This window comes from Nannobrachium achirus (assembly GCF_963921795.1).
Source record: "Nannobrachium achirus genome assembly, chromosome: 10".
Classification (NCBI taxonomy): Eukaryota; Metazoa; Chordata; class Actinopteri; order Myctophiformes; family Myctophidae; genus Nannobrachium; species Nannobrachium achirus.
In genome coordinates, this window is record NC_137819.1 from 53104030 (window position 1) to 53176118 (window position 72089).

Consider the following 72089-nt stretch of genomic DNA (forward strand, 5'->3'; position numbering starts at 1 on the left):
ATGTCAAATACAGTCTAAATGTATAATCTAATCTGATCTAATACTTTTGTACTTTCACTCACTGGACTGGACAGTGGACAGTGTTAAGGTAGGACCCGAGACAAAACTAGCGAAAATAGCTGATCTACAAGCTCTCAACACGTTGTGCTGCGAGAGCTTGTAGATCAGCTATTTTCAGAGTTGCGCAACCCAGCACTCTTTAGCTAGTGGAGATGTGGTGTAATGTCATGATTCCTAATTACATTTGTTCAACACAAAATGCTGTGTTCAAGTTCAGGAGACTTCGGAAAAACGCAATTTACCTGAATGCTGAGTTCTGTTTCCACTAATTGGTGTTAATAAAATGTTGCCTTCAATGCCTTGGCTCCAAGTGTGGCTATGCGCCTTATTGTCCCTTTAGGATCCTTCTGCCGTGGGCCGGCAGAAGACTTAGGTGTGCGTAGCATTCCTGTGCACATCCTCATCATCCATCTACTACTACAATTCTTTCTTATCCCATGTTAAAGCCCTACAATAATATCCTGTTCAGAAATATTAAGGCCATGTTATCCTGGGTAATTGTTTAATCAATCAGTAAAGTTCAGTACTCACTAATAGGTAGGTTAAAACACAGTTTGCTTTGACACATGAAGATATGATCATACGGTGTGACACTAAATCATTTGGTGTGACATTCCAAATAGTGAGAAATCATACCTTTATTAATGATTAAACCAAATTTTTTTTTATGGATTACATAGAGAATATTATCAGGAAGAGTCACAAATATTTGTGTAATTTTAGAGAAAGGTTTGACAGAATACATTTAAAATATGTTGTAAGATCATGAACATGGGCCTCACACAGAGTGTCGATTATGAAAAAAATATACAGATATAATTAATTTTCAAAAAACTATAGTGGATCACTGGTTAGTTATGATAAAGGACTTTGATAAAGTGAGTAACTTAAGAAAGATGTACTCCATTTTCATTTTATGAACAATTATTTTCATGTCACACCATATGACGATTTTAGGCACAAGTACAACAAACTGCTGAATAAAGTCTGATTCCAATAAAATATCTAAAAACAAAATGTATTTCCATAAGGTTGAGAGTGAGTAGAACAAAAGTAAATAACTTTTATGCCTGCAATTTAAAGTTTTTTTAAAAACACATTTTTTGGGGCGTCACGTCACTGACCCATATGTGTCATATCTGCCATGTGCATCTTCAAAGCCTAAAAGCCAAACAGAAATGTAATTATCAACGACAAAAACACAATTAAATTGTTAAATCGCAATTATTTGAGTGACAATTAATCGTCATGTAAAATGCCATATCGTGACAGCCCTAACAGACTGATGGAATTCAGGGCAAATTTGAAGCATAGAGGTTAAAGCTTGATTCCTTGACTTACAGTTTACTGGAGGATTCACCTCATCAAAATTACATTTGGTGCAATAAAAAACAAACTGTAGGTTGGACAAAGCCATCAATGACTAGTTTACCAGTATGCGTAAAACAAGCATCTTTGGTTAAGTTACCAATTGCCGAATTTATATTGTTTTTGGTCCTGCTCCACAGGTTCTATGTGTGTTGGAGATAACGATCCAGTGGCTATCAAAAGCTCGGCACTTTTAAAGATCTACTAAACTATTACAGTGGCAAAGCACCTCCTCAAAAGGCACTTCATCACTGACAAAAGCACACAGCTTAGCATGAAGGCAATTACACTCTGGAAACTTCCCTGAGCTGGCTGCTTGTCATTAGATGTTCTAAGTAAGATTACATACCAGTGCACAGAGAGGATTTAAGTAATATAGTCATCATCATGAGCCTGGCTAAGTCAAGGGGCCGCTGACAGTGACAAAGTGTGTTCTTATTGTTATAGCCTATTCAAAACATCTAGTTTAGATCAGTCATTGCACTGAGGCTACATGCGTCTTAAAGTCTATACTGGCTTCCTAGCACAACACAGTTTCTTGTTTTAAGTTATGAAAGCCCCCAGTCCTGATGCTTCTGCATGACCAATGTCAGTGCAATAGTCTCGCGCATTTACTGTTTGCAGCTTCCTGAACACAAACACACACACACACACACACACACACACACACACACACACACACACACACACACACAAAGTTATGTATGTCATTCTGCCCATCACAACACAATGATTAATACCAGTAAGACTCCCTAATCGGGAGATGAGCGACCGTCAGGTTGCATACGCAAACTTTAGAAGGCCATCGTAGCCAATCAGGAGGGAATATGGGAAATGGGACGGTGCACCCGATCCATGTTAAAGCGTATTTATTTTTTATATTATTTTACTGTAGAGTAAAGTCTATGAGAGCCCAACTTTAATTGGCTAACACAAGTTTCCCCAAGACAAATCTGCGATGGCCCTATAGCCAAAAATGTTCCATATGGCATGTACCAACTGTGTGCCAAATATCATGCTTCTAGACGTAAAGTGCATGATTCCATCAAAATACTGGCCGAAATGCCTGGACTATGTGCAAAGATTGGCATGGATAGGGGCAAAGGTGGCGGAGATAAGAGTAGGGTCAAAAGTGTGACGTTACGTGACAGACAGACGGACGGACAGCCGGTGGAGCTTTTCATAGTAACTTGCGACCTGACGGTCGCAAACAGAGCTTCAAAAAGAGATCATTTAAGTGTAACATACTGTACTTTGGCTTTCTATAAAACACTCAACACAATTTGAATTTTAAAAAGGGACAAAGAGCACCAATACTTCGGAGCGACCCAATGATTCAACCAGTTTGTGCACAGATATTCACCATTGTGATGATGTGGTACCTTGATGAAAAATTTAATGAATAATAATAATTATTGTGTATAGTTGTCTGTCTTATTTGAATGTACTCTTGTCATGCCCTGCCTTTCCACTGTACTCCCCAAGTAAGCAGAATGCCTTCAAATGTGTATAAACAATCACCGCTCTGATTATCTGGTGTTCTGTAGGATAACACTGCCCTCTAGTGGTACATTACAGAACGTCACTGCAAAACACTTCTAGTCTTTTCATCATGTACAGATGCCACTCAATGTAATTGGAGCCAGCACACACACTGCGTAAAACCTGTGACCCTCGACCCGCAACGTTTCTCACAATTTCCTTCTCAGTCAAGGAACGTTACGTGACCTAGCTGACACCAATACAGCGGATGTATAACAGCTTGTAGTGTGTGACAAACTCTGTAAAGAAAACAGTCATACTGCTGATGAAAATACAAAGGACAACTTTATATATACTTAAATTATTCAACATGTTCATTGTTCTAACTCACAATTCAAACATAGTCGCAAAACGTCACACAACAGGGACATGTCCGTGCAAAGCAGTAATGTCGTTTCTAGGCCTAGAGGGAAAGAGCGATTCCAAACACCTTGCAAGTCCTAATTGTCGTCCAGTTTAGAAAACATCTCAACAACAAGGAAGTCAGGATTTTATCCCAGAGAAATAAAGATTAATATACATGTTCAAATACTGAAAGAGGGCAATTAAATAGCTATGCCCAAACAGGTAGTAGGACTGTTCGAAAATCTGCCAACACTGTAATACGAACTATAAACGTTAAATATAAAACGTTAGATTTGCCAAACCTCTTGTCTGTAGCCTTGATCGGGGGTTCTCAAACATTTCAGGCTGCGATGCGACCCCCCCCCCCCCCAAAATAATAATATTTGAACTGGGGACCCCCCACCCTGACAAGCACTGGGAGGAGTTGAGCCCCCCTCCCGCCCCACGACCCACGGCTTGAGAACCACTGGCCTAGATCAGTACAAACCATTACCAGATTACCGTAGTCAAATGGGATAATTGGGAAAAAGGGAGAAAAAAATAACGACCAGCTGTGCAACTAAATTAGCATTGGTTGAGCTTTGTTTGAGTGACGTCTCTTGCAAGAGAAAAGGCATGCTTTGTTACTAAGATAAAATAATAAAATACAAATTACAAACGTGTCTTTTGCAAGTGAAAAGGCATGCCTTGTTACTAACATAATAGTATTACAAATAATAAATATAATGCGTGATCAACTGAGAGCCGGCCAATCCTCCACAACATGAGAAAAGGCACTTTAAAGTTTAAAGGCGTGCAGAGTGCGTGTATCTAGCAAGAGGCAAGACACACATTCAGAATTCACATTTTGAACCCATTTAGGCCTAGAATTATTGAATGCTTTAACTATTGAAAAATAGCAGATATACAAGCTCGCAGCACGGCACCGAGTGTCGCGCTGCGAGCTTGTAGATCTGCTATTTTTGAAAAAAGTTGTGAAAGTGTGTGCAAATCTTTGAATATATGTATTTTTAAAGCGAACATTTGTATCTCAAATTTTGCTTCTGGGGGTGGTCCCTGGAACTAAATATTTTGAGATGGGGGTCCGTGGCCAAATACATATCAGTTTGGGGGTCCTTCACATGAAAAGGTTTGAGAACCACTGACATAGTTGTCTCTCAAGAACAGACTAACTGAGCTCCAGTTAAGTGAAAAGGACCTTTTCTTTGACAATGGCTGGCCAGATTGCTGACATAGAAACATAGGTTTTTCAAAAAACCTTAGAAGGATTCAAAATTCTAATTTTCACAATTTTTCAAAAATAGCAGATCTACAAGCTCGCAGCGCGGCACTCGGTGCCGCACTGTGAGCTTGTATATCTGCTATTTTTCAATAGTTAAATCATAATAATGATACACAATAATGTGTACCCGTTCTGAATGGGTTAACTAAAATCTTTGCTTCTGGGGGTCCCCGGAACAAAATATTTTGAGATGGGGGTCCGCAGCCAAAGACAAATCATTTTGGGGGTCCTGGACCTGACAAAGTTTTCTGAAAAACTGTATGTTGCTATATCAGTGCCAGTGGTTCTCAAACTTTCAAAATGATATGTATTTGGCTGCGGACCCCCCATCTCAAAACATTCGTTTCCAGGGACCCCCAGAAGCAAAGATTTGAGTTAAAAAAAATCACTCTGAATTTGGCTCTTGCCTCATGCTAGATGCAGATTGCAGAATAGATACACACGATCAGTACAGATTAGTCCACTCGCACAGCATTGAAGTCTGAAGCTCCCCATCTCCCCTCATGATGACTTGAAGTTGACAGTGATGAATAGTCTCGTTCCAACCACTAGAGGGCATGAGCCTGGTGTGGTGTCATGGCAGCATGACTCAGGAAGAGCACACTTACCCCTTCGAGAACCACTTTCAGACATGCAACAGCTTGCGGCAGGCAGGCAGCCGAGTAGGGGAAGGGTTCGGGGGTTGACGGACAGGCCTGTCAGTGCAAGTCCAAGAGACATGAGAACGACCACAAGAAGGCGATAGGCGAGTCTCTCCATGTGTTTTAGGAAAGCGAAAAACTGGATTTTCCAGTAACTTCAACTGAGGTTCGTTGGGTACCAATACCAGCTCGCCACCGAGATCCTGCGTGGGCAAAAAGCGGCGCAAGTTCAATGGCTGCCTGCCTTTTGGTGTCCTCGTGAGAGTGTACCCTTATACGGGTCCATTTGGTTCCATTTGTACACTCTCACGAGTAATGGGGGTCCTTGAAATTAAAACGTTTGGAGAACCACGGCCCTACAGAGGGAGCGTGGGGTCAGACTGAAGTGTTAGCTCCATGGCACTGGTGGCAGACAGTCGAGGTCCACGGGGGAGAAAAGGTCAGTGATGCCTTCGTCCTTGCCCATGCTAAGCAGGTAGTCTGAGCCCGCCAGGGAGAGGTTCAGAGGGGGCGCGAGGGTGACGAATGTCTGTTGGTCACTGGAGTGCGGGCGGAGGAAGGGGGTGAGGCAGGCGGGGGCCAAGGGGGAGGAGGAGGAGGAGGAAGAGGGAACGCTAAGCGACAGTGGCGAGGAGTCCGTCCGTCCAGAGAACGGGCTGGAGAAACCGTCGCTACCGTTACTGTGATGAGAGCGGTTAGCGCCGTCTGGAAAGACAAAGGGGGGGGCATCGAGAGAAAGGAGGAGAGGTTGATAAAGGACATAAAAAAGAGCTAAGATGGGGCTTGTATGTCGGCTAGAGATGTGCCGATTGATCGGTGAGTGATCGCAATGAGCCGATAATGCCTCTATCGGCTTTGATCGGTATCGTCTTTGCCTCTATCGGCATCGGCTTTGCCGATCTACAAGCTAGATCAGCTATTTTCACAATATTTATCTGTGGGACTGAATGTAACCTCAGCTTCAACTCCTACTAGTTGAATTGGATACTAAAGGACCTCAGCCTGCAATCTCCTAATGTTTATACTTAAATTAATATACAATGTCAATGTTTTGTAAGAAGAATCATTAAATATATAAATGCTGCTACGGTAACACAATAAATAGAAGAATTTATGGATTTGACGCTGTGATCGGGTTATGGATTTGACGCTGTGATCGGGAATATCGGTAACGGCAGATACTGATTCCAGTTGATCGGTATCTGCCCCAAAAGTCACAATCGGAGCATCTCTAATGTCGGCAACACCGTTGCGCAATGAAGTATGTACAGTATGTACTATATATACGGCCTAAGCCTCGCTAGGGAGCACCACACAAGTCAACACACAAGAGGAAGTTGAACGAACAGAAACCAGCGCTCTCCAAAACAAAAGGATTGGGGAATTCATTACATGAAACCAGCACCTACTGTACGTATGCAGTCTCAATGTTTGTAAACAAATAATTGGTCTGTACTGTCCTCACCTTAAGTCTACCGAAACATCATGACCAACAGTCAATGAGTAGCAAGCAGCGTTACACGTCACCGGTTTGGTCCTGGTTTGGCCTGCCTCAGACTACTCGGGGAGTGGAGAAAAATCCGCACCCTGTGCCCACTTTGGACCGGGTTGTTGTAATTACGGAAGCGGCAACACAAGCGGGCGGTGCGGGTGCGGGGACTGGTATGTGGAACCTAGTGAGGGAAAGGGGGGCAGGGGGATACCCAGACACTGCTAACCTGGAGAGGACACCCTGAAGGACGAGGCTGGGGCTTTTGGATTGGGGGTGGATGGAGAGAGGCCGTGGTGGCAGCCGTCAGTGTTGTCTGGGGGCATGCAGTCGTCAGAGCAGAGGTACACCTGGATGGGGCCCTGGGTGCTCCTCAGGTGGATCTGGAAGCACTGGAGAGGACAGATGGACACACGGCTGATACCTTCTACACCTGGACAGGGTGTCCGCAGGCACCGGGAAGTTAAACGTTTCAGACTATTTAAGACACAAGACATCTGTCCATGTCACCTAGATTTAAGACCACCCGTGGCAATGAAAATACGAAAAGTGAAAGATAAGACTCTTTTCGACCGAGTACTGAGGGACACTTAACAACAATTCAATGCAAATTTAAATTTAAGACAATTCAATCGTGCCCATAGACACCGTGCTGGAAGTTGAGTGTGTGCGACAAAGAGTGTGTGCTAAGACGTGAGTGCATCTACATGTCTTTAAAACTGCAATCCATAACTTTTAAGTCCTACCCGGATCCAAACCCCAGGCCTACCGCATGACGTGAGACCACATTTCTACCTCTCAAGTCAAGAGGCAATCCCTGCCTGAGGGAGATGGTGCCAATGAGCTTAAGGCAGTATTCTTGTCAACCAGGGTCTTAGGCGCCGGCTACACGGAGCTGGATATTTCTGAAGCTAGAATTTTTTTTATGCGTTTGGGGCTTGCAGCCACACAAAGATTTCGGCTGCGAAGCTGGATATTTTTGGCTACACGGAGCTGGATATTTCATATATCCCGGTTTTTCAGATATCCACATAGAAAAATATCTAGGTCCACACGACAAAGTCAAGATATCTAGGTCTAACAAGCACACACACTGTAAAGTCTTCAAAGATATCCGGGTTCCTACATGGATCCAGTGAATCGGATATTTTTCAATCTCTCCACTTATTTATCCGGTTTAAAAAATATCCAGCTTCGCGGCCGAAATATCCAGCTTCATGTGGCCTAAGTGGAGAGATTGAAAAATATCCAATTCACTGGATCCGTGTAGACAAGGAACCCGGATATCTCTGAAGACTTTACTGTGTGTGTGCTTGTTAGACCTAGATATCTTTGTCGTGTGGACCTAGATATTTTTCTATGTGGATATCTGAAAAACCGGGATATATGAAATATCCAGCTCCGTGTGGACCTAGATATTTTTCTATGTGGATATCTGAAAAACCAGGATATATGAAATATCCAGCTCTGTGTAGCCTATTTCTCAAGTCTGGTTCAAATAAGTTCCAGATTGCAGATTTAAGTTTTTGAGCTCTCTAAAAGAAAGCAGCCGAGACTGACAATAATAAAACAAAATAAATCATCATCATCATCATAAAGTAGCATTTTACCTCATCTGGATGAGCCACCTCCAGTTTGGTCTCATCGGGGGCTTTGATGACAATCATCGTCTGCCCTTTTAAACAGGGGATCCTTTTGATGTCTTCGTATGTTATATAGGCCAACGTGAGGGGTGGGTCAAGGAAGGGTCACCACACAATGTCTTCAACACTAAGGGCTTTTAACCACTTAAACCCTATATACCAGGGGTCTTCAACGTCTTCAGGCCAAGGACCCCTTAGCTGAGAGAGAGATGAAGCAGGGACCCCCTCTACATATTGTATAATGTGTGATGGAGATTCTCATCAATTTCATTGATAGATTCATAGACTTGTTTGACACTTAACCATTTAAAATCTTAAGTCGTAGATACTTAGTAAACTTGACCTTTCACTCTGTAGGCCTGCTCTTTTTTTTTTTACCTCACCAAAAATAGCAGATCTACAAGCTCTCAACGCCTCACGCTGCGAGGCGTTAGAGAGCTTGTAGATCTGCTATTTTTGTCTAAAGTTCTCCTCAGAGTATATAGGGATGCAAGCGTTCCAAGTTTAAAATAATTATCCTATCACACAAGGATTTGGCGGCCCCCCAGTAGTAACTCTGAGGACCCCCTAGGGGTCCCGAACCCCTGTTGAAGACCCCTGTTATACTAATTATACAGTTCACCTGGGTTCCCCTCTATTGGGCCAACTCCCTTTTCCCCTCTACACGGAATCTCTTTGCCAAAAGATCTACAAGCTTGTAGATCTGCCATTTCTATTTCCGGAATAAGGACACTAGAATTAGGTCACAATTACTACATAATCGTCTAATCACAATTATTTCACATAGTCGCAATTATTTTGTCATAATCGTTTCCATGTTGAAAAGTTAATATATTTTCAAACATTTTCAAAAACAGTGGAAATAGCAGATCTACAAGCTCGAAACACGTCGCAGCGACCTTGTAGCTCGGCTATTTCCACTATCAATGTTTTTTTTTAAGTATCAAGTTCTCAAATTTCAGTTGCCATTTCTTTGTATATTTAGGTTATGTGTCATATCTGCCATGTGCAACTTCAAGCCATACAAGCCAAAATGTAATTGTAAACGTCAAAAACACAATCGCTAAATGCAATTATTTGAGTGATAATTAATGTCATAAAAAATGTCATAATCGTGACAGCCCTAACTAGAATTCACGTGGTTAAAAAGACAATGAAGAGGAAAGGATATCTCCGGCTGTCGGTGTCCTCGTGCTGCTCCTTGACCTCTCGTGTGCAGCTTTGAATCAGTTCGTCAAGTCTCCTCTCCTCCTCCTGGAGACGCTCGATGTCGCCGCGGAGCCGAGGGTCCACAGTGGAGTACGACACTTCCTGGTCACTGTCCACTTGCAATTGACAACCCCTGCACAGTAACACACACACACAAACACACAAAACATTGTGAAAATGTAATAAATGAATTCTGAATGTATGAATGATTTTATCTGGAGGGCCAAATTGTCAGCTTGACCAATCCTCAATCCTGAACGCACGGGACACACAAAGCCACTCCTTGGAAGCGGCTTTCACCGCTTAAAAAAATAAAACTGTGTCTAATTACGGTGTGGCATCTACGTGGATCTCTTCCATCATGGTGGTTGATCTCATATAGATGTCACTCTTGCCCAAATATGGAGGGGTGGCAGCCTGCGCACATCGGTGTTGTCAGACATGCACGGCAACCGTTTGTGTTGTAAGTGAGGTCAGACCAGAGCTCTGCTCAACATCATATAAGATTTGAAAATATTTTTGAATTCCACTTCTTTCCCCAGAGACCAGAAGATGAGTATGAGTATGCAGTGTTCTCACTTGGTTCCATGAGAAGGAGAGGATAAATAGATATTGTTACCAAACAGAACCTAAAATCCTGTCCCTATCACAGGCTAGTCTATGTATAGATGCAGATTTGATGATGAACCGCCACTCCAGGAAGGAGTGTGCTCTCAATCTTCCCAGACTAAGGTCTGCTGTTCTGATTGTACATACTGTACAATCAGAACAGCAGACCTTAGTCTGGGAAGATCTCAATCTAGCCATGAAGACCTCTACTGCCAAATGCCCATAAATGGACAGATCCCCTCAGAATCCTTCCAGCAAATCACCAGAATTGTACCCAGCCAGGAGCAGGGAGACACAGACGAACCAATATATTACAGTCATCAAAGGTTTACCAAGACTTTAACTCAACCAGGAGAAGTAAAGACACATCGGCTGATTCACATCTGCAAAGAGTGTGACAAGAGTTTCAGTCTTCAGGTCACCTGAAGAGTCACCAGAGTACACACACTGGAGAAAAACATTTTCACTGTAAAGGGTGTGACAAGAGTTTCAGTCACTCAGGTTACCTTAAGACACACCAGCGTATACACACTGGAGAAAAACCTTTTCACTGTAAAGGGTGTGACAAGAGTTTCAGTCAGTTAGGTAACCTGAAGAGTCACCAGCGTATCCACACTGGAGTAAAACCTTTCATCTGTAAAGAGTGTGACAAGAGTTTTAGTCGGTTAGATGACCTGCAGATTCACCACCGTATACACACTGGAGAAAAACCTTATCACTGTAAACAGTGTGACAAGAGTTTCTCCACATTGGAGAAAAACCTTTTTCACTGTAAACAGTGAAAACCACCATCTGCACAATGGAAGAAAGAAACGTGGTCACACCGAAATATGGCTGTAGGATGATAAATACCAGTAAGACTCCCTAATCGGGAGATACGCGACCGTCAGGTCGCAGCGTGATTTTTCCATATTGATGACATGAGTGTAGACATACTGTGTACCGATTTGCGTGATTTTAGGGCAAATCTATAGGAGCAGTGTCCAAAAATGTGTTTTAAGAAATCGCCTGAAGGTGGCGCTAAATGGGACAGATCCATGTTGATGACATGAGTGTAGACATACTGTGTACCGGTTTGCGTTTCAAAAACTAGCGTATCTAATAAAAGTAGGTTCGGGGGTTCCATGTTGACACAGGGCAAGGCGGATTGTCTGTGCACTGAAACCTGAAATGGACCTAGAAGTGTTTTGAGGTGACAGTTTGAATACCAGACCTCCTCCAGTTTGGGCATTATGCATATAGTACAAGTAATACAAACCAGTTAGAAATGTATTTCCACAGTATACTGTATAGTAAGTCACTGGTTCCCAAACACTGGGTCGGGACCCATTTGTGGGTCGCGGACCCATTTTTGTGGGTCCCTTAACTCATTTAATGCCAGCCTATCACCACTAGAGGGCGCCCAGTGGCCAGAGAATAATAGAGATATGCTGGTAATGCATGCCCAAGCCCTGGAGCCATGACTTGCCAGAACACTTTCCTTTGTGCATGTACAGGAAGAGGATGAAGTTAGCTTGAAGTTAGCTATTGGCTACCAAGCATTTTAGATTTAGATTTTCGTCAACTTAGCCATGATTAAACCTTGCACACCTCATGCATGGGAGAAAAAAACAGAGAAAATGAGCTCTAAAGATCCTGGATTGCATTGGAGTGGATGGTAAATATCAGCAAATATCGGCAAATATCGTCCTCTGTAAACAGAGGACAAAAGAAATTATTTTTGAAAAAAAAAAAAAAAAAAAAAAAAAATTTTTTTTTTTTTAATTAAAAAGCCGAACTAGTTCGGGATTGGTACTCTGGGATGCGATAATAAAGCCGAACTAGTTCGGGATAGGCACTCAATGAAAAAGCGACGAATTGTAGCTTGAAGATCGACCCCGGTTTCAATCCCAAAAGGACATGACACTTATGTATGGTAGCTATCACAGGACAATCCCTCCAGGCTTTTTTTGGATTAAGAATCCACAACTAGCTAATTACAACATTTCTGTCCCTCCGGCTTATGGGATGAGCGGAACCAGCCAATTGCAGGTTCGCTGGTGCATGGCAGCGCTTGATTACCCCCCCCCCCCCCCCCCCCCGACTCCACCGGGCGCGTCGAGCGTCGCGTCAGCGTCAATGCTGGGAACGGTCCCATTTTAATTAATGAAGGGTGCTCCACTGCCGACGTCAGCGTCGGACGCTCAAATTCGCCCCGGTTCATTTTTAGACGCCGTCCGACGCCGGCACAACGCCGTCATTTTGGTGGAGCCCTAGCTTTAACACACCCCCCAAAATCCCCAAATTACGAGAGCGCTGTCCGCAGACTCCGCATACAAACTACGAGCTGTCAGAGAGAACGATGGAGTGGTTGGCAATTTATGTATATATGAGAGAGAGAGAGAGAGAGAGAGAGAGAGAGAGAGAGAGAGAGAGAGAGAGAGTGTAAGGCACTAAGGCAGACAGTAAAGACCAGCATTGAGCAGTAAGTTCTGACATATTTTGATTGTCAGGACATCGTTATAACGATCATTAGACTCAATAACCCACCTATCTCCCTGACTCCCTCCCCAGTCAGAGTTCAGAGTTTTAATAAATGTAGTATTGTGTGCAGGATGACATTTGCTGCAAATTAGGTGACTTAATTTAATTGACTGTGTTTAAAACATTTGATTTTAAAATAGAAATCCTCTCTCTCACACCAGTGTGCCAGTGATCACCACCATCCCCTGTGCCAATTTCAGCACCCGTGCCTAAGGTTGCCTAGCACTGCTCTAGAACATACAGTATCTGACAAAATAATGAAACATATAAGCTCTAGAGTCTAGACTCTAGAGCTTATGTGTTTCATCATTTTGACAGATACTGTACGTACAAATACAGTATATGTGCATATATTTGTAATTAGGCTTGTCACAATACTGGATTTCTAACTTTGATACGATAATTTGAAAAATGTCTATACCACGCAACCACTGCGATTTTAGTGCAACAATGTTGCACTAAAATATTTTTATTCAAAGAAAAATACAGAACTGCTTGAGGTAGATGGTAGTGCACAAATACAAATAGGCCTTTAAAATAACTGGGAATAAGCCAAAGTAGGAAGGATACACATAAAAGTAACGTTGGTGTAAACCAATTTGAGAGGTAAAAAGTATATCGATATTATCGATACTATGGCTAAGTCATATTGAAAATCAATACAATATTCAAATCGATATTTTTGACAACACTATTTGTAATATCGATATTATTGCCCAGCCGTAGGGCAGCATTCAAATGAAGACGCAACACAAAACTACTCACATCCATTGTATGTTATTCTTGGCCTGCTTCTTGAGCAGTTGGACCCCTTCCAGGACATTGGTAATGTCGTAGAGGCGCCGCTTGTGGACACAGAGCTCCCGTGTGGCCACGTTGAGGTCCACAATGCCGTTGTGGGACCGGGCCAACAGCTGCAGGAACCTGTGGGTCAACAGGCCCAAGGAGGTGTCGTAGCGCGTCGTCCTGTCAGGCGCGGTGGAGGAAACCGGGCGAGTGAAGCCCTGAAACGGGGTGGTGTCGTTGCCTGTGTACCGGACAAAAAGGGTTCAGTGAAAACAGTGGAATTCTAGCCTAGTGTTGTTGGGCTCAGTTTTTATCTATGAGCAGTGCTAACCGCTCCTACAGTATATGTGGCTTTGCGTTTTCTTCATGATGTTTTTTCCAAGGGTTTTCCCTTTGGATGACATAAGTCTGACATAAACTTTCCAAAGATTTTCCAATGGGGTTATAACTACACATGACATCACAGGATAACGGTATTTAGGCCATGTCATGTGGGTCTATCATTATCATCAGCACCACTCACTTCACACTGGTGTGATTTTTATACATTTAGAGTAGCCAAGTATTTTTTAGTGGTGTTAACCGCTCTTACATCTGGCTTTGTGCCTATGTCCGAATTGTACATACATCTGTCCGTATGTCCCGCAAAGCTTGGCATTGGCCAAGGTACCACTCACTTCATAATGGGTGTGATTTTTGACAGGAAGGGAATAAAGCTTGTTTAGAAACATGAAACATTGGGGCTAACAGCCTGTGTGCGCTTAAGTGGTTAAAACCAGGAAAGACAAATGCCATATCATGATGTTACGATATCCAAAATCCCAGACGACATCTAGTCTCACTCATATCATATCACAATATTGATATAATATATCGATATACAAAATACTTACTCTTGGCTTGTTTTTGGCCGCGGGCTGTTGTTGTGTGAGACGTTGCGGGCATCTTGGAGATCCCGCCAACATCCGGTGGCAAATACTCTGGGTCAACGGCTTCCAACTCCAGCCTCCTCTTTGCCTGAGAAAGCAACAAAACGACGCAAGTCAAATGGATTTCCCCAGCAGGGAATATACGGTAACATGTAATTGAACAAATATGAAGCATGAAAACGAAGGGTTTTGAACCCCCCCACTCAATAATATAATTACGCTTTTATGGGAGTATTTCCTGGTCCCTGGGGAGGGTAAATTAAGGTAGCTCACCCAGCTGATAGCTGATGGCAGAAGGGGGGGGGTCTTGCTCATGGACACTTTGACATGTCAAAGGGCGAGCCAAGGGTCAAACCTGTGACAGCCTCTCTAGCCTCTACCCCCTCAGCTACGGCCGCTGGTATGTATCCAAACACTTGGCCATGTCATGAATATTAAAAAAACTAGTTTGAGAACATTAAGTGTAAAGTGTGTATAGGTTCGGTCTCCTCCTTAATAGCCTGTTTAGGCCATTTCCATTACTTGAATGTGCAGGTCTGGAATTGGAGGATGATAAAGGCTTAATAACTCCTCACATAAAGAATGTGCATAACACGTTATATAATCTCAAATAATTTGTTGATATCAACCTTTTTTTAATGCATGTTCAATGCAGGTTTTGTTACACAAATTGCAAGTCCTCCATGCACTGTACCTACTTTTTCAAGTCAAGTTAGTGTCAGTTTAAGTGCTTATGGCACCATCTGCCCAAGACATTTCCTAGCATGGGCATCTTTAATACCATGGAATCATTCAGTTAAAATGGCATTCAGTTTTACATGATCTACTTTTGTGTTATGATTGATTCACTAGTAGGTAGCCATTTTGCTATACTGACTGTACACATCATCACTGTTAGTGTTGAATGATGTATCCATTTGTAACTCTTAAGTGTGGACAAAATAAATGCAACCTTCCAGTAGACTGGAGTAGGGTGACATTTGTACACAGACATACGCACTAGAGTTAAATTAACTATGCACTGATGAGGATTAAGGCTGTAACCTAGGATAGCAAAATAAGCTTGCAGAGCTCCCAGTGCGCTTAATGGGAACAGCAAACCCAGTCCCATCCCCCTCTTTGAGACGGCTAGCTTGACGCTAGCTTCCTCTGGCAGCAAAATGTGCATATTATTGCGATCTAGTCATATCATGTTTGTCCCGTGCGAGACCTTCTTACCACCGAGTTCTTCAGATGGTTCATCGCCAACGCTGTGTTGGTAAAAAAGTGAACGAAAGTTTAGGCTCCGAGTCCCCCGACCCCGAGTTGAACAAGATGATCTGAACTCAAAGTGTGGGACTGCAGAACAGGACAGCCTGATCTGCAGACTAGCTTTAGCTACTACTTGCCCAGGCCAGGTAGCCAACTTGGCTACCCCGAGAAATAACCACTCGACACGGCTCGACTGTGACACTGTCCTGTCAGAGGAGTGACAACAAGCTAAAAAATCGATCAGAGAACAAGTCGGGGCGGGTTGCTCAAGAAACTGAGTATACTGCTCTGTGTGCACTCACGCTCACTGTATTGAAGATTAAAGTGATTTTTTAATAAATTCATAAACTCCGGTAGTTACTTATAGAGATGCTTAAATCAGTCATAAGCTATAGCTGGTTCCTCAATCCTAATCCAGTGATCCATTATTAGTGACTGACTATAAGCAACTACTTTAGACTTTAGTCATGATTCCTGCGCCATCCATCGGTTAACCGAGAATTAATATTTCGCTGCTGTCTTTTTTTGCCACACTGCTGTGCTGCTGAAGTTAATCGGTTACCTGATGGGTTAGTCCGAGCTCAGCTGTCCGCCCTGTCCGCTTTGTTGACGCTCCGATGGGGGTTGCGCTCCGGAGCTCGTCCATTGGCTCGGGTAGCAAGACCGACGGGGTATCACTGGAGCCGGGCGAAGCCGGGGCTGAGGTTACGGGGTGGTGCTTGGAAAAAGCCGAAAAAAATGATTTATAGGATGTAGAGACCGTAGAAAAGCCCCCGGCGTGGGGGGCTATGGGGACTGGGACCGAGGCAGCAGCCCCCCTTCTCATCTTATCCGAAAAACGTCCCCTTTAGTTTAGCTATTTTAGCTTTTCCAGCAAATCCACCGTGGTTCAGAGCAAAAATAGTTACCGTTATCACGAGTTTAACATCCTACGAGTCGTTTCAGATGTTATTATCAACTGTAAGTTATCTAAATAAGGAAGATGCGGTGGATTTCATTGGGCGGCGAGCTCCTTTCTGCCGAAAAAAATGGTTCCAGGAAGCAGCAAATGAATGACGGGACGCGCGGGCGCCCTCCCGCGAAACTCGGCGTTCGCGGAATATTTTTTGAATAAGATTTGCATACCGGCTGCTATTGGTCAGCGACGCAGCCGGATAGAGGTTTACGTCCCGACGTAACTGCTACCAGCCAATGACTGGACTCCCTCAGTTAACACTCCTCTTTCCCGCAACAATCAACAATTCATGATAGATCGGTTTTACGTTTTTACAATAAATATTTTTGTTGTAGATAACTATAACTTACCTCGTTATCAGCAGGCTTTCAACACTAGACAAATAGTATTAGTTCTTGTAAAAGTAATTTATTATGGAGATCACAAACATCTTTCATCTATTAATTAACAAACGTCCATAATAAGGATATAGCAAACTAACTAACCCATTTGTTGTAAATGAGGCAAACCGCAAAAACCTTTTTTTTCTCCTTTTTTTAAATTATCTGATGATCTTCCATTTGTTGTGGTTCTCCCCTTTAAGTATATTGATATCAGTTTGTGTAGAGATGGAATGAATCCTTGAAAACTAGTGGATGAATGTGTTAAATTTTCTATCATCAACGGTCATATGCACATCAACGTGTCACATGTATGAGGAGTTAGTTTGGACTCCAAGGAACAATGACGTTTGAGGTAGTGAAACTCCACTATACAAAATACTGTATAATTCTACCATTTTAGTAATCACAGCGGGTGTTTGTGATGTCACTGATCATTCCTTCATGAGCAATGCATACCTTTTATTATTTTCCAATTTCTTCCAGTGGTCAGTCTGGTCACACTCAACAGTCAAGCCAAACCGACAAATAAATAACGTTGTTGTTGTCGGGCAGAAATCTTGTATCAGCATTTTGAGCGGTGCGACGTTTCACGTTGTGTGTATGGCTCTTAATGGAGATCCTTACTCATACACTGTCCATGTCATGGACAGAACGGCCCATACATGGAGATATGTGTGTGTTTCGTGTTTACACCGCTCAAATCGTACTGGTGTGATTTTTCATCTTTTAAAGCTTTTTAATAAAGTACTAATGCCCTATCATCGAATAACTGTCAAGAAAAAGTAGCCAAAATAGCTGATCTACAAGTTGCTATGATGCAATGCACTATGAGCTTGCAGATCTGCTATTTTTGAAACATAAAACATATATTTTTATTGTCACCTATCTATAAGGCAAGGCCATGCCAAAAAATAGGGAGGGCACATGTTGTTAAAAGGTTAAAACTTAAAATGCTATTTTCTGATTGTAATCCTTGGTATAGAGTGTATGTTCAGTAACAGGAGTCTCATATGTTATGTTTATTGAAGAGCTGAAGAGATGGGAAGAAATTTCAGCCAATCTGATTAATTGCCAGACCCATGAAATGGGTAGGCCTACATAAGCAAATGTCGGTCCGGGTTTTCTATATAAAGGGTATATATGATGATGACATGATGATGACATGCCTACAAAAGGCATGATGTCATAAATGATGATGACAGACAGGGGGTCTGGCACAACCAGGTTGACCTGGTCTAGTTTTTTATAGTGTTCCAGTTCCAATTTTGTCTCATTTCCTTGTGTCATTATTACCATACTTTTTTTCACATTTTCACACTTGTTTGATCTGTATCCTGTCTGAGTTCTCCATCCTGATTGGATAAAATTGCTAACCTGACCTGAAAATGCATTATCTGTTTAAACTAGACCAGGTCAACCTGGTTGTGCCAGACCCCCTGTCTGTCATCATCATTTATGACATCATGCCTTTTGTAGGCATGTCATCATCATGTCATCATCATATATACCCTTTATATAGAAAACCCGGACCGACATTTGCTTATGTAGGCCTACCCATTTCATGGGTCTGGCAAAAAGTGCTGGAGACATGGAGACTGTTACTGAACAAACACTCTAGCAATCTGTATCAGATATACAAGGTTTCCACCCGACAGTGACAATATGTGGCATTTTCTAAGTTTACTCAAAGGTCAATAGAGAGCAAATTCACATTAATCATCATCATCAAACTTAATCTTTTTCCCCTGAAAGGCCATGATCTGCCCCTGCTGTTCCTTCCTCTTCTTACTGGCTTCCCAGGACGGGTGCAGTGCCTGCTGTGGTGCCTGATGGGAAAATCCACCTGGTCTTCTGTGGTCCTGTTGCCTGGCAACGCCTCCTCTTCCCCGTTCCGTCCCTCGCCCACTGGAGGGTCTGTCCTTGTCCTCTGACTGGAGCTGCCTGGCTTCAGAGCCACGTTCGCTGTTCTTGAACCCTGGCTTCCCTCTGGCCCCTCCATCCTGCTTTTGGAACTTGGAGGGGCTCTTGGAAAACCTGTCCGGACCCCCACCCCTGTGTCCCCCTCTTCCTCTGTCCAGACCCCCACCCCTGTGTCCCCCTCTTCCTCTGTCCGGACCCCCACCCCTGTGTGCCCCTCTTCCTCTGCCCCTGGATCTATCCCCACCTCGGCCTCTGCCCCTATCCCGGCTCAGTCCGCCCCTGCCGGGCTGGGAACTCGACAGGGTGCTACAGAAGACGGAGGCCAACTTAGGCGCTTTGCAGTTCAGCTCAGGTTGAGGTTTATCAGTCTGGCCCTCGTCTGAGGTTTGGCTTTTCAGATTCGGGGCGGCGTGGGCTTTCTTCTTCTTCTTTTTGAACTTGCTCACTTTCCCCACAAAGAAGTCATCTTCGCTCTCGCTCTCCTCCGACTGCTTACGGAAGCGCTCCTCTGTGCTGTCGTCAAAGTACTCTTTCTCTTCCTCATCACTGGACTCCAGATCACTCTCTTTCTCCTCTTCTTCATCCTCTTTGTCATCATCATTACTATGTTTCTCTTTTACGCTGTCCTCCTCCTCCTTCTCCTCCTCCTCATCATCATCATCATCATCTTCTTCTTCCTCCTCCTCATCATCATCCTCGTCGTCCTCCTCCTCATCTTCATTGCTCTGCTGCAGTTTAGGAGCAGGCTTGAGATTTGGTTTCTTCTCAGGGGCTTGCGTCGCTGTAGGTTTACCTTGCGCTTTAACACTCTTTGAAATCGCAACCGTTTTAGACCTGGCCAGAATTTCAGATTTGATCTGATCTGACGATTCTGTCGTTTCTTCTTCAGGAGCTGCTGTCTCTGTGGTTGCATTCTCATCGTCATCTTCCGCCTCCTCCTCGTCCTCCATCTCTTTCTCCTCATCCTCTGTCTCTTCTTCCTCCTTTCGTTTCAGTGCATCTCGCTCCTCTTCCTCCTGGAAAGGGGTCATCTTTTGTTTTTGCTTTTCCTTCTTCCTCTCCTCCTCGAAGGCTTTGACGGCAGCTTTGACAACGTCAATCTTCTTGCTGAACTGAGGGTGAGTGGCGATGCGTGCCAAGGCCCGTTGAGACATGGTGGCAGTTGGGTCTTTACACACCTTCTCAAAGTTGAAGTCACTCGTCAAGGCTGTTTTAGTCACCTGATGATGAGATAAATAAAACCCTCAATTATTACACCTAATGACATACAAAGTAAATACAAATCAATCAATTAAATATTAATTACAATTACATTAGTGTACGCCCAGCCCCAGGGTCACATTTGTAGGGTCATCAGCATAATGATTCTGCGTCTCCTTTTCAAATGTGCTCATAGATATCCTTTGTCCCTACTAATGGATGTCGAGGGAGAAAGTATGTAATCTTGTACTGTTCGGTCATGTGAAATATGGTTAATTGATTATATTTAATACGAAGAGATTTGATGTAGATGGAAAATGTGGTCCAAGTACAGTTGCAAACCAAGTGCAGTTCTCTAAGACCACAGAGGTTTAACCCATTAAGACCAGGAAAGCATCATTAAGCATTATTACTTTAACCATTATATTTAAACTATTGAAAAACTATAAAAAATAGCAGATCTACCACACCGTGGCACTGCAAGCTTGTAGATCTGCAATTTTTGAAAAAACGTGAACATTTGTGCAAGTCTTTGAATATTTTTTATTCTGTAAACTTCTGAATCCTTCAAAGGGTTTTCATTTCATGTCAAGGAAGGACCCCTAGAATTATGTGTGTGTTTGGCCACCGACCGCCGTCTAGAAATATTATGTATCAGGGACTAGGGATGGGACGATAAGCGATATTATCATTTATCGTGATGAAAAACACTCACGATAATCGTATCATGGAGATTTAATTTATCGTGATATCGTTCTCCGTCATGCACTGGGATCAATTCACCTTTTATCTGCCGAGCCGCATATCCGGTACCACTTAAACCCTCTGTAATTGGTAATAGGTACTTATAATTATACTTGTTTGTCTTTCTTTTTCACTCTCTATAGTGTCTTTGCCAAAAAATAGCTGATCTTGTAGATCTGCAATTTTTTGGCAAATGTTCCACCCAGGACAATGGTTATTATAATGTGATTATCGCAATAATATCGTAAATCGTGATTTATTTTGTCACAATAATCGCAATATGACATTTTTCATATCGTCCCACCCTCCCCAGAAGCAAACCTACCTGATCTGGTCGGAGCCGTTTCATTTGACTGATCTCCTCCACCAACCGCTCGGCTCTCCTGCGGTTCCTCTCCAGGTCGGCCTCGCTGCCCTTCTTCTTCTTCAGGTCGGCCAGATGACGCAGCAGCTTCCTGATCAGCAGCGCTCTCACCCTCTTCACCTCCGTCCTCATCTTCACCACTTCATTGTTGACGTTCATGGCCGCCTCCCCTTTCTTCGACTTCTCCTTCTTCGATGGCGCCGTTTTTGTCTCGCCGCTTCCAGATACTACTGTGTGAGCTTCTGCCTTCTTCTCCGACAGCCTCTGTTCTCCCTTCTTGTTCGCCTCCTGCTCCACCTCCTCTACGTCTTCACCTCCCTCCTCTTGCTTCTCCAACGACTCCTCTCTGTGTGTCTCTGTAGCGCTTTCCTCTTCTTCTCCTCCTTCCTGCATGTCCTTCTCAAACAACCCCTCCTCTTCCTCCCCATCTTTTTCTATTGAGTTGTCCTCTTTCTCTACCAGCTCCTCTTCATCCTTGGTGGATGGTGCCGTTGTCTCTGTCATCTCTTCCTCAGCGGACGTCATCTGTAGAAAAACAAACCAGTTTAGTGAAAATGTATGGAATATTTCAACGCCGCATAAACAACTTGAACAACAATGTTCAGTCTTGTAGGCTACATGCTTCCAACAAAACATCATTCAGGAGGATTGGCCATTTAATTAGAAGGTTTGGCCCGACATCCCATCACTAAAATGATTCACTGTCGATATCAATGTCAACTTTAATCTATTATGTGGAGCACTATAAGACAAATATAAATCTTGTACATGCCAGGTTTACGTTCTGTGATGATTGGTACAAATAAACAGAACGAAAAAATTACGACGCAATCTGAAATGACAATGATATGACTCCACACATTCAGACAGACCATTCTCGCCAGTGGGTGAGCGTACAATAACAATAAATACTTTATTAACAGTTTGAATTTGTACAGAGAACAGAGGTACGGTTTACTTATTGATAAAAGGATAACACCAGTAAGACTCCCTAATTGGGAGATAAGCGACCGTCAGGTGGTGTCCAAAAGTTTTGCAAGAATCGGCCACATGGTGGCGGCCTAGAAAAGCGCCATGTGAGAAATGAGGGGTGGAGGTTGTGGTTTGGCGACCAAGGAGTGTGTAGCCTTCAAAAGCACTAAAAAAAGTATGCTATGATCTTGTAGCTGTTCTTCTGTCTTTTGTTAAGAGCTGCTACAACGTTGAGGAACCGAAAGAAAATACTGTTACTCTTGTGTAGGCTACAGGTATATATGAAATGTATCGAATAAAACCTTGGATCTTGATATGCCACCATGAAAACAAACGTGGCTGTAGTAGCATGCATGCAGCAGTAAACTAACATAATGTTATATCAATAGAAGTAGTACATAAAACACTTTGATCTGAGCCTGATCAAAGCGCGTTGACGGCAAAGACACAACACCACAACCCAGTGGCCTCACAGTTCACACATACCTTTGATATATCCATATAGAAGATCCAAAATAGAGAGATATAAAAACGCGTTAAACTAACACGGGCGCTGCCATTTTTTCCCCCTCTCTCCACTGACTGACTGACGCTGCGCGACGCGGTGACGCCACGCAACGCCCCCCGATGATCCACGCACGGACGCGGTGTCGTGAAAGGGGGAGGGGCTCTCCTCTGAGGCTAGTGTTTTTATTTATGTCTTTGTTTCATGTATTCATAAAAACAACAACAATGGAGGACCACTGACGGGGGGGAGGGCGCGCTCATCAACCGGGGGGTTCGACTGCATGACATTTGATTTTCCGTGATTATTTACCGGCGTGGAATTCATTGTGTGGATCAACAGGGGGAGGATGAAGCGGCGCAATGCGGACTGCAGCAAACTCCGACGGCCGTTAAAACGGAGCCGAATCACCGAGGGTATATATAGCAGGTAGGAAGGAAGGGAACACAACGGTCCTAACGGACGCTTTATGTGCTACAACAATGGCGTCTCTGTGTTTATGGATATGTATGATCTATGATGGGTTATGTGCGTGTGCAGTCAGTGTGTGCACGCATCATCCGATTCCGTCCACTGGATGAAACGTATCTAGCGTCCCCCATGTTCTTCTTCTCGGGCATGTCATAAATAATAGGCGGACATTCAGCAGAAAATATAGCCGATCTGTGGGCTTTTCGATATTATCGGCTATTTTCGTTAAATGATATTCTAAAAGCCACAATGTGTCCACTGTCTGTATCCACACAGACGCGATGTGAACGAGACACCTCGGAATGAACAGTGTTTTCTAGGCCTGTTATGTTTTGCGAGAGACCTCGTATGAGACATTATGTCCAGATGTGTCCTTTCTTGAGGTGCAAGCAGTTAATTTCTGCTAAAACATTAACGTTTTTTCCGCCGTTAAATTATACGAGATGACACGTGTGGGAATATTTAAATGACTGAGCCTCTGTTGCCTGCGAACAATAATAATATAATGACAATGGCGACATGGATGATGGGCGCACGTTTTAAAAGCCGATGGCGGGGATGTTGAGAACAGCGTGGCTCGTCCTATGGGTTCAGATTATGAATTAAAACAAAAAGACACCAACAGAGTCGTTTAAACTGCAGTGGTTCTCGAAGTGTGGGGTCCGGGCCCAGGGGTCATTGAGGGAGTTCCAGGGGGTCCACAGCAAAATGATAGTGAGGGACCATGGACCCTTAAGGGCCTCACAGATGAGAGGCCGATGTTGGGTCAGATCAGATCTCGTGCCCGGGGTTTATCGGTGTTCATTTCAAACGACAGCGATCCTCTGTCTTGCGACCGGGCCCGGTATATCCCGCTGTGCCAAGTGAAATATCTCAGACCATTACAAATGAGACCGACGTCTCGCGATTCTAGCCACCCACGATCTCGGGGGGGTGGTGCCATGAGAGACGTGACTAGATGAAGATTCCGCCCCCTCAAGAGGGATAAAATCAAGAGTGTTTTTCTCTCTCTCTCTTCACGTCAGTTTAATTGCCATTTGTTTAATGTTTTGACAATGAGGGTGTTCCAGGTGATCCCCAGCTTAATGATGGAGACCAAATGGTAACCAAAAGGACTATTATTTATACTAAAGGGAATCTTTCTCCAAAATAATCAATTAGGCCTACCGCATGCCAGCAAAGTCAACGAGCCAACGACCCAATTAGCGCAGAAGTCCTGCAGCTGCTGGTGTTCTGACTCGCTATGCTCCAAAATCCATTTTATTACCTAATTAAATATTAAAACAGCAAAATTAAACAAATATATTCGCTATAGTCTATAACAAAGAGTCTCTCTCTCTCTCTCTCTCTCTGTCTGTGCCATATTTGTAGCTAATAATGCAGTATTGATACTTTTACTTAAGTAAAGAATGGGAGTATACTTTTTCCATCACTGCGCAAATTAGACTACAGAGGCGCACATGGGTATGGTATAACGTACCTTGATTACAGGAGAAAATAATAAAATGTAGGCCTACTTCTTAAAATGAATTCATCATGCTTGTGCTTGTTGCTAAAAAGTAGGTATTGGCAACATGACTAGTGTAGGCTATTGCATGCATGCCTTCACACAACAGCCAAGACAACAGACAACAGCCATGTTACCATACCTTAGCATTTGCAGAACTGACGCTGCTGGCAGCCGGAGGAGGAGGACATTATGAGCGAGTGTGCAGGCCTATTCGTGGACTCTTTTTATTCTGACTTTGGTTGGTGTTATTACTGTTATGTTGATATGATTGATCTGAACCAAGCTGGACCCAGTGGATTATGTAGTCTACAAGGAAGCACGTTGGCTGTCTCACCCTGTCTGTCTGTCACAGCAATGGATTAATTGGTAGAAGTTGGTGTTACATTCTTCTTTCGTGTATCATCGTCCTTTGCACACAAGTGATAACTGCGCCATCATGACAAAACATTATAAAAACAAAGGTAGGTTGGTAGTCTTCTAGGTAGGCTACTGTGCGCACACTGGCCGCTGCTCACTTTATAGATATTATAATTATATATTCAGTTATGTTTTTGGCAAGCGAGACGCGAGATGTGATGCGCATCCAGCAAGACACGGCTGAGAGTGTCGCATCTCCAATATCATTGATTGACCAGTGTCCACTCCTAAAAAGCATCAACCAGCATTTTAACGGCAACCAGCCAGACATTAAACAGACATGAGCTTAATCAGCTAATAGCAATTATGAATGTCCAAACCTCGCCGTTGTGGGCGTGCAGTCGCAGGAAAAAAAAAAGTTTAACCTCTCGCTTTTTTTTTTTTTTTACTGTCCCACCAACATCCAAGCATATAGAATAGGGACAGGCCTAGGTTCCTCAATATCATTTAGCTGGGGACCCCCTGGAACTCCCCAAGGACTGGCGGTCCTCTTTGAGGACCAATGAACAAACTGACAGAACGAGAGGCGCAATGATGAATGATGTGCCTGCAGCCCGCGCGTAAAAGTAAAAAAAAAAAGGAATGCAATGGAATGTCTCTGACTTTGAGTATTACATTATATGAATAGGATATTATATATAGGGTGTCTGTCTGTCAAGTTGCACAAGGTCAATTTAGAGCCCTTATAATACACGGATAGAACAGCACTGCCCTAGCCAAATCTGCGCAGCAAAAAAAAAGACACTGCCTTGTTGCCAAATGACTGCGCAGAAGAAGAAAAAAGATATAAGATATAACGTTTTTGAACAAGTGATTACAACAAGGGAGAGAGTAGGCTAAAGTAAAAAGTAAGTAGGCTAATAATAATAATAAAAGTGTAGGCTGTGACAGAATAGCCTACACTCTGCGCAGCCTAAAAAAAGGAGGAGCTGGCTTCATATAATCTGATGCAATCCCGTGAGCTCATTCAGACGACAATAATTGTAAAGGATTCCTACCCGATGACCCGAAAATATCAAGCTTTTTTGATATTATCGTGAGTGCTCCCGACGAGTCCCGAGGTCATAAAAAAGCTAATTAACATAATCCGATCGTGTCGGGGTACTGTTCAAGCCCAAGACCGATTCCGGGGCCGACCAAACGATTTTCCCGGGGGGTCCTCCCGAAATCTGGTCGGGGATCCTCGGCCCCGGGATCGGCTCAATGTGAACGGGCCCTTATGATGGGTATGCAACTCAGAGAGTTATATAGGCTACAAAACACCTGGTCCTTGAGTTAAATTAACATTGATTTTCCAATATAAATTGGGGTCTCAGATATAGAAATACCATTAAATGGGGGTGTGCAGCCTAAATGCATGTCAAACTGGGGGTCCTTGAAATTAAAATGGTTGGGAATCACTGTTAGAGCTGTACAAATCTTCTCTTATGGGGCCCCTGGCATATATTTTCAAATGGAGGTCCTCAGGCTAATAAGTGTCAAATTGGGGGGTCCTTGACATGAAAACGTTTGAGAACCCACCAGGGTTCCGAATCAAAACAAAAATCCTCCAGAACCAGAACAGGGGCCGGCTGGTAGCATATACCATACCAGTTATACATCATAACAAATCCATTCATTAAAAATAACTCGGAATCGAACGGTGCATTTGCCTGCTGTAATCGATGGAAATAAATCAAGCTGTGTCAAATTGAACATGTCCAGACATGTAGGTGCTCACAGCTTCTGCCTGTGTGTTTCATTCATATGCAAATAACATCTTCACTCTGGGTGGCTTCAAGGGTGAATGTTCTCTCAACCCATAATACCCATTTAATTTCGCACAAAATGTACAAATGCTGATTAATACAATTGGCCCAGAATGGCTGGCTTCATATTGTTATTTCTAGTTACTGTATTTCTTCCCCTTTAAAACCCTCAAATACAGTATGATGAGTAATTTTTTCAATAAATAAATGCCCCATTCACTAGCCTACATGAAGCCTTCAAAGCTGCCCTCTTCATAAAAGGCGTAATAACCCTATTTAAAAAAAAAAGATCTACAAGCGCACAACACATCACATTGCAATTGTGAGCTTGTACAGTAGATCTGCTATTTATTTCTTTGTTTGTTTTTTCCCCCAGACTATAATGACTTCCCCAAAACAATGTGACATAACTCATAAAAAAGGTTTATGTGGTCATTGTAGAATAATAATAATAATTGTGGTTGTGTTTGCAGTACATTCCTCTACCTGAAGTTTCTGGTGGTGTGGGTGTTGGTGCTGTTGGCTGACTTTGTGCTGGAGTTCAGGTTCGAGTACCTGTGGCCCTTCTGGCTCTTCATCAGAAGTGTCTACGACTCCTTCAGATATCAGGGACTGGTATGTGTGTGTGTGTGTGTGTGTGTGTGTGTGTTTGGTGGGCGTGCGTACAGTGGTTGAAAACACAATTTTACTTACTTAGTTAAAAGTATCAATACTGCAATGTAGAAACACTAAAAGTAAAAGTCCGGAACTAAAAATTTCCTGGAGTAACAGTACAAAAGTATTGGTACTGTAATGTACGGTACTTTACCAAAAGAAGAAAGTACTCATTATGCAGAATGTCTCATTTCACAAGTTTCCAAAAAATGGATAAAAGATCTTTTGAAAATGGCAGATCAACAAGCTCACAATGTGTTGCATCGCTACACATTGTGTGAGCTTGTAGATCTATTTTCAAATGGCCGAAATATATATAGGGCTGAAGTGGTTACTTTATGTTTTGTGATAATAATAATAAAAATCTCCAAAGTAACTAGTAGCTAAAGTTTTCAAATAATTGTAGTGGACAGGAGTAAAAAGTATAATATTTGCCTCTGAGATGTAATGGAGTAGAAGTAAAATTATTGAAAATAATAGGTCACCGTCACACAGAATAATATTCTACCTATGAGTGGACTCCGCCAATGCATTTCAATGGGAATAGAGGAGATTTTTTAAGAAATCCGCAAATGGCGGCAAACCGCTCCATTCCCAGTACATGTACTTGGTTTCTTTCTGAATATACAGTAATTTATATTTCCACCACTGTCAATACAAATACTTTGCTCTTGCAATTCCAGCCATACTGGCTCTCTCTCAATTGCTAAATTCATATTTGTGAGAAGAAGAAAAACAGATTCAGCATAGTCGCCACTTGCCAGTATAAAACACATAATGCAGAATCCAACAATTATTGTTGTTGGGGTATTTGTCACTGTACTTGCACATACGTGAAATTCGTCCTCTGCATTTACCCAGTGGGCGCTAGTAGTATTAATACTTTTTTATTTTTACTGCATTTTGACATCTCTGTCTGATTTCCTCTCTTCCACCCAGGCGTTCTCTGTGTTCTTTGTGTGTGTGGCGTTTACATCAGACATCATCTGCCTCCTCTTCATCCCCGTCCAATGGCTGTTCTTCGCTGCCAGTACTTACGTATGGGTCCAGTACGTCTGGCACACAGGTCAGTCCAACGTTCCTCTTATTGGATCCTCTTCTATATAGCTGCCAGTGGAACAGCCAAATTTCATCTCAAAGACTTGGTATACTTTTTAATTAGAACTGCCAGAGCCGTTTCCTTGTATGAACCGCGCGCTTGGCAGTCAAACGTCTCTGATTCAGGATCTAAAATGCATTGCTGCCAGGTTCCATCGGTGCCAAACCCAGACTGCTGACTTCTTCTTGTTTTGTGCTTCTCCACAGAAAGAGGAGTTTGTCTACCCACCGTATCGCTATGGATATTGTTCGTATACATCGAAGCCGCCATCCGCTTCAAAGACCTGAAGAACTTTCATGTCGACCTGTGTCGGCCATTCGCCGCTCACTGGTACAGTAGCCATATTTTCCCTTGTGGTGTTATGCAGTATGCAGTATTATTATTTCCCACATTTTATTTTTTTTTTATTTTTCAGTGACTGAGGTTAAAAAACATGCCTAAAGATTTTATTTTGACCTGTGTTGGACCTGCTCTGCTCACCGGAAAACAGTACTTACAGTTAAGGTCTTTGCACACTGCTGCGTTTTTCGGACCGAATATCGGAGTGAATTTCGGAGCGAATTTCGGAGCGTGTGAATAAAAAAATCAACCTCACGTTATGTCAATCACGTTTGCACACTGCCGTCGGTTTCCTATTTATTTTCGGACCAGGGTTGATTTTTTTCGAGTCCCTTGCTCTCTCTCTCTTTCCTCTCTCTCTCCCTGGCTTTTGGATTTTGGATTTCCAAAACGCAACGAAAACACGCAGTGCAGTGTGCAACCACCTTTAGACCGTCACAATTATTACATAATTACCTAATCGCAATAATTTTTTGCATATTCGTCAAAATCGTTTCCCTTCATCTATCCGTTGAATACAATAATTTGATTACAATAAATCTACCCCTATTGATTCCGGGTGGGGGTAAATTTACTATATTCCATTTTTTGTCTTGTGGAATGTGACAAATACAAAAAAATATTATTGTACTCAAGTCTCCATGGGGTGAGTAATCAATAGAAAAAAAGTCATTTGGGGGGTGAACTACTCGTTTAAGAGTGAGTTAAGAGCTACAATCTATTTTTTGTTTGTTTCACTGGGGGATGTAAACAGCATGACGTAACTTCCCTTAAAGCTATACTGTGTAAGTTGCTCAACTTGTGGTCAGTAGCTCTATAGCAAACCTCGGTCGCGTCCGCGTCTTTCGGCCGTTTTTCGGTTCTCACACCCCCGCGTCTGCCTCCACCTCGCCGAGATCTATCTTTTGAGGGGTCCCTGGTTCCTGTGCGTTCAGCCATTCCGGAGATACACTCCTTCACCCATGCCTCCCTGTGCAACCGAGTATACAGACACACGGGAGACTACAAATATGGCCGCCCTAGCGACCCCACTCCAAGATGCGCTGTGATTGGCCGGCAGTGTATAACCCTCGCTGTGATTGGCCGGTAGTATGATGACGTCATTTTGCCGCGAAATTCTCCCCCCCTCACGGCTCATAGAAAACATATAAAGAGAAGGCTTTTGAAGCTGAAAATAACGGAGTGGGGGTTCTAAAACTTTAGCGATTTAACAGTTAGGACCATTTTAAGATTTGTTTTATAAAAAAAGTTACATGGTATAACTTTAAACGCAGCACTTCCGCCACAGCGCACAGTGCAGGTCTTGCCCAGGGTGTAGAAGTACCTGACTCATATCCACACAGTGATATAGTTTGGCTACGCAAGGTTACACAAATGCAACTCCTTGCAACATGCAACTACTTGAAACCATTATTTCCAATGGCAGTTGCAAGGAGTTGCATTGGTGCGGTCTGGCCTTAAAACTGTTGCAACTAGTTGCATTGGTGAGGTCTGGTCGTTAGATTAACTACATTAGCTATCATCAACCATTTTGGTGTAATGTTAATGAACAATGGGGAGAGAGAAACCCACAAGATAATTTCTCCCAGTATCGTAAATGTTTTCCCAATCATATGGCAGTCAAGGGCTGGGTGATATGGACCAAGTATCATATCTCAATCAGGCTGAATGACAATACACAATATAATTTCTGTATTTTCTGCAAATTGTGCTAAATGTTCAGTTGTAAATCAAAGCCATGTGTGAGGTGAGATGTCACAAGCACATATATCAAAACTGATATATAATGAGAAGACAGGACACTTTCCTGTTTGAAAATACACAGCCACACAATTTATATCAACCTTAACCAAAAGCATTGTGCCTAACCCTAATGTGAGGACTGCACATTGAGTCGACATGACGTTGCCTGTGTTCCTTCAACGTAAACATACCGGTAGGATGCAAAAGGTTATCCTTGGCATCAGCATGCGTGTCAAAGGTAACTTAACGTAATATGACAGGATGAGAATGTGTTGCATAAACAGCGGCACAGCTAGCAACAGCTAATGTGGCGCACAGGTGTTCCCAGCTTGAAGGTTACAACAATGTATAGGTGTTCCAGGTCTATGAAGTTCAGGCTGGTCGATATAGCTATGTAGCTAAACTAACAGCTGACAAACAAGGCTTTTCTTTTTCTTTCTTTCTTATTATTTGGTATCCAAGAAACAGAGGTTCATATGGGTTGGAACGTTCACTGTTGTTGTGCAGTTTGAAGCCAGCTCTAATACAGATGGTACACGATTCTAACCATGAATCATGCCTGTCATGGTGCCAGGATGAAACATTAGCATCTCTCTCTCTCTCCCTGTACCTCGCAGCATCGGCTACCCGGTGGTGACTCTGGGCTTCGGCTTCAAGAGCTACGTCAGCTACAAGATGCGTCTGAGGAAGCAGAAGGAGGTGCAGAAGGAGAACGAGTTCTACATGCAGCTCCTGCAGCAGGCTCTGCCTCCAGAGCAACAGATGCTTCAGAGACTGGAGAGAGAGGCAGAGGAGGGTGAGACAGGCATGCACGCACACACACACACACACACACACACACACACACACACACACACACACACACACACACACACACACAGCTGTGCTCAAACAGACACAATCATCATTTAAAGGAAAATTTTGTCCAAAAAGGCAATCTTACCTCTAAAAGTACTTATTTAGTCCCCCAAAAGAGGGTCCAGGTGTTCTTTTTTCAAAAGATGCAATATATTCCATTTTGCGTCCATTTGTCCTACCCGACCAGGGCTTCAGACAGGAGCGAACGGATAAATTGTTAATCCGCATATTATCTTGCTCGAAAGTCCAGGACAAATGAACGCAAAATGTAATATATTGCATCTTTTGAAAAAAGAACACCTGACAAAATAAGTACTTTTAGAGGTAAGATGCATTGCCTTTTTAGCCTAAATTCTCTTTATAGCGGTTACCTAGCAGCATGTAACCTTTTATGAATACATTTTTATTTTGTCCAAGCTGCATGGTAGAATATGTTGATACAATATAACTTATACACAGTGTTGTACCCGAACGCGTTCAAAGAACGATCGTTCATGAACACGTTCATATTTTGGGCGAACGTGAACTGAACGTAATTGTTTTCGCTTGATGAACGATATTGTCGAACACGGTCATTCTGACGCCCGTGAACGGAGTTCGTCGGCGTTAGTCGGCCGTTCATGCGGCGGTCCGCGCCTCCGCGGTCGTCTGTCCTCTCGTCTCTCTTTTCATTCACATGCTCCAATAGCACACACTGCACGCAGCTCCTCGTGAACGTTGATCTGCGGTGCTGTCTGCACTCTGCAGCTGCACTGTTAATCTCCTCCTGGTTACGTGTCTGCAAGCCTGACTATACTTTGTCCTATGTGTGTTGCACGGCGAAAATAGCTGATCTGCAAGCTCACAACGCGTCGCATCCATGAGACAACGTGAGCTTGAAGATCAGCTATTTTAACCAACGCGGAAACATGCTGTGCGCGAGGTTTAGAAAAGTATGCCTTCTAGTGGGGTTCCTTGTACATGTCATTTTTTGTTTTCATTTCAAATGTGTGTTAAAGTTTATTTTTCACTTCCAATTTGTAGATTATGGTCTATAGAACAATTTTGGTTCGAGTGTCAAGACAGTGGATTGAAGAAAAATATATTTTTTGCCCTATTTCCAAAATGACCAAAATCGGAATTGTGTTTTTTGAACAATGTCTTAGTTTTCCCACAACTGCTGTGTAATATATTTTTTGTATTGCTATATCAAGTCAATACTGTGTGGGGAATCAATTGGAGTCAAATATTTGTTTTGAATATTATGATATTTCACACAATGAGACAATAACATGGTTATTACATTCAGCCCTTCACAATAAGGGTGCAGGAAGACTGGGAACTAGGCAGTGGGCACATAAATATTGTGGGCACCTCAATGTTAAGTTGGATGAAATTATTGCTGTGTGTGGTTCTATATGAGCTGTGTCAATAATTTTGACAAATAATAGCATGCAGCAACGTCTAAACATTTATATAATATATATATAGACCTATATATATTTTTTTCTTTCTTTTTTTGAATAGCCAAAGTATAAAAAGAACTAAGTTAGTTCATTTTGGGGAACCATGAACTTAGTTCAAAATATAGAATTATGAACTATGAAATGAACTAGTTCATTTTAGAAGTTCTGAACTTGAACTAGTTCGTTTTTAAAGTGAACTTTCCCAACACTGCTTATACAGTTGGGGTGGTTGTATTTAGTCTCCCTGCTCTTATATCGAGACATTTTGATTGTTTGTCTAGGTGAGGCATGAGCTTTAACACCATGTTGTTCCTGGTTGGACATGATCTTTTTTTTTTACCTGATAGTGAAGATTCAATTTATCCCTTGAGCAAATTGGCAGGCTCTATTAGCTCAATGGTTATAATGTCAGCACTTCTGCACAAAAAGGGGGAAGAAGTGGGAAGTTACATAGTGCAGCTTAAATGAACTCATTCATTCAAGAATGTATTTATATTTGTTTACGATTGTTTTGGAGGAAACACAGCACAGAGAAAGGGAGACATCATAGAGTATGAGACATGACAGGAGTTGTATTCGATCTGGTGTCCTTGCGACTTACATGGAGTACTTACAAGGAGCATATGGTCTGCAATAACTACCCGGGCAGGCACCGTTATAAATCACTTTAAAAACAATACTGACCAAAGTGCTCTACAAGTAAAATCAGTAAAACCTCAACAATGAAAAATGAAATGACAAGAAGACCTAATGGTTAGACTTGAACCGGGACGGAGAAGTGAAGAAAATGTGCTCACTCAGATGATCTAAAGCCCGTGGTTTTTGTTGTTTTTGTCCTACACGTTGGCAGAAGTCGGCCATTAGCAGTGACCATTGAAACGACCAAACATGTTAACTTCAAATCTAGCTTCCCTATTGTGGGGCAAATATTTCATGAAAATAGGAGATCTACAAGCTCACAATGCATCAGATGTACAAGGAGTCTACAAGGGGCTTTTCTTCTGCAATAATATAATAATAGTTCACAAGATCATTCTTCCCAAGGATGCAAGTCTGTTCTTTGCGTTCTGATATTGAAAAATGATCCTTGTCATCTCTGCTGTGGAGCTTGGCTCTGTTAGATATATCATGATACAGACTATTACTGGTGGAGTTATTTCCTCTCATGCAGGTGTAGAAGTCACCAAGTTGGTTATCAGCTGTACTCTTTGCTCGGTGTTCGGTTCCAGCTCAACTTTCTTTTTAACCAGCGTTCTGAGGTTGCACAAAGCGATTGAACCCTAGCTTCCCTATTCTGGGCATGTCATAATAAGCGATGGTCAAAATGAGCAGATCTGCAAGATTACAGCACATCGCACAGGATATGTTGTGAGCTTGTGGAGCTGCATTTTCTTAGCTGAATGTTTATTTTTTTCCTTTACTGAACCCATTACGACAGAATAGGCTCTGTGCAGTCCATAGTCCTACTCTTCGAAGGCGGTATACCCATTTCCTGTTCCGGTTCATTTTTCTATGGCTTAATTTGATTTGCTCGGCACCAGACTTGACCTGGAAACACATGTTCAAATCTACTGGCGAATCTATCAAAACAAAGCTATGGAAAACTGAACAGGAAACGGGTATGCAACTTTCTGGAAACAGAGGATGACTGTTTTGCACAGAGTATATTGGGATGCTTGGGTTCATGTGGTTAAAACAGATATTACATCCTGGGAACGTTAAAGAGGAATGAAACCCTATTAGGCAGACCTTTGTAATGTATGACTTTAAGAAAACAATTCATGCTAAAAACAACAGCAGGGTACAATGTGTGCTATAAGACTAATCTTATAGTACACCGCAATTCAAGCACAAGCCCCAGCTAATAAAATGAATTATGGTTGTGGTAGATTTAGGTGTGCCAATGTGCAAAGCATTGACAATACTGTTAACTATAATTATCTGTGCTTGCACATTGGCACACCCATGGCTCTGGGCACACCTAAATCTTGTTATTAATGCTCCACACCTAAATCTAACCACATCTGGTAATTACTTTAATTAGCTGCAGCTGTGTTGCTTACTAGCCTGCCATGTTTGTACCCTTCTGTAGGTTTTAACCTGCACAGGAAACCAAACTACAAAATCAGCCTCTGGTTTCCAGGCCTGTCACAGTTATTACATAATTGCATGATCGTCAAAATCATCGAGGACTTCCCATAAGTCCGAAGGTTCATTAGTCCGAAGGTTCATTAGTCCAAATTTAGTTAGGGTTACTGAGGTTATGGTTAGGGTTAGGGTTAGAGTTAGGCATAGTATTCTTAACAGATTCGGACTAATGAACCTTCGGACTAATGAACCTCAATGCTCCATGTTGGAGTGAGCTTGTATCTTGGCTAGTTTTACAACATTTTGAAAGTGTATAATTTCGTTTTTTATTTATTTAACCGAAATATAATCTTTATTTATATTTTCCTATGTTAACTGCCAAAACCGCAATTAAATTATGTATCACAATAATTGGTATGATAGTTAATGGTGAAGTAAAAAATCATGATCGCGACAACCATAGGGTTTCATGTCCGTTCAAGTGGGAATGTTATTAACCCTTTTAACAATGGCTCTGCTCTGCCCCCCCACCCTCCACAGCGGCTTTAGTTAAAGGGGTCTCAGAGGTGGACGCCACGGTGCCGGCATCCCAAAACGGCGGGCCTCCCGGGAAGAAAAACACATCCCCTGTCCCCCTACCGGAGCTGGAGTACCGGGAGAAAGGCAGGGACAGCAACGGCAAAGAGGGCAAAAAGCAGCACACAGTGGGGATAAATAACAACAGCATTATACACACACTGGACTCCAAACTGCAGGAGGTGGAGTACATGGAGAACCATGTGGCGGGGGGGCGGCTGAACAACGACCTGGCGGGAGACGCGCACACGCACGCCGCCGACGCCAACACGCACACTCCCAAAGAGGAGCCCGCGACGGGAGCGGGGGGGAAGAACTACAAAAATGCTGCCGCCGGCGGAGGAGGAGGTGGCAACACTGGCGTCTCTAACTCCTCCCCCCGGAACCACAGCTCCACCAATGGGAGCGTGCCCTCCGGCGGCTCCTCGTCCAATAAGAGCGAAGGCAAGAAGCAGAAGAATGCCGGAAAGGGTCAGAAGGACCCGGTGGAGAACTGCATCCCCAACAACCAGCTCTGCAAGCCGGACGCGCTAGTGCGGTAAGAGCGTGCGCACACACTCTCACACACACACACAGACACACACACACACACTCACACACACACACACACACACACACACACACACAGACACACACACACACACACACACACACACACACACACACACACTTGCACACACACACATAGAGACGCTTACATACTGTACGCAGCAGCCTACTGTAAAATATATATTTTGAAGAATTAAGGTATACAATGTATTTCACAATAAAGGTACTGTAGACATTTCCTTGGTTAAACACATTTTCATGTTATCATAATAAATCATGGGACATACTGTAGAAACTAAAACTCAGATGATAAAAAGGGGCTATGTCTGTGTTTGTTTTCCATTATGCAAAAGACAAAAATCGTCACAAACTTAATTCTGGGATTTTCCACCTGCACCCTGAGACTGGGGGTAGCGAGGGTTATTGTGATACCAACTGAGAATGGGTTTCTCTTTGTTTGTGTTTTATATTGTATCATGATTTTTGTTAACAATTATTTAATGGGTGTCTAAACTCAGGCTTGATGTGGCTATGTGATGTAAATGGAGTTCACTTCTTAAGTGTTAAAGAGAACATATGATTTCCTACTTTTGTGAGGGCTGTTTTAGTGTACTTATCATGCAGTTTTCAAGCTCACTGTGAGCTTGTAGATTGGTTATTTTTGGTGCGAGACACATTGCACAACCAAGTATAAACCAGGCTTTAGGGATATGTCTCTTGGAAAAGAGTAAAAAAAATGAATTAAAATGTATGTTTGTTCGTTGATTCATCTCACACACACGCTCATACATTTAATTTTACTGTATCATTTTATTGTGCTTTTCTCTCCCGTTTTTCCCTTTTCACATGTATTTCCATCGTCCTGTCTTGCACACTCTCTCCATCCTCCTCTCTCTCGCTGGCCTCCTATCCCCGTATGTTTCAAACTCTTCCCCCGTGCCTTCATCTAACACCTCCACCCACCCTCTCACCTCCACCCACCCTCTCACCTCCACCCACCCTCTTGTCCCTCCCTGCTGTCGGGCGGCGCAGGCTGGAGCAGGACGTGAAGCGTCTGAAGGCGGACCTTCAGGCCAGCAGACAGCTGGAGTCGGAGCTGCGCAGCCACCTGTCCTCGCTGACCAGCCAGGACCGCAGCCTGCGCTCCGAGCTGGGCCAACTGAGCCAGGAGAACGAGCTGCTGCAGAACAAGTGAGATTATTTTACCTGCACTTAACACCTGGGATTCTCAGACTTTCTTTAACTAATTTACTGCGATTTAAAACATCGCTGAACTCATGAACTGCCAGGTCTTCCATACCTTTTAACGTGAGCACGTGCACGATCACTTACCAGGCGTGTGACCCGATCAGCTTTCAAATAAAAAAAATCCCATCGAAAATAGTCCTTTCTGCTCCATGTTTACATGAAGCGAATGGAAGCTGCGATATGGTCCAGCATGGGCACTTGCGCGAAATGCGCGCACAATCTGTGCACGGATCATGTACCAGAAGGGTGTAGAGCCAATCACAGCTTCCAAATAAAAAAAATCTGATTGAAAATAGACCTTTCTGTTGCTGAGCAGTATCTGCTAGTGTTTGTATGAAAGCTAATGGAAGCTGCGATATGGTCCCGCCTCCCGACCGGATACGGAAACCTGATCCGGTCGAAAACCGGAAATGCGGGCTGAAACAGTTCTCCGAGGGGCCAATCCAGTCCGGATCAGCGATAAACAGCGATCATACTTTTAATTGTTACATAACGATTAAAGCATAATAAATCTTCGGTTTCCTCGAGCGCAGCAGAGAGGTACAGCGGCGTTTCTTCGGTTTCATCGGGGATGGCATTAAATGAGTTAATTTCAAGGACCAGTCTGCTATATGCGTTAGGCCACACGGATCCTGGTCATTCTGAGAGCGTACAAATGGAGTCAGAGTTGCAAAGATCTCTTTGGTTCCTAACTATCAATAACTTTGATTTGAACAGATTACAGCAATTTGTGATTTTTACTCGCGCACATAATTCCCTTTTTTTAGGGAGGAGGGGGCATAAATGTAGTTTTTTCCACTTCCCCTCGAATCAGGAGAAGCTCTCTCGTAGCATCGGCTCTGAGAGAGACCTGGGTGTCCTGTTCCCATCACTGCCAATCAGTGCTGGAACCGATAAATATCAGTGACTACAGCAGTAATTTGTCCCAGGAATTAATGCAGATTGATCGCACAACAACAAGTATAAATGAAGCCTTTAATGTCGGTGGCCCCTGGACCTACGCACAGACTTAGACCCTGTCTTCTTATTTGGTTTGCCAGTAAACGGAAACATAAGTTCATATGGGTTCGGGACTAGGGCTGTCACGATCATGACATTTTACATGACAATTAATTGTCAATCAAATAATTGCGATTAACAATTTAATTGTCTTTTTGTCGTTGACAATTACATTTCTGTTTGGCTTTTAGGCTTTGAAGTTGCACATGGCAGATATGACACATATCAACCTAATTATACAAAGAAATGACATTGACATATTTGACAACTTTATACTTAAAAAAGAACATTGATAGTGGAAATAGCCGATCTACAAGCTCACAACGTGTCGCGGTGCGACGTGTTGTGAGCTTGTAGATCTGCTATTTCCACTACTAAGTGTTTGAAACTATATTAACATTTCTCAATATGGAAACGATTATGACGATTATGCAAAATAATTGCGATTACCTCAAATAATTTGCGATTAGACGATTATGTAATAATTGTGACAGCCCTAGTTCGGGACGTTGGCTGTTGTTATTGACCGAGGTCAACAGAACATGCACAGTGTAATAATAATCAGGCTACAGCTTCCACCTGTCTGACTATATTTTGCCCCACACCCCAGGCTCCACGGCGCGGTGCAGGCCAAGCAGAAGGACAAGCAGACCATCGCCCAGCTGGAAAAGAGGCTCAAGGCAGAGCAGGAGGCTCGCGTCCTGGCCGAGAAACAGCTGGCTGACGAGAGGAAGAGGAAGAAGATGGAGGAGGCCACCGCCGCTAGGGCTGTGGCGTTGGCTGCCGCTACCAGGTAGGCATGCATGTACACCATCATACTGGTTAATGCATGTACACCAGGGTTCCCCAATAGGCGGCCCGCGGGCCATTTGCGGCCCGCAGGGGGCTACTGTCTGGCCCCCACCAACTCCTGGAATAATCGTGGTATAAGAGCAGCAACAACACTAGTATATTGTCGTTGTTGGGTGGACACCTTGTATGTCCAAAACTGTTCGTTTTGTATTTATCATCTAAAAAATTTACTAAACTAGTGAAAACAGCACACAACGCAAGGCGTTGTGTGCTTGTAGATAGTCTGTTTTCACTAGTTTTGTGCGTCGATCTTGTATGACGAAGCAGGGCTTTGCTTCACCAAAAAACGTACACATTTAAAACTTAGAGATACGAGGGTTCTGCCCGACAGTGACGATATCTGAACTGTTGCTGGAGTAGAGGAAACGCCACCGTCGCCCCCTGCAATGTTGTGGCCTTCTGCTTGGTACCCTAGACATAATTCGGACCTTGGGGAAAACTAATTAGGGAGCCCTGATGTACACCATCATACTGGTTAATGCATGTACACCATCATACTGGGGTGGGCAACTTTGAGGCTGGAAAGGGCCACTATATTTTCAGACACACTCCAGAGGGCCACAATGCATATACAGTAAAAAAGAAAAAGCAGATCTACAAGCTCAAAACGCGTTTTGAGCTTGTAGATCTGTTATTTTTGCTAACGTTTTAATTGGTATCCTGAAAAGTTATTTTTTTATTTAATTTCAAATGCATGTACAGGTTCTTATGTTACTTACTTCATGAACTTAAATACAAATGCATTGGACATAAAAAAAAAGAATAGTTGTAGGCTACTAGTCATCAAGAAGATACTATACAGTCGACTGAAGTAACTAAAGCAGGTCATGTTTGCACACTTGAAATTATAACAGCTGAAACCAATAATATATCAATGTTCCTGAGGGCCGCATTAAGTGAAGGTGGGGACTGCATTTGGCCCCCGGGCCGCCAGTTGCCCATGTATGATGTACACCATCATACTGGTTAATGCATGTACACCATCATACTGGCTCATTGTAAGGGAATGAATATGCTGATGAAGCCACTACACCAGTGTGCGGACCTCTCTTCTTCCTATGGCCACTACACCAGGGGTCTTCAACGTTTTCAGGCCAAGGACCCCTTAGTTGAGCGAGAGATGGAGCAGGGACGCCCCACAATCTTTTCATAGATTTTATATAGTTTCATCTTTTGACAGCACGATCATCAGTGTATTTTGGATTCATGTAAATTTGTGTCTTCAGATATTTAACCACTTGAGCCGTCATTAATACACTTGACCTTTCACTCTGTAAAGTTCTCAGAATATGTTCAAGTTAATATAATATAAAAAAGGAGAAAAAAAGTTTTTATCGCACAAAGATTTGGAGGACGCCCTGTGGTAACTCTGAGGACCCCCTAGGGGTCCCGGACCCCCTGTTGAAGACCCTTGCACTACACTACATGTAGTTTCGCTACATCCCAATGCAGCCTCTATAATCTTCTGTGGGTCCTCATGGACCCCTAGTACTGCTGGTTTTATATCCTAACAATTAAAAGGTGCGATGGACAAGAGTTTGGCCACTAGATGTCGCAATTGAATCCTCTATGTTTCCCTATAAGGCTGCAATCTTGTAGTTTGCACATTGTAACACTGTTTAGGGGGGTTTGATGGGGGAAGTACATTAACCAATCAAAACAGAAGCACACACTGATAATGTCAGCTTACAGGTGTCAACAATAAAACATGAAATCATACTTTTTGGGAGGTAGGGGCATTATTATATTGTCGTTGTCGGGTGAAAACCTTGTATGTCCAAAACTGTTCGTTTTACATTTTCCATTTTAAAAATGATTTAAACTAGTGAAAACAAGCACACAACAAGCACACAACAAGCACACAACGCCTCGCACCGCGAGGTGTTGTGTGCTTGCAGATCTGCTGTTTTCACTACTTTTGTGCGACGGCCTTGTGTGATGAAGCAGGGCTTTACTTTGCGAAAGAACGTACAAATTTGAAACTTGGGGATACAAGGTTTCTGCCCGACAACGACGATATATACCTTTAACTGTATTGAAATGCCATCCCTGGTCTAATTATTCCATGATTAAACAGCTGGAATTACATAGGTGAACACAATTAACATCCTGGTAGGATGGAAAAAACAGCAATACCAGGCACTGCTCTAAATGTCTGCACTTGCTTCTTGGAAAATAATATATCTATATTTTTTTCCGTCACCCGTGACACTGTGACCGCCAGGGGTGAGTGCACCGACTCTCTGCGTGAGCGAATCAGAGAGCTGGAGACGGAGTGCAAGAAGCTCAGCATGGACGTCAAGCTGAAGGAGGAACAGATGAGAGATCTGGAGGGCAAGTGTCAGGTGAGATTAGAAACTCAACTTTATTTTTGAGGGGTGTACTAGTGAACAGCTGAACCGACCCAAAATGATTCCTCAGGTGCTATTGGTGAGCTGCCATTGACATCATTAGAATTTAGGCATTTAGCAGACGCTTTTAATCCAAAGCGACTTACAATAAGCAGGTAATACATCAATATAACAAGCAAGATAATATATCAGTACATCAACAACAATACAACAAATGCATATGAATATCAATCTAGAAAACCAGTAACGTAGATAGACCACGCACCTAATCAATTAAAAAAAACTTTACTAAAACCTGATATTTTTCTAAAAAAAATGCTATCTAGCTTTGTGTGTGGTCATCGAAGGAAGGGGAGTATTACAGTAGTGCTATGGGTCTAGGTGGAGTCTGAAGAGGTGAGTCTTCAGTCCACGGTGGAAGCTAGGGAGTGAGTCTGTAGTTCTAAGTGGGACAGGGAGTTTGTTCCACAGTTTGGGGGCCAGGAGGGCAAATCGTCTAGGACGAGTGGATTTCTGTCCATAGTTCACCAGTGATAATTAAAGGTTTGGTAGCTCAGGTGTAAAGTCACTGCCCACCGCTGCGGAGACCAGAGTTTTGAATTTTTTCACGGTGCAGCTGGCTTGGCCAGGCTCCCAATGAACACAAGGATACTGTAGTCACTTTTTATATTATGCTTTATAAAACAAGCGCAACGCTCATCCCTTAAAAATGTCTAACAGCTTTCATCGTAATCCTTCCCCCTGTACTTGAACCTCTCCTCCCGCTCTACCTCCCGTCCTCCCTGTACAGGAGCTGCGTAAGTACAAAGAGAACGAGAAGGACACAGAGGTGTTGATGTCGGCGCTGTCGGCCATGCAGGAGAAGACCCAGCACCTGGAGAACAGCCTGAGTGCTGAGACCAGGATCAAGCTGGACCTGTTCTCTGCCCTGGGAGACGCCAAGAGGCAGCTGGAAATAGCACAAGGTACACGTAACCTATGGTTCTCGAACCTTTTTCATTTCAAGGACCCCGATTTGATATGCTTTAGCCCACGGACCCCCATTAGATAAAAATACACAAAAAATAAAACAACAACGACAAAGATTTTACAAGTGTGTTTATTTAACTCTGCGAGTCTACAAATGGAACCAAATGGACCCTCGGAAACATTGCATTAACGTGCATTAAACCCCACCAACTAACAACAACCCCGCCCCCGGTGCTTTCAAGTCTGATTTGATCTTGCGGAAATATCTGTGTTTTAGTAATAGGGGGGCCAGGTACTTTAAGTGCAGCTATTAGAGTCATTACAGTAACAAACCTGGATGCCTCTGAAGTCTGTGTCCATTCAGTACCAAATTAAATAGGCTGCAATTAACTGTGTCTGGGTGAATTTCTGCCTGGGATTTGTTTTTATTCTATCCCGTCAAAGCTTTGCTTTGACATCATGTAGGCTACCTGTAGCTACATGAAGATATCATATCATCTTTCTGACACATTCTTGGAGTAGTCATAAAAGCTATTGACATTGTATATTAAGACATTGTATATTAAGTATAAACATTAGGAGATTGCAGGCTGAGGTCCTTTAGTATCCAATTCAACTAGTAGGAGTTGAAGCTGAGGTTACATTCGGTCCCACAGATAAATATTGTGAAAATAGCTGATCTAGCTTGTAGATCGACAAAGCCGATACCGATCAAAGCCGATAGAGGCATTATCGGCCGATCGCGATCACTCACCGATCACTCGGCACACCTCTAAACGAAGCCTAACGTACATGACCTCTCCCTCAGGCCAGATCCACCAGCGGGAGCAGGAGATCGCCGACCTGAAGCAGAAGATAGCCGAGGTGATGGCCGTCATGCCCAGCCTGTCTTACTCATCAGACGGCGGCAGCCGGAGCCCCATTGTGGCCCCGCACTACTCGTCCAAGTTCATGGACAACAGTCCGTCCTCCTTGGACCCTAACGCTTCCGTCTACCAGCCCCTCAAGAAGTGACTCTGACATAAGACGCGTTTTCTCAGACAGAACAGAAGGTTCCTTTTTTGACGTTCTCCGGTCAAGTTCAGTTGTTGTTTATTTCCCCTGACAAATTTTGCACTGTAACATACAACAGACACCCGTCACAGACAAAAACATACATACACACTCAAAAGTCCTCATGGCGAAGGTTAATTTGGCCCTGTTTCGCTTCTGTTTTGAGAACCAGGTCGGTTTGGAGGAGTTATTGTCGTGAACAATCCGTACGCAAGTCTTTTGTTTCTTCTTCTGCGTATTGAGATGTTTTTGTATTGTTTGTGTTTGAGGATGTAGCCATTAGACAGTGTGCTCTGGTTGGAGGTCAAATAAACAAAGAGGTGAAGTTAAGGGACACGTTTGTCCAACGTGTGTCTACAGAGGACCATCATACATCGCTTATATGTCTCGTTTCTACTCCGTCATGACGGTGTCGCCTGTCAACAAGAGCTGATATTGTCAGCAAGCCACACCGTCATATGACAAGAGTATGAATTGAGCTTTAGTGTCTGTCATACTTTCTTAGTGTCAGTTCTCCCCACCCCTCTCTCTCGCCACATTCTTTCCCTATCCCCCCCCCCCCCCCCCTCTCTCTCTCTCATTATTTTCAGACTGATTGGTTTTTCCTCCCTTGCGGCAGGTAATGTCTCTTTTAGTTACAATGAATCATGGCCTGTAAAGTAGAGTTCTCTGTAGAGACGAATGTAAATGTACTATTCTTTTTTCCCCCATTTCTTTTCTTCTCGGTTTTGTTTTATTCTTTCTTTTCCTCACCACTTACATCAATGATTGTTTTTGATGAATTAATTTCATCTGAGTGATGACTGTACTCTGTTTGGTATAATGGACAGATCGACATTTCATTTGTTCCTCGGTTTTGTTTTGAACACTGATGCGGTACATCCACGGCTGCTGGAATCACGGACCCCAACATTTTCTTTTTTAGACGACTAACATTTCAAGGAGAAATGACAATTATATAGTCAAAGCTACGCTCTTAGATTTGACCTGGCACTGCCAAAATGTTAAGTGATCTTCATCTGTTTGCTGCACCCATTTCCCATCCTTCTGGACCAAATTAGAACCTGTTAGGCCGTCTTATTATCCACTGGATTAAAACGATGTCAAGGTAACTGTTTGTTACCCATTTGCAGTTTCACAGTGCCTTGAAATTTCTCTTTTATAAGATGAAGAGACCATTTACCCTCCAACCCTGGGATCTAAAATGTCAACGCTGTCTCTCTCTCTAACTTTGATTTGCTTTGTTCTCACATGGGAAACGGCAAGCATTGAATCATACGATCATCTCTATTGAAGTCACAGTATGGAAAGACAAACCCAATATCATAGTATGTGATCAGTTACCTTGTACATCTGATACTTTGTCATCTATTTGGTCCTGATATAGCTGATCTGTCATTTCAAAAGGGAAAACATAACAGCAAATGGAAATGGTACAAGTCACTTATACAGGCTCTAAAGTATGCCAAATGCCAACCAAACGGATTGATTGTTATCGTGCCCAAGAGTTGGCATATTATTGTTTACAACGATGTACTTTTACTTGCTGAGGAATGTTTTTTCTTGTCTGTTTTTGTCTGTCATTTTGTATTTTATTTCTTAAGTGCCAAGTGTTGATGTTTTGATTCGTTCTCCATACACTCGTACATGGACGTAGTTAGCATAACATTGCGAAAAGAGTATTATTGTTTTGTCATTAGAACCTATTGAAATGGTATTTTTTTATGTTTAATATGGTTCTGGGATTGGCATTCCGGTGGGTTGATTGTGCTATTATTTATTTCTTTTGCGCCTCCTTGATATTCCCTATAATGTTTGGTTGTTCTCCAGACTTTAGTTTTGTTTTTTTTCCCCCATTTTGTACCAGGGAAGATTTTGTGAATGTGTTGTGTTGGGGTGACTTTTCTCCGGAACCATTTGATCATGTCGTGCTCATGTTGCCTACCTGGACAAGTATTTACGTGGATCGCTATGGCATTGTGAATTTTGTTCTGAAGTCGTTTTACAAGTTAGCGTGGAAGGAAATGGAGTAAAGGGTGCTTTCTTTTATCGTTTCATTGTTCCGCCATGTTTAGTTTCTTTATTCAGAGCAGTGAGTTTGGCTGTGTCCTCTCACTTTGAGCATCACAATTAAAGAAAGTCTTGCTGGTGGCAGTGTGAGCTGTTTGAACAAGTTTGTTGTGTTATGTCTGGTGTTAATTTATTTCCATGTTATATCTGGTCCGATCTGTACAATTAGTGACGATTAGTGGTCACTAGAGGGCGACAGTAAATCAACCAAAACATAATGTCAGAAATTAAATTAACTGCTTATAGTTATCTCTGATATGTAATATGATAATGTGCCTTAAGATGGCAGAGGACATCTGCCATCTTTTGAAGTTTCAATACTTTTATTGATTTAGTTGACACATTGCCCTTCCTAAAGTATAGCACTGCACACATCTTTTTCTTAACCATTTAAATCCCATAATATGGTTCTACGTAGTCCCTTAGGGCTCTATAGTGTATTCTTCTGTTATTGTGGGGATTGGATAATAAAAATAACAGTCAGACAGGTTTATATAGTTATAGACTACAAAATATATTACATTTAAATAAATATAATAAATGATATACATATGCACACACACACATACTCCCCTATAGTATATACTTGAGTATAATCCCCTATACATGGGGCGGCTGTAGCTCAGGAGGTAGAGTGGGTTGGCCAATGATCCGTGGGTCGGAGGTTCAAATCCCAGCTCCTCCTGTCAACATGTCGAAGCGTCCTTGGGCAAGACACTGAACCCCACATTGCCTCCAATGAGTTGGTTGGTGCAAGCTTGCCACCATTGGTGTGTGAATGTGGGAAGTGAGGACGCTGGCGTCGAATGTTCGCCGCTTCACTTCCCAATGTATGAATGAATGAACCATTGTAAAGCGCTTTGAGCACTTGGAAAGGCGCTATAAAAATGCAATTCATTATTATTACTCAAGTAGAGTACAAATACCCCAAAGTTGTACTTATGACAAGTACAGTACTTGAGTAAATGTACTTAGTTACTTTCCAGCACTGTGAGAGTGGCATGTTGTTGTCCCCGCCCACTGCCAGAGGTTCAAATCAGAGGGTTGATCGCCATCAGCGGTCCACAGACAACAACACACAAGAGCTTCAGCTGCGAAACAAACGGATCGTTTGGCACCGAACTTTTATTATTAAAAAACACTGCCATGGACGCCTTGAAGTCAGCTGGAAGAGCTATCATCCGAAGTCCAAGTATCGCCAAACAGTCATGGAACTCGGGACGACACAGAAGTAAGACGTTTTTTGGGATAAGGAAAAGTTAATTTACGTTTTTGTTTTTTGCTTTCCAGTGTAGCTGACTTATTGTCAAAGTTGCTTAGCGAAGTGATGCCCACGTTTAAGAAGGAAAGGCAGTGATTTTTCGTTACGATTGTTGGGTATTTAACGATTTCCATCGTTTGTAGACAGTGTGTGGCGAAACGTAGCAACATTTGCATATTTCATATTTTCTTTAAAGATATTGGGGCGCTAACTTGCCATCTAAAAGTATGTGTTGATGTGGCAAGTGCATCCACTTGCCTTTAAATGTGTATTGTGTATCCGTATGATTCATCAGTGTGTGTGTGTGTGTGTGTGTGTATATAGGTATATATATGTATATATATATATATATATATATATATTAAAATTGATGTTTTTTATTATTTATTTCTTCACAAATTGAAAGCATTGAGAAATTAAGACGCTGCAAAACAAACTTAGGCCTATTATAAAATTCCATTTGAATACAATTTTAATATAGGCCTACATCACTAGTGGACATGACTCTGTTTACTGACAACGAGTTTGGCGGGGGGGTGTCAGATGATTAGTGCTTTTCCTCAGCCATTTGTCTTGTAAATGCTTAGAGCATTGTTGTTCACACCAAGAGTCCACTTGGCTCAGCCCTGTTACACTTTAAATCTCACTTGATCTCTGGTTCGGGAGGTCTTGTCTCTGAACGGCATGAGTCTTTACTTGTCTGCAGAACCATAACAACCTGCAGGAATGCTGCAGGTCAGCCAGTGCACAGCTACTGAGCGTTCAAGTTGGCTGCACTTCATTTAACCACTTGAACCCCCCTGGCATTACTATTTTGGGCATGTCATATGCCAAAATAAAATAAATACATCAAGTAATCATACATAATATATATACAAACAGTTTGTTGGGTCTGTTTCAGGTAGGGTTTAACCCCCCCCCCCCCTTTACTCACATGGAGACTTGATTTCAATAATATTTCTTTGAATTTGTCTCATTCCTAAATAAGTAAATGTACCCCCATTGATTCCGGATTGGGACCCTAATGCACGATTTGGGTCCCCATCTGGAATCAACAAGGTAAATTATAGGAATGTGACAAATACAATATTATGGAGTCTCCATGGATGAGTAATCAATAGAAAAATAGTCATTTTGGGGGTGAACTACTCCTTTAGTTGTTAAAGGGGGTGTAGTGACGATCTTGTAAAATAAATATTGTTGTACAAGTCCAGACAGTAATCACGCTGTATATAATGTTTGTTCAGTAACGGGGGTCTCTTCTGCTCTTTAGTAAACAGAAAATACATTTTCGGGTCGATGCCAACAAGGAGGGAGAACCCTACATTGTGGTCCAGTTTTTAATGTCTGCTAATTTTGTTTTGTTTAATCACCAATTTAACTTGATTATCCTGTATGAGTTTCTCTCTCTCATAATGTTCAGTTTACTAAAGAGATGGGGAGATCCCTGTTACTGTACAATCTAGCACTGATTATGAACTTCTTTTTTTACAATATTTTTTTAAATAACTTACACTTTTAACTCTTAAGAGTGTACAAATGTAAGCAACTAGAGGGTCGCGGCCCTTCGGGCCGCTCACATCTAGTTAAAAAAAAAAAAGTAAAAAAAAAAGTAAAAAAAAAATTAAAGTAAAAAAAAAAAAAAAACTTTAAAAAAAAAAAAAAAATTGGGGGGGGGGGAACTATTGTGCCGGAACTATTGTGCCGGAACTATTGTGCCGCAGCGCACGTTTCCGGTCGGACATATTTGACCGGCGGACTATTTTATACAGAGGCAAAATATGAGGGTAATAACGAATACAACTGTATACAGAGGTTTGGAAACGACATCTTGCAAAGGTGACATGGGCAGGGGTTGACACTAAGGTCTCAGAGGCACTTGCCCATCGGGCAAGTACAGGTCATGTTCTACTTGCCCGAAGGTCATGCCCACTTGCCCGAAAATTAATTGTCCATTATAAAATGATAGGTACGATTTTAATTACCGCTCAATTTAACACTTATTTCTTTACTTTCTGGGGCTGTGCGAGAAAAAATGTCAGACTTCAATACCTCCAAATCCAAATACCTAATTCCTACATACTTTAGCTATGATTGAATATGTCTATGGTTTCACACTTATTTTATATTTTTAAACGTAGCAACAGTAATAAAAAAAAACAGCACATTATAGGTAAATAGTGTTCTTATTTTACATTCCACAGACCAGAAGACAGCGCAGTGGCCACGTTCAGGTGTTTAGACAGATATCTCGTGTTGTGTTTATAGACATTTGTGTCCCCTCTCAAATTGCACTTGCCCTGTCGGGCAACCTGAAGGCCAACTTCACCTGCCCTGACGTTTTATTTACCTGCCGGGGGCAGGTGGGCAAGCCTTAGTGTCAATGCCTGCATGGGTGTTTGAATTTTTAAGCTATATTTAGTACATATGTAGTACATCTTGGCCAAGTGGTTTGGTATTTAAGTTAGCGATACATGACCCGGAAGTAGATCACTTACTCTTTTGTAATATAATAAAGATGGTCCATGTGTTGTCTGTCCCTATTGTACACTCTTGGAGTTACAAAGAGTTTGCCTGTGTGTTTCACCACCATAATGGCCATTATAACAACCTTTTCACACTGGACAACATTCAGTAAACATTCTACTAAATGGGTCCAAGCGTCTATACCGTCGCACTATTCATTATCATCAAATATCAGTAGCTCAGACCCAAGCAGTTCCCTAGCAACACCGTTCCACCAACTACTGTAGGTGGGCAGAGGAATGTTTTCTACCCTTTAGAGGAACATTAAAAATGATGACCTTAATAGCGCCCATTATTCCCTAGCAAAAGCCAGGTTATCTGACTGGGGATTTTGAAGCACATCTTCTGATAAACAGACGCTGACTCATATTTACCTGCGGCCGGCATATATTAATATATTTAGACCTAGAATTATTGAATGCTTTAACCAGTGAAAAATAGCAGATATACAAGCTCACAGCGCGGCACCGAGTGCCGCGCTGCGAGCTTGTAGATCTGCTATTTTTGAAAAAGTTGTGAAAATGTGTGCAAATCTTTGAATATATGTATTTTCAAAGCGAACGGTTGTAACTCAAATTTTGCTTCTGGGTGGTCCCTGGAACTAGATATTTTGAAATGGGGGTCCGTGGCCAAATACATATCATTTTGGGGGTCACATGAAAAGGTTTGAGAACCACTGACATAGTAGTCTCTCAAGAACAGACTAACTGAGCTCCAGTTAAGTGAAAAGTACCTTTTCTTTGACGATGGCTGGCCAGATTGCTGACGTAGAAACATGTTTTTTTTTCCCAAAAACCTTAGAAGGATTCAAAAGACACTTATAGAATCGGGTCAAAATTCAAATTTTCACGATTTTTCAAAAATAGCAGATCTACAAGCTCGCAGCGCGGCACTCGGTGCCGCGCTGTGAGCTTGTATATCTGCTATTTTTTTATATTTAAAGCATAAAATATTGTGTCATAATGTGTTCAGGCCTAAATGGGTTAATATATTGTGTAGAAAAAGCATCGCAAATCAATGGCTCAGTTCAACTCTTGAGGGTACAAGCCAAGGCATGCTGCCTGCTAGCCATGACCCATTTACTTGATCTCTAATCTGGACTGTAATGTGTCGTTGTGCCCCAGAAGACCTTACCTTATTCCCGGTTGTAGGGCAAACACTCCTTACCATAAGTTACCAACTGACCCACATTTCCCTCAAGACGGTGACCTCCACACACCCAGACCCATGGGTGGATTATTCTTTCAGTCATTTGGATTCCTAGAGCAGGGGCCTTCAACAGGGGGTCCGCAGAGTTACTACAGGGGGTCCTTAAAATCTTTCTGTTATAGAAGCTTTTTTTCCCCTTTTTTATAACCACTTGAATCCTAACATCCATATTCTGAGAACTTTAGCCAAAAATAGCAGATCTACAAGCTCACAACGCTGCGAGGCGTTGTAGATCGGCTATTTTCGGCAAAAAGGTTTGGTGTAGAGGGGGAAAAAGAGCACACTAAGTACAGAGTGAAAGGTCAAGTTTATTAAGTATTTACGGTTCAAGTGGTTAAATATCTGGAAAACGCAAATTGACATGATACCCTGATCCAAAATATACTGATGATTGTGCTGTCAAACAATGAAACCATATGAAATCTATGAAAAGCTTGTGGGGGTCCCTGCTTCATCTCTCTCTCAACTAAGAGTCCTAGAGTTCAGCATGGCTTTCTCTTGGCTCTCCCTAAACGGGGTTCTATAACTAGTGCTTAGGATACGTGTTCACTTCAGAAGTATCTTCCATGAACCCTAATGGTCTTGGATATTTCATAAAAAAAACCTTTTTGCTTTAAAGGACAACTTTGTTTTTTTACAACAAGGGTTCATATTTTAGATTGTAATTAGAGAAAAGAAAAAGTGAATGTAAAAATGTTTTCATTTGCTTCGTTCTATTGTTTTATCGTGTTTACCGTGCTAAAATGTGGGGCATGCGTACGCATGGGGGCATGCGTACAAGTGGCTAAATATGTCTTTTTAGACACAATAAGCCAGCAGTTTCTCACTTCTAGCCCCCATAAGTCACATCCAACCATGAAAGGTTGCGTTGTATCTTGGGAATGGGCTTATTCTGTGTAAAATTACATACCGTAAATCACCAATTAGTAGCCCAGGCGTTTATTTCGCAAAATGGGGTCGGACCCCGGGCGCTTAAAAGGGACCAGGCGGCTATTGGTAACAGGCTTTTATTTATTTTGGCACTGGCCAGTACTGGGCCATTATTTGGTTAATTTTTCTTTCTCAAACTATATAATAGGGGTAATAATCAAAATGTTATAATAAATGTTATAATTATAATTATTATTATTATTTTAATTGTTATGAACACCCAGAAAATAGCACATTGCGATCTATTAGACCAAACCTCATTTAAGCAATATCTAGAGTGTATGAAAGCCTTTTAAAACATATATACTATTATTTATACTAAGGGAATCTTTCTCCAAAATAATCAATTACCGCATGCCAGCAAATCTAGGTCTGTAGTCAACGAGTCAACGACCCAATTAGCGCAGAAGTCCTGCAGCTGGTGCTGGACTCGCTGATGCTGAACACTGAACAGCTCCACTATCCTGACATTAAAATATTATGGTATTGCATTATGATTAAGCCTTCTGCATTCCCCTTGAACCTCAAAATAATGGATTACTTCTTCAAAATGCGGACTGGATAAAAAGAGGCAGCAACAGTAGGTAATGATTTATTCTTTATTGTCTTTATTGGCCAGTCTTTCTCCATCACAACGTTTTGCCATTAAAGTAGGCCTACTCACGCAAACTTTGCATTGTAGGAACGTTTTAGACAGTAATGAATGATGGTCAGTGCGCAGAGAGCGGCAGACTCCTTTTTTCCTCTCTCTTTTTTTGGTGTCCTTTGGCAATCTGTTCCCCCGAGTGCGTCCTGCGCGTCATGGTAGCGCAGCACTGGGCTGGGCACCATACATTTGGCTTAGAGTTAGAAGTGTCTGTCCACAGGGCTGTGAGCTTGTAGATTTGCTGTTTTCAGCGCACTACCGTCATGCAACATATGACCCGTAGCAACGCACAGCGAGTGCGGTGCGTTGCGACGTGCTGTCACAGCACTGCTGTGAGCTTGTAGATTTGCTGTTTTCAGCGCACCACTGCCATGCAACATAAATGACCAGTTAAGTTAAATAAATAGCAAATAATACCAAACAACCAAACAAATAATAGCCCGGGCTCTTACATAAAACCTAATAGGGATAATATTAATTGCAAATAACGGCCCAGGCGCTTATACGAACCTTGCGCTTATTTGAAACAGGCGTTTATTGCGCAAAATGGGGTCAGACCCCCGGCGGATGTATGGAACCCGGCGGCAGTTTGCCACCGGGCGATTAATTGGTGATTTACGGTATTTAGCCACTTGTACGCATGCCCCCAAACACTGAAATAAGAATCTCTAAAACAATAGAAAGAAGTAAAAGAAATCAATTTAACACTCATCTTTTATATTCTTTAATTACAATCTAAAATATGAACCCTTGTTGTAAAAAACTAAAGTTGTCCTTTAATCCCTGGGGACCAAGTCTGGACCAAGGATTTGTGCCCTACATTTGACCTACTGGACTAGGAATGTGGACCCTCTACAATATGTCTTGTATTACTTTTTCTCTTCTCTCTCTTTCTAAAGAAGGATAAACTGAACAAGTGTTGCTTGTTCACTGAGAAGCCAGCGGGCGCCATGCAGTAGAATATATGAGTCGTGTCTGTCTGTGATGCATTGTAATGAAGACGGGGCACTTCTTTATAGTGTTGAGATTTATATCCCTGTTCTCCTCAATACCTAGAAACCCCATTTCCCTTTAGGCTAAAGCCTGATTTACAATTGTTGTCGTACACCGGGGTATTTGTTAAATTAAACACGGAGATCGATCGACCTAAATTAAAGGAGTAATTGGGGTACTTTGACACGAGAGAGATTCTGGTTTTGCGATAACAATTGTGATACTGCAAAACAAAGGCCCTCTTAACTCATTTCCCGCGATCCCCGTCGAAACCGGAGATTTCCCGCTGTACCTCTCTGCGATGCCCGAGGAGCCCGAAGATTTAATTAGCTTTAATTGCGACCGTAGGTCGCATTTACTACCAAAACCTCCACGGGCTGTCTGTCTGTCTGTCAGTGAGTGAGTCTGTCACACTTTTGCCCTGCTCATATCTCCACAACCGTTGCCCCCATCCATGCCAAATTTTGCACACACACTCCTTGACTGCCAAACTACAACCTCCAAGGACCCCCAGAGCCCCAGGGACCCCCAGGTCCCTGGGGGACCCCCAGATGTAAAAAATGACCAAATGTGCTCACACGTCACACTTTTTCCCTGCTTATATCTCCGCACCCGTTGACCCGATCCATGCCAGATTTTACACACACACTCCTTGCCTGCCAAACTACAACCTCCAAGGACCCCCGGAGCCCCAGGGACCCCCAGGTCCTTGGGGGACCCCCAGATGTAAAAAATGACCAAATGTGCAAAAATGACCAAATGACCACCCCAACGGGGCTGCTCACGGGGAATTCCCGGGGACCACCGACTCCTGGTGCTCCAGAACGGATGCAAAAGTGGTGGCGCCCCCAGTGGAGGACCCCCTGCCACTGCAGCGCACATAAAATGCCGTAACTCGGGCTAGGAGCGTCCGTGAGAGCCGGGGCCGGTACCTATTCGTCCGCCAAGGCAACGCGGAGACCCCACCCCTCATTTCTCACATGGCCCTATTCTAGCGCCACCTTCAGGCCGATTTTTAAAACACATTTTTGGACACTGCTCCTACAGTTTTTGCCCTAAAATCACGAATATCACTACACAGCATGTCTACACTCATGTCATCAACATGGATGAGGAAGATTTGGGAAAAACAAATTTTTGCCCTATTTGTGGAGATAAGCCACCTACGGTCGCTTATCTCCCGATTAGGGAGTCTTACTGGTCATTATGAAACGATTAAAAGTATGGTCGCTGTATATAGCCGCTTCGGAGACTTTAGGCCCGCCCCCTAACTGTATCCGGTCGTATTTCCTGTTTAGACCGGATCTAGGTTTCCATATCCGGTCTGAGAGCTAATCGCAGCTGCCGTCCCATAGGTTTGCGTTGTAAACAGAGGAAGGAGCTGCACGGCCATATCGTGCCATAACGCGTTTTTTTAAAATTTGATAGCTGTTTGATTCTTGTGCCCGCCTGGCATATGATCCGCGCACATATCGTCTGCTATGTGCGTGAACGTGTCCACGTGTTACCATAGCGCACAGCTGGCTGTGTCCAATGTTTTCTTATGTAAATACTGGCGGATACTGCAGGATACTGCCTGGCAACGGATTTGTCTATTCCAATGGATTTTTTTTTATTCGAAAGCTGTCATCTTGTCTACCGGTCTACTACATGAGTCGCGCACAGATCATGCACTATGCGTGCACGTGCCCACGTTAAAAGTTAAGGACAATTTGGCAGCTGCTTAGTACAGCTATGTTTAAAATGGCAGCAAAATTGTTAGATCTGCCATCTCATATGTGTCAAACTGCAGGCAGGGCCCTTATTCATAATACTGTGTGATTTATGAGGACTGCACATTTTAGTTATGCATAAGAACACACAATAACACTGTTCTGTGTTATGTCTTGTGACATCTACTGCAGTTATTGTCAATGAATTTAAATGCAAATGTTAGGATTGTCTACTAAGTATTGTTATGTTTTTTTTCTGTCTTTCTGGCTCATTGCTGTGGTGTGCCTTGAATTATTTGTCAGATTAGGTGCCCATTCAGCCCTACAATCACTGCCAAGTGCCTCTTGAATGTTTGTTTTTGGCTCTGCAGAGACCTAACCCTGAAGAACCGTTCATATTTCTACATTCATCCGAAGCTATATTGGATCTAGAATCCTTGCATGAACTCAAGATTTCTTTCTTGGGTTTCACTTTTTTAACGAAATTGTAAAACGGGACAGCACATCAGCACATACTTATTCAGTAAGGAACAGAAATACAAATTAAAAATTAATGGTTTTTAATAATTCCTTGGGAAAATAGAAAAGAAATGTATACAATAATAAATTATTAAAATTAAATGAAAAAACGTATTAGGAGGTTTGTATGAGTCACCAGAAAAAATAACAATGCACCACACTCTTGTTGTGTAGCAAGTTAATTGCTTATAATGCTGAATCCCCTGTAATACTATTGAGTTTGTGGATACATATTGAGTCTTACATATTACCATCTGTTGTTTGAATCTTCAACTGTGCGTCACATTTTGCTTTGTAGTGGAGCACTGACTCAACTCAAGACTTGGTAGAAAGCAGCCCAATGCCGCTGTTTGTAACTTTGTATGCATGCACAACCCCTCCAATCAGCAATCACATTAATTGAAGTTTCATCTTGTTCTTCTAACCTTATCTTGTTTGTAAAGTAGTCTTTTAACTGCAGGTATCTAAAACGATCTTTGATTTCAAGATGGGGCCCAACTGATTGTGGGAGCAGATAAAGGGTTTGGTCCCAAATACCTATGTGTCTCCAAGAATAAGATGCCCTTCTTGGTCTTAATCGTGTTATATAAATGAAAGACATAAAGATAGGAAATTGTGTTTCGACTATTGTCGAATAGTTTGGGGTTGAAAGTGAAAATATCTCTTTCAACCTACTTTGTTATCCGGGTTTCCCCAGGAATTGGTAGTACTGTACTTGGTCCCCTCCTTTTTACCCCCTATACCAAAAATGGGGACCCCTTTCAGTTAGGACGGGGCCAAATGCCTGAAGGTTGTTTTTTTTCTAGTGTCAATTGGAGCGCCCACCCAAGCTGGAAGCACCGTGGAAGATTGGAACCCCAGTGGTGGGCAGGAACTTGACCCCTGCCTGAAAGTGCACTTCATGCTCATCCTTGAAATTGTTTATATTCCCTTCTTGAGACTGTGGAGTAGTGAATGCTTGTTTTCAGCCAAGTTGTCTTTGAGCCTCATCCATCTCCAGTGAAGCCTTTCCTCCTTGTCCATCACATTTCTTTGTTTGTGCCGGTTGGTGGCCTAGAATTATTTAATGCTTTAACTATTGAAAAAATAGCAGATATGCAAGCTCACAGCGCGGCACCGAGTGTTGCGCTGTGTGCTTGTAGATCTGCTATTTTTGAAAATGCAAACATTTGTAAATGTTTGCTTCTGGGTGGTCCCTGGAACAACATATTTGAGATTGGGGGTCCGTGGCTAAATACATGTAATTTTGGGAGTCCTTGACATGAAAAAGTTTGAGCACCACTGACGTAAAAAAAAATAGGTTTTTCAAAAAACCTTAGAAGAATTTAGAAGACACTTATAGAATCGGGTCAAAATATTCAAAGAGTTGCGCTAATGTTCACGATTTTTCAAAAATAGCAGATCTACAAGCTTGCAGCGTGGCACTCGGTGCCACTCTGTGAGCTTGTATATCTGCTATTTTTCCATAGTCAAAGCATTAAATAATTCTAGGCCTAAATGGGTTAAGATTTAGCAACTATCTGCTCACCCCCTTTTCACCCTATAGAAATGGGCCCAAACTCTTCTTAGTGAAGTTGTTCTGTGTATCCTTACAGTTGGGTAGAGGCAAAGATTAGTTAAGTAGCTGGATTTGGCCTCCAGTGCCAGTGTGGTCCTGTGTCACAAGCCAACACTTGGGTTTCCACAGTGATTTAGTGTTTGCTGTGGACACACAAATCAGTCTGGAACGTGAACTGCCTGTCAGTGGGTCCTTTTGATCAGCATGTTTGCCCAGTGTTGTCCCGGCATGTTGGAGCTGTGATTTCACACTCTGATGGAGGTGTGGAGTGGACACACACTCGTCTATCAATGTTTGGATTCCTCTTTAGACTGAAATTACTTTTGGAACTCAGACCAGGAGAATTTGTTCTGTCCTGCACTTTCTTTTAGATTTGCCCATCCGCGTTTACTCATGTTTTCCCTTTTCTTTTTTACAATCAGCATGTCATGCTCTGAAGCATATATTTGGTTAATAACACTTTGTCTATCTCTCTTGCTCTTAGAACTTATCTGAGAAGTAATTTATTTTAATACTATAATTCATCTTGAAGTACAGCAGATGAATTGATGGACTGTCATGAAATTCCTGGAAATATTTTTAAATTTGATTTTTTTTGGGGGGGGGGGGATAGCTTCGCTGTTACTACATGTCATCTGTTCGACACCCAACTCTAACCCTTACCCTAAACCTATAACCTCCGTGGGGTGAGTCGCTAACCCTCCCGACGCTCCTTTGTAGAACTGGCGGTCGTTCGAAAGAGCGAGATTTCCCCTTTTCTTTCCAGTACTGGAAAAGTTTTGGAATTGATCAAGGGTCCTGGTTTTTGGTTCTTGATTTGTAAACTCATTTACTGCCAGCATAAATTGACTTTAACGTTTGACGTGGGCACGTGTGTGTCCATCATGCACAATTCGCATGCACACCACGGCCCGTGGCGCGCTTTATTTTTGCTACACTTTAATGAGTAAGCGACTCATTATTGCGCTGAATTATTGTTGTATAGTCCTGGAAATTGGCTTAAATATTCTGGAAAAGTTTTGGACATTCTTTGGTAAAAATGTGTGGGTTTTTCTTTGGTTTAATTGTATTTATGTCTGTTATATAAAAGTGCAATCTGCAATAAAGACAAAGTTAGTAAAAAAAATAAGTGTGGGAACCCTGGACCTGGTACGCCCGGCTCATCTGGTTTCACTTGGTCTCTGAGGCCACTCGTGCGCACACAGCTGTCTCCCTCACGTGTCACGAGAGCTTTGACCTTTGAACCCTCAGCCCTTTGTATTTATCTGGGTCAGCGGTGCCTGGTACCTGGTACCTGCATGCCTGTGTTTCACAACCAGGCCAAAACAAGGCCACATGTTCTAGTGCGGCCGGTCGTCCCTGCGTGCTGTAATAACCACTTTAGAAACTGGTATCCCTAATTTAGGCATGGATGAAATGAGCAGATCTACAATCCCAGGAGATGTGCTGCGTTGTGAGCTTGTACGTTGTCTGTTTTTAAGCGTGTTTGACCAGAGTCCCCCAGAGGTCTATCTCAGTGTTTCTCAACCTTTTCAGCTCGCGACCCCCAAAATAATCATATTTTAAGTGGGGACCTTGACGCATTACATTTTGTATAACACGGTTCTATTGTGAAAATAGCAGATCTACATGCTCACAACGCCGTGAGCATGTAGATTGGCTATTCTCACAATGTTTATTTTGTCATTTTGGAGGTAAAGTCCTTAAATTGTCACTTTAGAAATGTGCAGATACCCTCTGTATACACTTAAACTTTATTTTGGTTTGTTTACTGTTGAGTGAGAAAACAATGTTGCACATTAAGTTATTCATCTGGGGACTCCCCAAAATAAATTGGGGACCCCCCTGGGGGTCCCAGCCCACAGGTTGAGAACCACTGGTCTTATCTATACCACTGTTTCGGCACCCATTTGTGGGTCACGGGCCGATTTATGGGCCATGACTCGAGGACAAATCCAGTTTTCTTTTCCTACATTTAAAAAATGTATTTCTGAATGTTTTTTTCTGAATGTTTACATTTTAAATACAAATGAAACTAATCTAAGAAATTCCATAAATAGAAGAAAATGATAATTAAAGCTATACTGTGTAAGTTTCTCAACAAGTGGTCAGTAGCGGTATTGCTTTTTTTGGCCGTTTTTCGCCCGGAGTCGCCACGGACCACTGGAGCGGGGCCGCAAACCACCGCGACCGATAACGAATCCGTAGAGGGGTAGAACGTAATTTTCTGACCAGGATTTGGGGAGTAAGAGGTTAAGAATCCTTCACCATCGTAAACACTGGTTGCTGAGGGAGGCTACTTCCTGAAGAGACGGCAAGCACGCTGTGATTGGCCAGTAGTGTATCATGTGTGTATGATCCGCGATGTGATTGGCCAACGTATACACAACGTATACGGATGATGCAGATGACGTAATTTCGCCGGGATATCCCGCCCCTGTTAAGTAGAAAACATAAAAAGAAAAGGCTTTTGGGGCTGAAATTAACGGAGTGGGGGTTCTAAAACTTTAGCGATGTAATTGTTAGGACAATATATAAGGGATGTTTATAAAAAAAGTTACATAGTATAACTTTAAGAAGCAGCGAAAATAAAATAATATTTTCACTAATTTGGTTCCCGGGCAAACGGCTAATCTCTTTCGTGTCTCGACCTGAAAAGTTTGGGAACCACTGATCTCTATACTACAGTCTAGGCCCCCTCATGGTTTCCCTCTTCGCCAAATATATTGGCCATAAATATAGCTGATCTACAAGCTCTCAATGGCATCGCCATTTTTTGACAAATGGCCCCCCAGAATGGTATTAGGGATGCTATGGTTCAAGTGGTTAAGAGGTTAGCTGGGCATGTGTGCACGTGAGCTGGTGAGTATTATGTGTGGTATGCAGCGGTTCCCAGAAGAGTTCAACTAGGAGAAAGCATTTCTAGGTAACTCAGGTTTTGAGCAGTGTTGCCAGATTGTGCGAGAGAAATGAGCAACTAGGTACATGAAATCAAGCCCAAAAGAACAACTAGGCTACATAAGCAGCACTCGCATCGCAAAGCATTGTGCGCTTGTAGTTCTGTATTTTTTATTTTATTTTATAAATGAATATGAATATTTGTTGGAAACATTCTAACACAAATCCTGGTACAGGAGACACAAAATACTTTTAGCTGGGGCACGTTAATTTGCGCCTCCTTGACATGAAAAAGTTTGAGAACACCTGGTTTAGACAACATTTGCCAGTAAGCCCAAAATAAGTAAATGCATTTTAAAAACAAGCCCAATAACCTGCATCCCCCAATAATTACAAGCGACTTTACAGAAAAACAAGCCCAAAAAAAACGGCTTATAAGAAGCAGACCTGGCAACACTGGTTGTGAGTTTTATCTGCTCCCCTTGGCGCGCATCTCTGTGGGAATCTCCTGTGTAAACACACTGGGGGTCAGGGCCAGGCCGCCCCACACACACACATTGATAAGGCACCATGCAGTCCTTCCTTCCAACTGTTACCTCTGCTTTGTTTCTCAAGTTCTTGTTCTCAAGGTTAGAGCCTGACCGATAGCACATTTATGCGTCTGTTCCCCATTTCGGAGAGTCCTAGACCAGGGGTCTTCAACGATTTCAGGCCAAGGACCCCTTATTAGTTGAGAGAAAGATGAAGCAGCCAGGGACCCCCCACAATGTTTTCAGAGATTCCATATAGTTTCATTGTTTAACAGCAGTGTATTTTGGGTTAATGTCAATTTGTGTTTTCAGATATTTAACCATTGAATCATCAATAATTAATAAACTTGACCTTTCACTCGTTGTGAGAATGTAGATCGGCTATTTTCACAAAGTCTGCTCTTTTTTCCCCTCTATACCAAACCTCTTTGCCAAAAATAGCTGATCTACAAGCTTGTAGATCTGCTATTTTTGGTTAAAGTTCTCAGAATATGGGCGCTAGGGTTCAAGTGGTTAATATAAAAAAGGAAAAAAGTTTCTATCACACAAACGGAGGACCCCCCCCCCCCCCCCTGTAGTAACTCCGAGGACCCCCTCGGAGTTACTACTCCCCCTAGAGGACCCCCTAGGGAGCCCCTGTTGAAGACACCTGTCCTAGACCATTGATTCTCTGCCTCAAAGTGGAATCTAGGGACTCTGTGGGTTCGTTTAGAGTGGTCTAAATTGACCGATACAAGTCTGTACAAACAAATGGAACCAAATGGACCCATGTGTACACTGTCAGAGACCTTGAAATGTGAAAGTTTGAGAAACACTGTCCTAGACTAGATATTTGTAGTGGCAAGGTTTTTGAGCGGTGGTCACACCGTCTCCATAGCGTGGCCGTGTGTGTATCCGTGTCTGTGTGTCTGTCTGTCTGTCTGTCTGTCTGTCTGTCTGTCTGTCTGTAGCCTCTGGTGTATGTAGCCTCAGTACCCTGGGTGACCAGAGAGGTGCTGTTGAGTCTAGCCTGGCCTGTGCATCAACTGCAACACACACACACACACACACACACACACACACACACACACACACACACACACACACACACGCACCCCCCCCCCCCCCCCCCCCACCGCTCAGTTCACACGGGTGTGATTTTTTTTAAGCTATGGGGCTGTTAAGTATGACATCATTTTGTAGGCAGAGGAGAATTTCTGCCCCCAGTTTCCATGAATCTTTTTACTATTTACACATTTTTCTTCTCTTTGTTGTTGAAAGGAAAGTGTTAGAATTATACTTTAGTCGTTATTTTTTAGTCGTTGTTTTTTTAAATAGCGAGGGACAGAAAATGCTCTGGGTGCAGATTCTCCTCTGCCTACAAAATGATGTCACGGCTTAAAAGCCCCATTGGACTTGATTCAAATTGTAATTGAAAACTTTATAAGCAAACAAATACAAAATAAACATGTTTTTTAAACAACAATAACCAATCTACGAGCCCACAATGCAGCACTTCACGATCACGACACATCGGCTACATAATTCCCATGTCATCAAAAAGTCAAATAGTGGCCGATATATTTTCAGCACACACATCGGTCTATTCGTAGCTTATCATTGCTGTTTTGTTAACTTATCAGTTTTTAATCCCTTTTACAGTCAGTCATACCAGCCTTCGTGAAAAAGGAAGGATTGTCATTTTGTGTATTAAAAGAAAATGCCTAGATGCCAGAGGGTTAAGACGAAGTAAAATCCATGGCTTAGTTTTCAAGGCAGCGATCCGGAAGTTTTATGTACTCTCGTGACAAGAGGAACAAGAATTGCAACTGTAACTATTTATTCTTATGCTTAGGAGTTTCAGGTGGTACTACTTGTCAACCAGTAGGTGTTCTACCTGAGACCAGGGTCTAAACCAGGGGTCTTCAACGTTTTCAGGCCCAGGCACTTTTTCTCCTCTATACCAAACCTCTTTGCCGAAAATAGACGATCTACAAGCTCACAACGCCTCGCTCACAACGCCTCGCAGCGCTTGTAGATCTGCTATTTTTGGCTAAAGTTCTCAGAATATGGACAGATATGGTTCAAGTGGTTAAAATTAAAGAAGATAGAAAAAACTTTCTATCACTCAAAGATTTGAACCCTAACCCCCTGTAGTAACTCTGAGGACCCCCTAGGGGTCCCGGACCCCCTGTTGAAAACCCCTGGTCTAAAGGTCTCAATGGAACAGTAGGGAGAACACCTCCAACCACAGCACACATGTAATGGTTATATTGTAATAACATACTCTACCATACAGATCGGTTAAAATAACCTTTTTGATATATTAAAATTAGTTATGGATTGCAGCTTTAAAGACCTGTCAACACACAACCGGACTTGTCAACACATATCCTAGCTCCCGGCCGGCTTTCCCCCCTTTTTCTTGTTTGATTGGTGAGCTCTATAAGTTTTACTCGGGAGCGAAAAATATTGACTTTACATCCACCTCTGGCCTAGATACGCTGTTTTTGCCAAGCCGCGTCATCAGCATGAAAAGCAGCAGAAGTTGTCCGACTAAAAGCTTAATGTAAACTTGTTTACATTGTAGTTTGCTTTCCGTGTATTTCTCGGCGGGATGGAAATAAACACGCGGTTCCTGGAAAACCAAACAAACAAGCCGCTATGTTTTTTCTCTCCAGAGCTTCCGGAGAACTGGACCGACACCCGGGAGACCATCCTGGAGGGCATGACCTTCAACCTGCGCCACCTGGGCATGACCCTCGTGGACCAGCCCAAGGGGGAGGAGCTATCAGCAGCCGCCGTCAAAAGGATTGTGGCCACGGTGAGATTGGGGTGCAGTTAATAAGAACTAATCCAGGGGTCTTCAACAGGGGGTCCGGGACCCCTAGGGGGTCCCCAGAGTTACTACAGGGGGTCCTCCAAATCTTTGAGTGATGGAAACTTACACTGTCAGAGTTACAGACTTGTATGGGTCAATTTAGACCGCTCTAAACAAACCCACAGAGTCCCTAGATTCCACTTTGAGAACCAATGGTCTAGGACAGGGGTCTTCAACAGGGGGTCCTCAGAGTTACTACAGGGGGTCGTCCATTTTTGTGTGATAGAAAATTGTTCTCCTTTTTTATATTAACCACTTGAACCCTAGCGAAAAAGAGCAGACTAAGTACATAGTGAAAGGTCAAGTTTATTAAGTATTGATGGTTCAAGAGGTTAAATATCTGAAAACACAAATTGACATGAATCCAAAATACACTGATTGTGCTGTCAAACGATGAAACTATATGGAATCTATGAACAGGTTGTGGGGGTCCCTGCTTCATCTCTCTCTCTCTCAACTAAGGGGTCCTTGGTCTGAAAACGCTGGAAGACCACTGAACTAATCAATTATAAAAAAAAGCCCTATTTTGGGCATGTTCATAATAAAGAAGTGGATTAATAACTGATCCCTATTTTGGGCATGTTCATTATAGGTTTCTACAAGCTCAAGACACATCACAATGTGATGCGCTTTTAGATCATCTGTTTTCACTGTCTTTGGCCTCTCTCCTCCCATGGGGATATGGCCAGTTTGTTTTGCTGAATTGTCTTCCGTCTGATTCCAATGTAGGCCAAAGCAAGTGGCAAGAAACCCCAGAAGGTTTCCCTCAAGGTGTCTCCTCAAGGAATAATGCTTCACGACAGACTCACCAACAAGCTGCTAGAAAACATCTCCATATACAGGTGTGTATGTAAGCGAGAATAACGGCACATTTTGCGTCAGTATATGTCTGTCTTCCTTATGTCATTACAGGCAAACAGCTCTCAAAAATAACCTGTGCTTTTACACGTAATAATTTGGACTCCATCATAGACCGGCGTTGCCTGGCGAAAGATAATTCAACTCATTCAGATCAGCTATTTTCAACACGCAATGCCGACGTACGACAAAGAGTGCGTTCGTAAATTAAGACCGTTAGGGTGCACCCTGATTTGTCAAGTGAAAAGCCAGGTTGTCCAAGGGTCTGAACATTTGTGACAACACCGACGGAGGAAGTCCTTGCTAAATGTGACGATTGTTGCTTCAAATAATTGGCAAACACTATGATCTTAATGATACAACATTGATTTTTTGGGGGGGTAATGTTAAAAAAAGAATTCTCAGAGCGCATCCGTAGATCAGGCATAAATGTTTAACTCAGTTTCGAATGTCTGCAGAATATCATACTGTACGGCCGACAAGCTGCATGACAAGGTGTTTGCCTACATCGCCCAGAACACCTTGAATGGAACACTGGAGTGTCACGCCTACCTGTGCTCTAAGAGGAAAGTGGTGAGTTGACCGACTTAAAAACGTCAAACCTTAATTATTCTGTTGCTTCTACTTATTCTTGCAACTGGCTCTGTATAAGCTCTGTTAAACACCTAATTATACTTAGTGGTATTAGTGTTGTATGATAAGTTGGGTGGACTCATTGTATTGCACCGATCCTATTAAGACTATGCTCACGTAGCCAGATGATTGGAGATCTCCACCTACCCATACATCTAAATTCACTTTAGCACTAGATCAGTGACGAAAATGGCTGAAGACAAGCCTATGCGCACAGCTTTGAAAACTAATCATATCATCGTCCTAACGTGAAGGACCGCCCCAAAGTCTCTGAATTGGTTCTGTAGTGCGAGTCATTTTGGCCAAGTTTTTTACACCCGGTTTGAACCTCCACGTTGATTTTAGATGTCACCTTATGTGTCGGTGGAGATGTCAGGTCGTCTGGCTCCATGAGACTTTATTAAAGTCAGCCAAATGCCTTCAGAATTCAGATATAATGCAACTGTCTAGCAGTCGTCTTTGGAACAGGGTTGTTTCCACTGCATCCCCCCCTGACCCCCACCCTGCTGTGGAAACCCTAGACGGCCACTCTTCTAAGCCCCATCCATCAACTTCCTGTGTTTCTGGACGTCAAGAAGGGCACTTTTGCTCTCATCTTCCCTCCATTCCCCTTCCCGTCCGTCTTCTAGGATAACATTCCAAGACCCCCCTCTCACTATCTCGATCCTAATGCCTAATCTAGGCTCTGTCTTATGATGGTGGTGTGTGCTGAAGAGATAGCCGATGAAATGGTCAAGTTCATGGTCAAGTTCACAACTTGTAAAAGTGGCTATTTGCCGCACCCGACATCAAGATATTATAACAAAGTATGAACTGGGATCTACTGCACCCATTTCTTCCAACATGGAGATTATAGAGATTGACCTAGGCATTGACCTTCCGCTGTCCTATCATAGCAGTCCTTGAGTCACAGGCCAGTCAGGGTAGTCACACCCAATTCTGGGCCCTGGGTACAAGGGTTCACTGCAGGCCCCCCATGAATGTTCTTCATAGTGGGGGGGGGGGTTTAACTCATTTAGACTGGGAACGCATTATTAGACATTATTTTGTGCTCTGTAACTATTGAAAAATAGCACATCTACAAGCTCACACCGTGGCACCGAGTGCTGCGCTGCGAGCTTGTAGATCTGCTATTTTTGAAAAACCTATGTTTCTATGTCGGTGGTGCTCATACCTTTTCATGTGAAGGACCCCCAAAATGATATGTATTTGGCCACAGACTCCCATCTCAAAATATTTAGTTCCAGGGACCCCCCCAGAAGCAAAATTTGAGTTACAAATGTTTGCTTAAAAAATACGTATATTCAAAGATTTGCACACATTTTCACGACTTTTCAAAAATAGCAGATCTACAAGATCTACAATACATATACTCAAAGATTTGCACACATTTTCACGACTCGAGCTTGTATATCAGCTATTTTTCAATAGCTAAAATATAAAATACTTAAGGCCCCTCTGCCTTGGGCCCTAGTAACTCCCCCCCCCCCTTGTGACGCCCCTGAGGCCAGCTGTGATACAGCGAGGGTGCTAATGATTCTCAGCAACTGTTGAGGCATGACAAGGCCGTTGAACATGACCTGACCTGCTTTGTGGATGTTAATGTCACATGCGTGACTGCTACTATTTTATGACCCTCTCATAGCCTTTGAAATTCTTTCCCCTCCTCCTATTTGTTTAACCCCCCCGTTAAGGTTATCTGTGAATGGCATTCTGTTTTTCTTTTTTTTCTTTTTTCAGCTAGACTTTAGACGCCATGCGTATGTTGTGTTACGCACCACCACAACATCACGTCATACTCTACTGTACATGCTATACCTTTGTGTACACTGGATAGTACCTTGTCACAGTACATAATATTCAAGAGGCACGATTATGTATTGAAGGCATAAGTGAAGGTCCCTTGTGCAAAGCCAGTTGAGAACCACTCATCTGTCATACTTTATTTCCTGTGTTTATTTCCAGTGTCAGTTTACAACACCTAAACACATTGTGTACGTTGTAACGTCAACAGTAATTACATTACAGATAAGATAAGAATGGCATTTATTAATCCCCGAGGGAAGATTGTCTGACAAAACAGCAGCGCCAGTTCCAGGTACAGAGAAAGCAAGGCGGCAAGTTATTAAAACCCATTCAGAACGGGTACACAACTACACACATTGTGTAACATTATTTTATGCTTTAACTAATGAAAAATAGCAGATATAGATATATGTAGATCTGCTATTTTCTGAAAAATCTTGAAAATTAGAATTTTGACCCGATTCTTTAAGTGTCTTTTGAATCCTTCTAAGATTTTTTGAAAAACCTATGTTTCTATGTCAGCAATCTGGCTAACCATCGTCAAAGAAAAGGTATTTTTCACTTAAATGGAGCTCAGTTAGTCTGTTCTTGAGAGACTACTATGTCAGTGGTTCTCAAACCTTTTCATGTGAAGGACCCCCAAAATGATATTTATTTGGCCACGGACCCCCATTCAACATATTTAGTTCCAGGGACCACCCAGAAGCAAAATTTGAGTTACAAACGTTCGCTTTGAAAATACATATATTCAAAGATTTGCACACATTTTCACGACTTTTTCAAAAATGGCAGATGTACAAGCTGTGAGCTTGTATATCTGCTATTTTTCACTGGTTAAAGCATTCAATAATTCTAGAGCTAAATGGGTTAAGATAAAATAGTGGTGCTAATGAGGGGAATATAACCAAGATGACAAGAAAATCTTATCCAGAGCGACGTTAAAGTGTGAATTAAGGGTAAATGTCATCTTGTCAACAAACAACGTTGTTATGATGACTTGCTGATAATGTTTCTGGTGTTCTCCAGGCTCAGGCGGTGACTTTAACAGTGGCCCAAGCCTTCAGGGTGGCTTTCGAGTTCTGGCAGGGGGCCAAAGAGGGTAGGCAAACGCACGTCACCATTCATTACTTATAACCTACCACACACACACACCTATCAGCTTGTGTCTAGGTTCATCCAATCCAACTCAAGTTTCAAACACCAAGGACATCTCCAGGACACAATCAGCTGCTTTCTTTAGTATCTTCTCCTGATCAAGGAGATAATTGTCTCTTTTTTTCCTCCTAGAAAAAGAGAAGAGAGTGAAGTCTGGCTCAGCCGGAGAGGCTAGCAGCAGTTCCCAGTCGGAGAGATCCAATAGCTTGGGCAGCTTGAAAGGGACAGGTGAAGACAAACGCACGCACACACGCAAACACACACATAGATAGAGTACCTGAAAATATATCATCTACACTGGAGAACTGCCAGTAGAGTTGGGTTGGATCGATTTCAAGGTTAAACGAGCTCAAACACGTTGGATCTTATGTAGACCAGCTGAATCAGCATAGGTCAATATGAGACATGCTGGCAAGTACAACAATTGGCTACAACAGCAGCTGATGATCGCATTAACTTACCGGCGGTGCTTAGTCCATTTATATTGCATTAGTAATAAACAATATGACAACATGCACCGGTTGGCTATCAATGTCATATAGCCTTGCAATGTGGAGGGTTGTGTAGGCGGCATGGCTATTATGGTAGTGCGTGTTGTAGTATAACATTGATATATTCTAGCAGGTTATGGCTCCTGTGGTACACATCTATGCAAAGATAATTTTCGGAGAAGGGACTGACTCTGAGCCAAACAATGACAAGTAACGGATCAGATTTCACTTACACTTGGCTCACACAGCATGTTGTTTACAAAGCAAAGACATTGGATCAGATAAACCTTGATTAAGATGTTTCCCTAAAATAAACTCGCCTGTATCTGATAAATGAAATAAAAGTCAGCGTCACACAAACTTGGTGACTTAATCGAAAAATACAACCAACATTAGTAATGTTGGTTGTTGGCAGTGTTCATTTCGTAGTTCATGTGTTCTGACTTCTGTCAAGAGGTGACATGGCAGAGACAAGAAAATAGAAACTGCAGCAATTTGGCGACATTATGGAAAATAACCGGTTTGAAACATTGAACCCCGCCCAACTCTACCAACTACTGATGTAAAATGGAGAGATAAGAGAACATTGGTTTTGAGTTGATGGAACATCGATGCTTTCAGATGTCATCACCGCGAATCTGCTGGACTTTGACGACCATGTTGATGTGATGTTGGAGACCAACGGCAATGTTATAGAGGTTCAAGTGGACAACCATAGGCCTTCTGAGAACAATAACAACAACAACAACCCCCAAGCCTGGGTATGATCTATCTACACACACACACACACACACACACACACACACACACACACACACACACACACACACACACACACACACACACACACACACCTCTCACACACAATTACTTACACAATCAACTACTTTGTTACATTTTCCATGTGAGTGTTGGTGCCTGAAATTAGTATTTCCACATATAATGGTTATAGTTAAAATTCCGGATTTGTGCCTTCGTATATTTAATTTTTTATAACTATGGACAGATAAGGCACCAAAATCTAACACTGTTCAGCTCGACACTATCAAAGAATAGAGAAAAACTAAAGGCACATCTGTAACACTGAGATCCCTTTCTTTTCTTTTATCGTTCAGGAATCCGAAGATGGTTTGGAGGAAGCTTTCTCCAGGTGAGAGAAGATTCCTCTGTCTGTTTCAAAGTTTAAACAGAATCCAATATGATTTCTGCCGTTTTCAACCTCGTTTTCCCAATCACCAAAACATTCTTGTCAAATTTCACCCCTAAAATGATCTTACCAGGCCCCCTACTGGTGCTTCCTGAGGTACTGCAGGACACCGTTGTTCCCATCTGGTGGACAGACAATTGTGTGAAATGGATCACAATTAATGACTTGGTCTGAGAATGGCCAATTAACTCATACAGGGCCAGATTTCCAAAATATGAATATGAATGTGCGCTTATAACGCCAGGAAATAGCTATTTTGTATCCCCCCAGACCACCTTAACCAGACCACCTTAACGAATGCACGTGCAGCATACCATACCACCAGATGACCACTAGAGACCACCATACACCATACACTGACATGGTCCCATGTTAAGCCTGTTTAAATCCACATAACAGGATGAGACGCTGACTTGGTCCTCATTGACTTAACATGGACGGGCCGCCGGTCACCATTTCAGCTCAATACTGTTCAATTCGTGCTTGATCGTCTCAAACCACCATTGGTATGGGCATCGGGACGTATATAGATGCCACACAGAAAGTTTCAGAATCAAAATCCGACCTAGTGAAGCTACGTGAGGGTCGGATGGTTGCATTGAGGCTAACGCTAGCAGAGGCCTGTTGTCAACAGGAAGCCCTGGTTTAAAGGTGACGTCATAATCGTATCCTTTTTTTTCACGGTTTACGTGTGGACATTAGCTGAGGTAAGCTAACCATTTCGCTCCGTCTATAAACACATATTAAAAGCTTAAACAATGCTTTTATATAAAAGTCGCTCCGAGTCGCTCGGCACCAAACGCCATAGTGAACTAGTCGCTCGTAAAGTCGCCCGGCGCTAACTGAGTTAAAATGCCTTTTGATATAAACTAGAAGAAACTCTGCGGTTGAAACTAAAGCCAGGCTCTAAATTATAATCAATCTACTGTGTTTGTATCTCCAGCTTTGCTCTGAATAGCTATGGGTCGTCTCCAGGTAAAATTGTACAATGCTATCCATTAAAAAAAAAGCCTTATTAACTGTAGAAGCCCTGCATATTAACATAACCTCAATCCACCAACAGTAATCCATCACCTTAGATTCCCAGTAACATAGTCTTGCTTTGCCAGACGATTGGAGATCTCTCCACCTAGTACAGAAATATCTGCAGGCTTTGCTGGAACTGTGGTAAGAATGGCTGCTAACAAGACCTATGACCACTGCTTTGGAAACGGTCCTAGGCTATCACCGCCCCGATTTGAAGGACTTCCCTTAGGACTGTGGATTGAGGCTGTCACCGCCCCGATTTGAAGGACTTCCCTTCAGACTGTGGATTGATGGACGGATAAATAGACCGTTTATTAATCTCGGGGCGGAATTCTGATTGGTTCTGCAATGTAGTGGTTTCAGTTCCTCTATTTTCCACCCAGCACAAAAGCTGGGATATTGTCCCCAGTCTCTGTGGAGCAAATTGTTTAGAAACTTCCATGTGATCCATGAGTAACATTGTTTTAGATTGGGCAACTTTCAATACAGAAATGGCATATTAAATAAACTTTATTATGACTCATATCTTCTGTAGACAAGTAGAAAAGTAGACTTGGCAATTACCTCCTTTACCCCTGGGCAGTTTATAATAACACATGACTGACACAGCATAGGACTGTTGAATAAGCATGTATTGGTAATCAGTGTTAACTAGCTTACTGTAGGTCACTGCCCCAGTTTGATTTGCATTAGTCCACTGACTCCCATTTGATATTATGATTATTTCTTGGATCCCAATCGACACTGTAAAATCAGATCCATATAAGTTATAGTCCCATTTAGTTCCTAACTACCAATCATTTAGCTGGGGACCCTAAAACACCCTCAAGGACGCAGTTCTGTAGGTCATTTGAACTTGACAGCATTTCATCTTACAAGCCATTCCTTCCATGCCAGTTGAGCTCTTCTATCCAGACCTTGTGCAAGCATTGCCCTGAGAGCAGAGTTACCAGACTATGACAACAGGGTCAGTATGTGATGGCTCCTCTAGGTGCAAAGACCCTGGGCTAAAAAAAGAATTAAAATAAATCAATCCCTTTCCCAGATGTTTTGTCACTTAAAATATTTGTAGTTGTCATTGCTCTGAACTACTGGGTTGACCTTCAAAGAATCTTTTGTAATAACGGCATAGCAGCAGAGGACATCACTAACATCCATGAACAAAAATAGCATAACCTAATGAACTGTTGTTTCTTTAAATCCTAATCCTTTTGATGTTCTGAAATCATACTTGAGCATAGTTATTTTGTCCTAGACATCTTCTGGTCCTCAGTTAATAGAACACATTTCTCCCTCTTCCTCAGACTGGCCGTGTCACGTACTAACCCCCAGGTCCTGGACATTGGGGTGACCTCCCACGACTGGCTGTCGGAACCGGACTGGGACGTTGCCAACGGAAATAATCTCATGAGCATTAGCCCTTCTGGGAACGCCATCTTCAGTTTCTGAACATAACGACACACCAGAGAGAGAGAGAAATTACACGAGAATGGTGGGGGGTTAGGTAAAGTG

General features: G+C 42.6%; 5 protein-coding genes across 5 annotated transcripts in view; 2 read left to right on the forward strand and 3 right to left on the reverse strand.

Moving 5' to 3' along the window:
* Positions 1-4820: 4820 nt before the first annotated feature.
* LOC308292259 (transcription factor E2F3-like) lies at positions 4821-8446 on the reverse strand. Its single transcript, XM_080734574.1, has 3 exons — positions 8338-8446; positions 6957-7119; positions 4821-5943 (listed from the first exon to the last, which is right to left on the reverse strand). The coding sequence occupies exons 1-3, from the start codon at positions 8392-8394 to the stop codon at positions 5627-5629; spliced, it is 537 nt and encodes a 178-aa protein (XP_080590700.1). The 5' UTR covers positions 8395-8446; the 3' UTR covers positions 4821-5626.
* A 1058-nt stretch (positions 8447-9504) lies between these two features.
* On the reverse strand, positions 9505-16036 carry LOC308293152 (transcription factor E2F3-like; the record flags this gene model as incomplete). The annotated part of the gene is made up of 4 exons (XM_080735587.1): positions 15645-16036; positions 14391-14514; positions 13477-13738; positions 9505-9712 (listed from the first exon to the last, which is right to left on the reverse strand). The coding sequence occupies exons 1-4, from the start codon at positions 15666-15668 to the stop codon at positions 9505-9507; spliced, it is 618 nt and encodes a 205-aa protein (XP_080591713.1). The 5' UTR covers positions 15669-16036.
* Positions 16037-18593: 2557 nt separating this feature from the next.
* srfbp1 (serum response factor binding protein 1) lies at positions 18594-22778 on the reverse strand. Its single transcript, XM_080735588.1, has 4 exons — positions 22702-22778; positions 21205-21768; positions 19598-20155; positions 18594-19519 (listed from the first exon to the last, which is right to left on the reverse strand). The coding sequence occupies exons 1-4, from the start codon at positions 22714-22716 to the stop codon at positions 18728-18730; spliced, it is 1929 nt and encodes a 642-aa protein (XP_080591714.1). The 5' UTR covers positions 22717-22778; the 3' UTR covers positions 18594-18727.
* Positions 22779-23037: 259 nt separating this feature from the next.
* Positions 23038-45747, forward strand: LOC308292235 (macoilin-1-like). Its single transcript, XM_080734543.1, has 11 exons — positions 23038-23149; positions 27340-27481; positions 28460-28586; positions 28826-28949; positions 31319-31497; positions 35633-36206; positions 37250-37408; positions 39075-39257; positions 41541-41661; positions 42458-42632; positions 43445-45747. The coding sequence occupies exons 1-11, from the start codon at positions 23070-23072 to the stop codon at positions 43648-43650; spliced, it is 2070 nt and encodes a 689-aa protein (XP_080590669.1). The 5' UTR covers positions 23038-23069; the 3' UTR covers positions 43651-45747.
* Positions 45748-46824: 1077 nt separating this feature from the next.
* Positions 46825-72089, forward strand: part of ldlrap1a (low density lipoprotein receptor adaptor protein 1a) — a 27203-nt gene continuing 1938 nt past the window's right edge. The window contains exons 1-9 of the mRNA XM_080734705.1: positions 46825-46990; positions 63202-63344; positions 64131-64243; positions 64718-64832; positions 67725-67797; positions 67986-68081; positions 68966-69105; positions 69460-69494; positions 71882-72089. The exon at positions 71882-72089 is cut by the window's right edge and continues 1938 nt beyond it. Coding sequence (XP_080590831.1) covers positions 46906-46990; positions 63202-63344; positions 64131-64243; positions 64718-64832; positions 67725-67797; positions 67986-68081; positions 68966-69105; positions 69460-69494; positions 71882-72026 — 945 coding nt within the window. The 5' untranslated portion in view covers positions 46825-46905 and the 3' untranslated portion in view covers positions 72027-72089. The remainder of the gene's footprint in view (positions 46991-63201; positions 63345-64130; positions 64244-64717; positions 64833-67724; positions 67798-67985; positions 68082-68965; positions 69106-69459; positions 69495-71881) is intronic.

Coding starts and splice junctions, on each gene's coding strand:
- srfbp1 (XM_080735588.1), bottom strand. Junction 20,156..21,204: donor AACGGCTCCGACCAGATCAG/GTAGGTTTGCTT, acceptor TCTCATCATCAG/GTGACTAAAACAGCCTTGAC. Junction 19,520..19,597: donor AGGAGGAAGAAGAAGATGAT/GATGATGATGAT, acceptor GATGACAAAGAG/GATGAAGAAGAGGAGAAAGA.
- LOC308292259 (XM_080734574.1), bottom strand. CDS start 8,394: ATGATTGTCATCAAAGCCCCCGATGAGACCAAACTGGAGGTGGCTCAT. Junction 7,120..8,337: donor AGGTGGCTCATCCAGATGAG/GTAAAATGCTAC, acceptor TGTCCTCTCCAG/TGCTTCCAGATCCACCTGAG. Junction 5,944..6,956: donor CTTCAGGGTGTCCTCTCCAG/GTTAGCAGTGTC, acceptor TTGTCTTTCCAG/ACGGCGCTAACCGCTCTCAT.
- LOC308292235 (XM_080734543.1), top strand. CDS start 23,070: ATGAAGCGGCGCAATGCGGACTGCAGCAAACTCCGACGGCCGTTAAAA. Junction 27,482..28,459: donor CCTTCAGATATCAGGGACTG/GTATGTGTGTGT, acceptor TCTTCCACCCAG/GCGTTCTCTGTGTTCTTTGT. Junction 28,587..28,825: donor CCAGTACGTCTGGCACACAG/GTCAGTCCAACG, acceptor GCTTCTCCACAG/AAAGAGGAGTTTGTCTACCC.